The sequence below is a fragment of the Cupressus sempervirens genome, chromosome 9 (genome assembly GCF_028749045.1).
Source record: "Cupressus sempervirens isolate cs-2001-9-10 chromosome 9, ASM2874904v1, whole genome shotgun sequence".
Taxonomy (NCBI): Eukaryota; Viridiplantae; Streptophyta; class Pinopsida; order Cupressales; family Cupressaceae; genus Cupressus; species Cupressus sempervirens.
Window position 1 is genome coordinate 96,196,981 of NC_143126.1, and position 72,089 is coordinate 96,269,069.

Sequence of the window (72,089 nt, forward strand, 5' to 3'; positions counted from 1 at the left end):
TTGCATCGAATTGTTGCTAGAATTCATACTCACATTTGCTCATATTCACATACGCAAAGATCAAGTTTGACCAAAAGTTGACCAAATTTAACCACGGTTGACTTGAGTTGACTAGTTTCGAAAAGAATTTTGAAATAATTAAACAAAATTATTTAATTATATGGAGTACTTACTTCTAATTAATTTAACAATGTTATTTAATTAAATGAGAAGCCATTCCTAATTAATTAAATGTAATTATTTAATTAAATAAGAAAAGTGGCTTGAATTAATTAAAGATTATTTAATTAAACAAAAAAAAGTAATTATAAGAGCATATCTAATTTTATTAAATTAAATATCTCAACAAAATCTCTCTTCAGTTCAAGAAGGGAAATTTCAAGTTCACTATTGATCAAAAATGAGTTAAATCAGTTACCTCCTTTTTCTACTCAAATTGAATCAATTAACTCATTATTTTAGTCAAATTAAATCTGTTAACTCCCTTTAATTTAGAAATCTCCCTTTATGACTAAACTTCACCTTTAATTGTTGCTGGAATTCATACTCACATTTGCTCATATTCACCTACGCAAAGATCAAGTTTGACCAAAAGTTAACCAAATTTAACCACGGTTGACTTGAGTTGACTAGTTTCAAATTTTTTTTGAAATAATAAAACGAAATTATTTAATTAAATGGAGTACTCACTTCTAATTAATTAAACAAAGTTATTTAATTAAATGAGAAGCCATTCCTAATTAATTAAATGAAGTTATTTAATTAAATAAGAAAAGTGCCTCTAAGTAATTAAAGATTATTTAACTAAATAGAAAAAGTAATTATGACAGCATATCTCATTTTATTAAATTAAATATCTCAACAAAATCTATCTTCAGTTCAAAAAGGGAAATTTCCAGTTCACTATTGATAAAAAATGAGTTAAATTAGTTAACTCCTTTTTCTACTCAAATTGAATCAGTTAACTCGTTATTTCAATCAAATTAAATCTGTTAGATCCCTTTAATTTAGAAATCTCCCTTTATGACTTAACTTCACCTTTAATCCTGACCGTTGATTGAGATCGATCTCAAACGTTGATGAATTCTAGGAAAGTCTATTTAAGAGACCCTCATCTCTTCATTTTGAAAGGTTGAATGAGAATTTGCATCGAATTGTTGCTGGAATTCATACTCACATTTGCTCATATTCACATACGCAAAGATCAAGTTTCACCAAGAGTTGACCAGATTTAACCACAGTTGACTTGAGTTGACTAGTTTCGAAAAGAATTTTGAAATAATTTAACGAAATTATTTAATTAAATGGAGTAGTTACTTCTAATTAATTAAACAAAGTTATATAATTAAATCAGATTTAACCACGGTTGACTTAATTTGACTAGTTTCGAAAATAATTTTAAAATAATTAAAAGAAATCATTTAATTAGATGGAATACTTACTTCTAATTAATTAAAGAAAGTTAATTAAATGAGAAGTCATTCCTAATTAATTAAATGAAGTTATTTAATTAAATAAGAAAAGTTTCTCTAATTAATTAAAGATTATTTAATTAAATAGAAAAAGTAATTATGAGAGCATGTCGCATTTTATTAAATTAAATATCTCAACAAAATCTCTCTTCAGTTCAAAAAGAAAAATTTCCAGTTCACTATTGATCAAAAATGAGTTAAATGAGTTAAATGAGTTAACTCTTTTTTCTACTCAAATTGAATCAGTTAACTCCTTATTTTACTCGAATTAAATCTGTTAACTCCCTTTAATTTGAAAATTTCCCTTTATGACTGAACTTCACCTTTAATCCTGACCGTTGATTGAAATCGATCTCAATCCTTGATGAATTCCAAGAAAGCCTATTTAAGAGACCCTAATCTCTTCATTTTGAAAGGTTGAATGAGAATTTCCATGGAATTGTTGCTGGAATTCGTACTCACATTTGTTCATATTCACATATGCAAAGATCAAGTTTGACCAAAAGTTGACTATATTTAACCACAGTTGACTTGTGTTGACTAGTTTCGAAAAAAATTGAAATAATTAAACAAAATTATTTAATTAAATGGAGTACTTACTTCTAATTAAATAAACAAAGTTATTTAATTAAATTAGTAGCCCTTCCTAATTAATTAAATGAGGTTACCTAATTAAATAAGAAATTGGTCTCTAATTAACTAAAGATTATTTAGTTAAATAGAAAAAGTAATTATGAGACCATATCTCATTTTATTAAATTAAATATCTCAACAAAATCTCTGTTAAGTTCAAAAATGGAAATTTCTAGTTCACTATTAATAAAAAATGAGTTAAATGAGTTAACTCCTTTTTCTACTCAAATTTAAATAGTTAACTCCTTATTTTACTCAAATTAAATCTGTTAACTCCCTTTAATTTGGAAATCTCCTTTTATGACTGAACTTCACCTTTAATCCTGACCGTTGATTGAAATCGATCTCAACCGTTGATGAATTCCAGAAAAGTCTATTTAAGAGACCCTCATCTCTTCATTTTGAAAGGTTGAATGAGAATTTGCATTGAATTGTTGCTGGAATTCATACTCATATTTTCTCATATTCACATACGCAAAGATCAAGTTTGACCAAATGTTGACCAGATTTAACCACGGTTGACTTGAGTTGACTAGTTTAGAAAAAAAATTTAAATAATTAAATGAAATTATTTAATTAAAAGGAGTACTTATTTCTAATTAATTAAACAAAGTTATTTAATTAAATGACAAGCCATTTCGAATTAATTAAATGAAGTTATTTAATTAAATAAGAAAAGTTTCTCTAAATAATTAAAGATTATTTAATTAAATAGAGTAAGTAATTATGAGAGCATATCTAATTTTATTAAATTAAATATGTCAACAAAATCTCTCATCAGTTAAAAAAGGAAAATTTCTAGTTCACTATTGATCAAAAATGAGTTAAATGACTTAACTCATTTTTCTACTCAAATTGAATCAGTTAACTCCTTATTTTACTCAAATCAAATTTGTTAACTCCATTTAATTTGGAAATCTCCTTTTATGACTGAACTTCACCTTTAATCCTAACTGTTGATTGAAATCGATCTCAACCGTTGATGAATTCAATGAAAGTCTATTTAAGAGACCCTCATCTCTTCATTTTAAAAGGTTGAATGAGAATTTGCATTGAATTGTTGCTGAAATTCATAATCACATTTGCTCATATTCACATATGCAAAGATCAAGTTTGACCAAAAGTTGACTAGATTTAACCAGGGTTGACTTGAGTTGACTAGTTTCGAAAAGAATTTTGAAATAATTAAACGAAATTATTTAATTAAAAGAAGTATTTACTTATAATTAACTAAACAAAGTTATTTAATTAAATGAGAAGATATTCCTAATTAATTAAATGAAGTTATTTAATTAAATAAGAAAAGTGTCTCTAATTAATTAATGATTATTTAATTAAATAGAAAAAGTAATTATCAGAGCATATCTCATTTTATTAAATTAAATATCTCAACAAAATCTCTCTTCAGTTTAGAAAGGGAAATTTCCAGTTCACTATTGATCAAAAATGAGTTAAATCAGTTAACTCCTTTTTCTACTCAAATTGAATCAGTTAACTCCTTATTTTACTCAAATTAAATCTGTTAACTCTATTTAATTTGGAAATCTTTCTTTATGACTGAACTTCAACTTTAATCCCCACCTTTGATTGAAATCGATCTCAAAAATTGATGAATTTCGAAAAAGTCTATTTCAAAGACCCTCATCTCTTCATTTTGAAAGGTTGAATCAGAATTTGCATCAAATTGTTGCTAGAATTCATACTCACATTTGCTCATATTCACATACGCAAAGATTGAGTTTGACCAGATTTAACCACGGTTGACTTGAGTTGACTAGTTTCGAAAAGAATTTTGAAAAAATTAAACGAAATTACTTAATTAAATGGAGTACTTACTTCTAATAAATTAAACAAAGTTATTTAATTAAATGAGAACCCATTCCTAGCTAATTAAATGAAGTTATTTAAATAAATAAGAATAGTGTCTATAATTAATTAAATATTATTTAATTAAATAGAAAAAGTAATTATAAGAGCATATCTCATTTTATTAAATTAAATATCTCAACAAAATCTCTCTTCAGTTCAAAAAGGGAAATTTCAATTCACTATTGATCAAAAATGATTTAAATGAGTTAACTCCTTTTTCTACTCAAATTGAATCAGTTAACTCCATATTTTACTCGAATTAAATCTGTTAACTCCCTTTAATTTGAAAATCTTCCTTTATGACTGAACTTCACCTTTAATCCTGACCGTTGATTGAAATCGATCTCAACCGTTGATGAATTTTAGGAAAGTCTAGTTAAGAGACCCTCATCTCTTCATTTTGAAAAGTTGAATGAGAATTTGCATCGAATTGTTGCTAGAATTCATACTCACATTTGCTCATATTCACATACTCAAAGATCAAGTTTGACAAAAAGTTCACCAGATTTAACCACGGTTGACTTGAGTTGACTACTTTTGAAAAGAATTTTGAAATAATTAAACGAAATTATTTAATTAAATAGAGTACTCACTTCTAATTAATTAAACAAAGTTATTTAATTAAATGAGAAGCCATTCCAAATTAATTAAATGAAGTTATTTAATTAAATAAGAAAAGTGCCTCTAATTAATTAAAGGTTATTTAATTAAATTGAAAAAGTAATTATGAGAGCATATCTCTTTTTATTATATTAAATATCTCAACAAAATCTCTCTTCAGTTCAAAAAGAAAAATTTTCAGTTCACTATTGATAAAAAATAAGTTAAATCAGTTAACTCCTTTTTCTAATCAAATTGAATCAGTTAACTCCTTATTTTACTCAAATTAAATTTGTTAACCCCCTTTAATTTGAAAATCTCCCTTTATGATTGAACTTCACCTTTAATCCTGACCATTGATTGAAATTGATTTCAACCATTGATGAATTCCAAGAAAGTCTATTTAAGAGAACCTCATCTCTTCATTTTGAAAGGTTGAATGAGAATTTGCATTGAATTGTTCGTGGAATTTATACTCACATTTGCTCATATTCACATAAGTAAAGATCAAGTTTGACCAAAAGTTGACCAGATTTAACCACGGTTGACTTGAGTTGACTAGTTTCGAAAAGAATTTTAAAATAATTAAATAAAATTATTTAATTAAATGGAGTACTTACTTCTAATTAATTAAACAAAGCTATTTAATTAAATGAGAAGCCATTCCAAACTAATTAAATGAAGTTATTTAATTACATAAGAAAAGTGTCTCTAAATAATTAAAGATTATTTAATCAAATAGAAAAAGTAATTATGAGAGCATATCTCATTTTATTAATATAAATATCTCAACAAAATCTCTTTTTAGTTGAAAAAGGTAAATTTCCAGTTCACTATTGATAAAAAAATGAGTTAAATCAGTTAACTCCTTTTTCTACTCAAATTGAATCAGTTAACTCCTTATTTTACTCAAATTAAATCTGTTAACTCCTTTTGATTTTGAAATCTCCCTTTATGACTGAACTTCACCTTTAATCCTGACCGTTGATTGAAATCGATCTCAACCGTTGATGAATTATAGGAAAGTCTATTTAAAAGACCCTCATCCCTTCATTTTGAAAGGTTGAATGAGAATTTGCATCGAATTGTTGGTAGAATTTATACTCACATTTCCTCATATTCACATATGCAAATATCAAGTTTGATAAAAAGTTCACCAGATTTAACCACGGTTGACTTGAGATGACTAGTTTTGAAAAGAATTTTGAAATAATTAAACGAAAATATTTAATTAAATAGAGTACTTACTTCTAATTAATTAGACAAAGTTATTTAATTAAATGACAAGCCATTCTTAACTAATTAAATGAAGTTATTTAATTATGAGAGCATATCTCATTTTATTAAATTAAATATCTCAACAAAATCTCTCTTCAGCTCAAAAAAAGAAATTTTCAGTTCACTATTGATCAAAAATGAGTTAAATCAGTTAACACCTTTTTCTACTCAAAATGAATCAGTTAACTCCTCATTTTACTGAAATTCAATCTGTTAACTCCCTTTAATTTGGAAATCTTTCTTTACGACTGAACTTCACATTTAATCCTGACCGCTGATTGAAATCTATCTCAACCGTTGATGAATTCTAAGAAAGCCTATTTAAGAGACCCTCATCTCTTCATTTTGAAAGGTTAAATAAGAATTTGCATCGAATTGTTGTTGGAATTCATACTCACATTTTCTCATATTCACATACGCAAAGATCAAGTTTGACCAAAAGTTGTCCAGATTTAACCACGGTTGACTTGATTTGACTAGTTTCAAAAAGAATTTTGAAATAATTAAACGAAATTATTTAACTAAATGGAGTACTTATTTCTAATTAATTGAATAAATTTAGTTAATTAAATGAGAAGCCATTCCTAATTAATTAAAGGAAGTTATTTAATTAAATAAAAAAAGTGGCTCTAATTAACTAAAGATTACTTAATTAAATAGAAAAAGAAATTATTAGAGCATATCTAATTTTATTAACTTAAATATCTCAACAAAATCTCTTGTTAGTTCAAAAAGAGAAATTTCCAGTTCACTATTGATCAAAAATGAGTTAACTCGGTTAACTCCTTTTTCTACTCAAATTGAATCAGTTAACTCCTTATTTTACTCAAATTAAATCTGTTAACTCCCTTTAATTTGGAAATCTCCCTTTATGACTGAACTTCACCTATAATTCTGACCGTTGATTGAAATTGATCTCAACCATTGATGAATTCCAAAAAAGTCTATTTAAGAGACCCTCATCTCTTCATTTTGAAAGGTTGAATGAGAATTTGGATCGAATTGTTGTTGTAATTCATACTCACATTTGCTCATATTCACATACGGAAAGATCAAGTTTGACCAAAAGTTGACTAGATTTAACCACGGTTGACTTGAGTTGACTAGTTTTGAAAAAAATTATGAAATAATTAAACAAAATTATTTAATTAAATAGAGTACTTACTTCTAATTAAGAAATAGAGTTATTTAATTAAATGAGAAGCCATTCCTAATTAATTAAATGAAGTTATTTAATTAAATAAGAAAATTGTCTGTAATTAATTAAAGATTATTTAGTTAAATAGAAAAAGTAATTATGAGAGCATATCTCATTTTATTAAATTAAATATCTCAATAAAAACTCGCTTTGGTTCAAAAAGGGAAATTTCTAGTTCACTATTGATAAAAAATGAATTAAATCAGTTAACTCCTTTTTCTACTCATATTGAATCAGTTAACTCCTTATTTTACTCAAATTAAATCTGTTAACTCCCTTTAATTTGCAAATCTCATTTTATGACTGAACTTCACCTTTAATCCTGACTATTCATTTCTACTGAAATTGAATCAGTTAACTCCTTATTTTACTCAAATTAAATATGGTAACTCCTTTTAGTTTAAAAATCTCCCTTTATGACTGAACTTCACCTTTAATCCTGACCGTTGATTGAAATCGATCTCAACCATTGATGAATTCCAGGAAAGTCTATTTAAGAGACCCTCATCTCTTCATTTTGAAAGGTTGAATGAGACGTTGCATCGAATTGTTGTTAGAATTCATACAGACATTTGCTTATATTCACATATCGAAAGATAAAGTTTGTCCAAAAGTTGACCAGATTTAACCACGATTGACTTGAGTTCACTAGTTTCGAAAAGAATTTTCAAATAAATAAACAAAATTATTTAAATGAATAGAGTACTTACTTCTAATTAATTAAAAAAAGTTATTTAATTAAATGAGAAGCCATTCCTAATTTATTAAAATGAATTTATTTAATTAAATAAGAAAAGTGTCTCTAATTAATTAAAGATTATTTAATTAAATAGAAAAAGTAATAATGAGAGCATATCTCATTTTATTTAATTAAATATCTCAACAAAATCTCTCTTCAATTCAAAAAGTGTAATTTTTAGTTCACTATTGATCAAAAATGAGTTAAATCAGTTAACTTCTTTTTCTACTCAAATTGAATCAGTTAACTTCTTATTTTACTCAAATTAAATCTGTTAACTCCCTTTAATTTGGAAATCTCCCTTTATGACTTAACTTCACCTTTAATCCTGACCGTTGATTGAAATCGATCTCAACCATTGATGAATTCTAAGAAAGTCTATTTAAGAGACCCTCATCTCTTCATTTTGAAAGGTTGAATGAAAATTTGCATCGAATTGTTGCTGGAATTCATACTCACATTTGCCCATATTAACATACTCAAAGATCAAGTTGGACCAAAAGTTGACCAGATTTAACCACGGTTGACTTGAGTTGAGTAGTTTCGAAAAGAATTTTGAAATAATTAAACAAAATTATATAATTAAATGGAGTAATTAATTCTAATTAATTAAATAAAGTTATTTAATTAAATGAGAAGCCAATCCCTAACTAATTAAATGAAGTTATTTAATTAAATAAAAAAAGTGTCTCTAATTAATTAAAGATTACTTAATTAAATAGAAAAAGTAATTATGAGAGCATATCTCATTTTATTAATGAAATGTCCCTTTACTAGTTTTGTATGATATTTCCAACTTCTAATCAGATCTTTAAGATCAAACAATTAATATCACAAAGATCCACCAAATTTCTCAAGAAACCCCAAATCCGGTATGCTAAAAATAGTGCCAAAAGCTTCACAACTTCACAAATTATTAATAAATCTGAAAATGGACATTTTTTATATAAATTTCAGCAGCATAAAAGCCTACAAAATGACATTTCTAGTTCCGTATAGCCTTTACACAAAAGTTCACAAATGTAGGACAAAAACTATGCTCATTGGGCTCCTGAAATAAACACAAAAATGCCCGGAAACACCACAAAAATACTAATAATCTATTTCAGAAGTTTAATCATGTCCCAATACATATATTTAGCTCTATTTTAACACCTTAAAGTCTGAAATAAAAAAACAACCCAAACTAATATGAAATACTCAACTAAAAACACCAAACTCATACAAAAAACACACCAAAAAATTCACAAATCTGCACTGTTCAGCACAAAGGCAAACTCTGTATGAGCATGCACATGGAATGGATTCAAACTCCCATCTTTAGCCTTCCTAAAAACCTGCAAACTCCCATTCTTGGGTCTTGCTGGAAACCTACAAACTCCTGTTCTTGGGTCTCATTCTCCACAGGTTTGGCAGCCTTTGAAAAATAACAAAGAATGAGCAAAAATCAAGTTCTAGAATGAGCCCAAAATGCCTCCAAACCACTTAAAAGAGGGCATAACCGTAACTCATGTCCAAGAGGGGTTAATCAAACATATTTTAATAATAATTTTCATTTATTAGTCCATTCTCTTCCAAAGATTATCTCTTTTTGCTGAAACTTCACCTTTTTGGGCCTGCCTGCCTTAGCAAAGATTATTATTTTTAATTATTTGAAAAGGGGACATGACAAGTCCTCCCCTCCCAAATATTGCTTGTCCTCAAGAAATGGCTGAACAATAAACCAATCAATCCACCTGGATTCCAAATGTAGTCATGAACTATACTACTGCCAATTAACACAGGCTCCTGCAATATCTTCTGCAATATGACCAAGAGGAATCCATAATCAAATTGACAATTACAACTCAACCAAACTCCAAAATCACCACTGCCAGAGTAAAAACCCATGAGACACAAACTCTTAGAATGTCAAAACCCAAGTAAAGTGGACAAATCAAACTACCAACATAGTAAATACTATCAACGCATCCCACTGGCCTATACGGAATGTACAATCCAACTAGGCAATAATGTTGAACGCTCTCAAATGAAATTGTACCAAGTATGGAGAATCCACACACTGTACAACTCTTGCAGTCAACACAACTTTGCAAATCATCGGCCACTATCTCATAACCATAACTCCCATGCACTACTGATAGTGAAAAGACATTACAAGATAAAGAGTAAGAAATGGAACCCAAACCAAATTTGTCATGAACAAGTGATATAGCCCACTGTGACTGACTACCAGCTAAGATAGGAGATGTCATAGCCAAAGGAGTAGAATCAGTAACGACAACTGCTAAAGAATCACTCCCAAACTCCTGCTCTAAGTCATGTATTATTAAGCTGTCAACTGCAGAACCTATCACCATGTCATGCCCATCACAACTCTCATCTCGAGGCATCAAACTATCCCATAACTAATGACAAGCACTAGGAACCAAAGTACATCTTTGTATCATCATCTCATCAACATGGTCATCAAAGGTAAATTGATGAGCGTACCTCACAGTGTAATGCTAATAGAATGCGCCAATCTCAGTCAGTGGCTCAGACTGTAATCTAGATGAAACTAACTGCAATTGATCATTAACCATGTTGGAACTGACTACTACCTCGGAAGATATCACCAAGCGAGTAGTATTACTAGCAAGAACCATGCCAACTAATGACTCACCAACATCACACATGATCTTTGATACATCTCTAGTCTCAGTGCCATCAGTACTAGAGGTCACCACCATGTCAGGCATACAACAATCTGCTACAACACCCAACTCAACTGAACCTGACTCTAGTGGGAATGAACCTGATATGCCAATGTTAGTATCAAGGATGGATGCATCCCCAGCTCCACTGTCTCTAACAATCTCAGCCATGGACATCCTTGGATCACCAAACACCACAGCTTGTGACTGTATAGAATCAGGTAAAGACTGTAGTCACTCTAACTCCATGGTCACCTTAGCTAAATGAAACTATGACTCCTTGAAAGCCAACTGTGTACTCTCAAGAATCTCAGAAGTCACGTCAAGATGCTCAGTAAGTTCACTCACCTCATCTTCGTTGGCCAACAATTTAATCTCTGTCGGCTACCAACTGCATATAATTCTATCTCAAAATCTGAATAGCCTCCCATAAAGAGTGGATCTCTGTCAAGGAAAGATAACTACCTTCCTGCTCATCACTAGTAGGAGAACCCCATCTATAAACTGCTAACAACTAACAAGCAGCATCGAAATATTGGCAAGTGATAGCAATGTCTCGGTCACTAACTCTCAACTGATTAGACACATGATGGCACTGGCTTGACTGTCTCCTACAAACTCCTCTGATGCACTGTCTAAAGGAGTATCCTCAAAGTTACTAGTCTCTAGAGTATTACCATCCATATCCTATGAATCAAATCTAAAGCTCATATCAACATACGGAGTATCAAAAACATTAGCATTGCTGTCCAACTCCTCTGTACCCAAGGAAACTAAGTCTTCAAAACTGCCCACTGCATCCTCCTGGATGTCATCAATGCCAATATGATCCTGGGACTCATCTGTACACACTGCCAAATATGAAATATCATCAACACATTCCAGCAAGTATGGTCGACTGGATATATGAATAAAGCCCAACACCAGTGTATAAAAACTAATACCAACATCGGATAAGCTCCTGGCACAAGAAAAGACAACATCGGGCAATTTGGTAATCAAATCCATGATAGCACCCAAACAATCACTGCTACAAAAAAATATTAAAGATTTCCAGCCAACTGAATCCCAAATGCCAATATAACAATCTCGAGTCCATATCTGTAAACTATAATCAGCTAGTAACTCAAGCAAAATCCTCACCTGAGTAATATGACCAATACCAACTAATTTCACATACCTATCTGACATTATCCCTATATCCTGGATGTGAATGCAAGATGAACTCGCAACATTATCAATGTCCACATATGATCTACCATTCGTAGAAAGCTGAGTATTAGGAGTGCAAGATGAAACTAAACTCAATTCCATGCCATGCTTATCCCCATGTCTCTCCCAGTCTTGTAATGCCAAGGGAATATTCACCAAAGAAGCTCGAGTGTCCTCAAGCTCATGAGAAAGCCTGTCAACTTCCTCCTCCTTCCTCCTCAAGGCATTTGAATAGTCTTCGAAAAGGTTAAGAAGATGGCCACGATCTGATAGAAGATGTAAATAACTCAACTTCATCATTCCCATTCCTTCCCTAATCGCTTGTAAGTCAACACAAGGAGACTTTGCCTAAACTCCCTTATGCCTACCCTGTAACTGAATCATCTGAATGTGATCCTCTATCATATCCTGCATCCTGTCATGATGAGATAATGAAGTCACAATACTATCTTTGTTCACCTTCAGCTGGCTGGACAAATCATGTGAAGTACTGCCTGCCTCAACCTCATGTGATGAAGCATCTAACTGTGCCTGGTACTCTTTCTCAGCAAAGTCATGAATGCTCAATGTCTGCTCATCTCTACTAGGTATCTCACCATCATACACAACAACATCCTCATGATCATCATCTAAACCCACTACCTATAGTCACTGCCTGTTGTAACTATACCATCCTGAATACCTATGGCATCACCCTTTGACGACCTATAAGAAATTTTCTCAATTTGAGTATCAAGTTGATCGTTAATATCAATCTGTGTAATATACTTTCCCACCACCTCCTGTGGAAAAGTAGAATCTGAGACCTCTGTCTGGCTATAAGCTAGTTTCTCAAACTCTTCATGCAAGTTCTTGGTAATTGTGTTATCTGCCCTATGAAAAAATCTGCCAAATAGAAATCTAATCAACTTATCCATCTTAGTTGGGTCGGACAACATGTCATTCATCATAGGGTGGTGCTCAACCAACTGTTCAGACATGTCATGGCTTATTTTTATAAATTTATCTCGAATGTCTAAATAACCATCCTTTCTACTGTTTTGACTCTGGATATCAATTGTCCAAGATCGTATCCTCTGAGACTCTGTACTATACCTGTCCATTCTGGATAAAGTAGAGTGTAACTCCAATAGGATATAACTTCTTCAAACACCAAGAACTAACATGCAAATGATTAGAAGTAGCATGCAACCATAGATTTTGACATGAAACTGATTAGAAGCAACATGCAACCACCAAATTCACCAAGAACTAAAATGCAAATGATTAGAAGTAGTATGCAACCATAAATTTTGACATGCAGCTGATTAGAAGCAACATGCAATCATAAATTATGACATGCAAGATCTAGGTAGTTGTCAAAACTGACATGCAAACTTTTACAACCACCAAATTCACAAAGAATTAACATGAAAATGATTAGAAGTAGCATACAACCATAAATTTTGACATGCAACTCATTAGAAGCAACATGCAACCATAAATTATGACATGCAAGATTTGGGTAGTTCTCAAAACTGACATGCAAACTTCTACAAACCCTCAGGCTGGCAAGATCATAGCTCTGATACCACTTAAATGTCCCTTTACTGGTTTTGTATGATATTTCCAAACTCTAATCAGATCTTTAAGATCAAAAAACTAATATCACAAAGATCCACCAAATTTCTCAAGAAACCCCAAATCCGGTATGCTGAAAATAGTGCCAAAAGCTTCACAACTTCACAAATTATTAATAAATCTAAAAATGGACATTTTTACATAAATTTTAGTAGCATAACAGCCTACAAAATGAAATTTCTAGATCCGTATAGCCTTTACAAAATAGTTTACAAATGTAGGACAAAATCTATGCTCATCGAGCTCTCGAAATTAACACAAAAATGCTTGGAAACACCACAAAAACACTAATAATCTATCTCAGAAGTTTAATCACATCCCAATACATATATTCAACTCTATTTTAACTCTTTAAAGTTTTAAATATAGTAGAAACCCCAAACTGATATGAAATACTGAATTGAAAACACCAAACTCATACAAAAAACACACTCGAAAACCCACAAATCTGCACTGTTCAACACAAAGGGAAACTCTGTATGAGCATGCACATGGAATGGCTTCAAACTCCCATCCTTAGCCTTCCTAGAAACCTACAAACTCCTGTTCTTGTGTCTCCCTAGAAACTTACAAACTCTCATTCTTGGGTCTTCTTCTCCACAGGTTTGGCAGCCTATCAAGAATAACAAAGAATGAGCAAAAATCAAGTTCTGGAATGAGCCCAAAATGCCTCCAAAATTATTAAAAGAGGGCATAACCCTAACTCACATCCAAGAGGGGTTAATAAAACATATTTTAATAATAATTTTCATTTATTAGTCCATTTTCTTCCAAAGATTATATCTTTTTGATGAAACTTCACCTTTTTGGGCCTGCCTGCCTTAACAAAAATTATTATTTTTAATTATTTGAAAAGGGCACATGACAATTAAATTAAATATCTGAACAAAATCTCTATTCAATTCAAAAAAAAAAATTTCTAGTTCACTATTGATCAAAAATGAGTTAAATTAGTTAACTCCTTTTTCAACTCAAATTGAATCAATTAACTCCTTATTTTACTCAAACTAAATCTGTTAACTCCCTTTAATTTGGAAATCTCCCTTTATGGCTGAACTTCACCTTTAATCCTGACCGTTGATTGAAATTGATCTCAACTGTTGATGAATTCCATGAAAGTCTATTTAAGAGACCCTCATCTCTTCATTTTGAAAGGTTGAATGAGAATTTTTATCGAATTGTTGCTAGAATTCATACTCTCATTTGCTTATATTCACATACGCAAAGATCAAATTTGACCAAAAGTTGACCAGATTTAACCACGGATGACTTGAGTTGACTAGTTTCGAAAAGAATTATGAAATAATTAAACAAAATTATTTAATTAAATGGAGTACTTACTTCTAATTAATTAAACAAAGTTATTTAATTAAAGGAGAAGCCATTCCTAATTAATTAAATAAAGTTATTTAATTAAATAAAAAAAGTGTATCTAATTAATTAAACATTAATTAATTAAATAGAAAAAGTAATCACGAGAGCATATCTCATTTTATTCAATTAAATATCTCAACAAAATCTCTCTTCAGTTCAAAAAGGGAAATTTCCAGTTCACTATTGATCAAAAATGAGTTAAATGAGTTAATTCCTTTTTCTACTCAAATTGAATCAGTTAACTCCTTATTTTACTCAAATTAAATATGTTAACTCCCTTTAATTTGGAAATCTCCCTTTATGACTCAACTTCACCTTTAATCCTAACCGTTGATTGAAATCAATTGCAACCGTTGATGAATTCCAGGAAAGTCTATTTAAGAGACCCTCATCTCTTCATTTTGAAAGGTTGAATGAGAATTTGCATCGAATTGTTACTGGAATTCATACTCACATTTGCTCATATTCACATATGCAAAGATCAAGTTTGACCAAAAGTTGACCAGATTTAACCACAGTTGACTTGACTTGACTAGTTTCGAAAAGAATTTTGAAATAATTAAACAAATTTTTTTAATTAAATGGAGTACTTAATTTTAATTAATTAAACAAAGTTATTTAATTAAATGAGAAGCCATTCCTAATTAATTAAATGAAGTTATTTAATTAAAAAGGAAAAGTGTCTCTAATTAATTAAAGATTATTTAATTAAATAGAAAAAGTAATTATGAGAGCATATCTCATTTTATTAAATTAAATATCTCAACAAAATCTCTCTTCAGTTCAAAAAGGGAAATTTCCAGTTCACTAATGATGAAAAATAAGTTAAATCAGTTAACTCCTTTTTCTACTCAAATTGAATCAGTTAACTCCTTATTTTACTCAAATTAAATCTGTTAACTCACTTTAATTTGGAAATCTCCCTTTGTGACTGAACTTCACCTTTAATCCTGACCATTGATTGAAATCGATCTCAACCGTTGATGAATTTCAAGAAAGTCTATTTAAGAGACGCTCATCTCTTCATTTTGAAAGGTTGAATGAGAATTTGCATCGAATTGTTGCTGGAATTCATACTCACACTTGCTCATATTCACATACGCAAAGATAAAGTTTGACCAAAAGTTGACCAAATTTAACCACGGTTGACTTGAGTTGACTAATTTTGAAAATAATTTTGAAATAATTAAACAAAATTATTTAATTAAATTGAGTACTTACTTCTAATTAATTAACCAAAATTATTTAATTAAATGAGAAGCCATTCCACATTAATTAACTGAAGTTATTTAATTAAATAAGAAAAGTATCTCTATTTAATTAAAGATTATTTAATTAAATAGAAAAATTAATTATGAGAGCATATCTCATTTTATTAAATTAAATATCTCAACAAAATCTCTCTTCAGTTCAAAAAGGGAAATTTTCAGTTCACTATTGATCAAAAATGAGTTAAATCAGTTAACTCCTTTTTTTACTCAAATTGAATCAGTTAACTCCTTATTTTACTCAAATTAAATCTGTTAACTCCCTTTAATTTGGAAATCTCCCTTTATGACTGAACTTCACCTTTAATCCTGACCGTTGATTGAAATCGATCTCAACCGTTGATGAATTCAAGGAAAGACTATTTAAGAGACCCTCATCTCTTAACTTTGAAAAGTTGAATGAGAATTTGCATCGAATTATTGCTGGAATTCATACTCACATTTGCTCATATTCACATACGCAAATATCAAGTTTGACAAAAACTTGACCAAATTTATCCATGGTTGACTTGAATTGACTCGTTTCAAAAAGAATTTTGAAATAATTAAACAAAATTATTTAATTAAATGGACTACTTACTTCTAATTATTTAAACAAATTTATTTAATTGAATGAGAAGCCAGTCCTAATTAATTAAATGAAGTTATTTAATTAAATAAGAAAAGTGTCTCTAATTAATTAAAGATTATCTAATTAAATAGAAAAAGTAATTATGAGAGCATATCTCATTTTATTAAATTAAATATCTCAACAAAATCTCTCTTCAGTTCAAAAAGGGAAATTTCCAGTTCACTATTGATCAAAAATGAGTTAAATGAGTTAACTCTTTTTTCTAAAAAAATTTAATCAGTTAACTCCTTATTCTACTCAAATTAAATCTGTTAACTCCCTTTAATTTTTTAAATCTCCCTTTATGACTGAACTTCACCTTTAATCCTGACCGTTGATTGAAATCGATCTCAACCGTTGATGAATTTCAACAAAGTCTATTTAACAGACCCTCATCTCTTCATTTGGAAAGGTTGAATGAGAATTTGCATCGAATTGTTGCTGGAAATCATACTCACATTTGCTCATATTCACATACGCAAAAATCAAATTTCACCAAAAGTTGACCAGAATTAACCACTGTTGACTTGAGTTGACTAGTTTCAAAAAAAAATTAAAATAATTAAACTTAATTATTTAATTAAATGGAGTACTTACTTCTAATTAATTAAACAAAGTTATTTAATTAAATGAGAAGCCATTCCTGATTAATTAAATGAAGTTATTTAATTAACTAAAAAAAGTGTCTCTAATTAATTAAAGAATATTTAATTAAATAGAAAAGGTAATTATGAGAGCATATCTCATTTTATTAAATTAAATATCTCAAAAAAATCTCTCTTCAGTTCAAAATGGGAAATTTCCAGTTCACTATTGATAAAAAATGAGTTAAATCAGTTAACTCCTTTTTCTACTCAAATTGAATCAGTTAACTCCTTATTTTACTCAAATTAAACCTGTTAACTCGCTTTAATTTGGAAATCTCCCTTTATGACTGAACTTCACCTTTAACCCTGACCGTTGATTGAAATCAATCTCAACCGTTGATGAATTCCAGGAAAGTCTATTTAAGAGACCCTCATCTCTTCATTTTTAAAGGTTAAATGAGAATTTGCGTCGAATTGTTGCTGAAATTCATACTCACATTTGCTCATATTCACATATGCAGAGATCAAGATTGACCAAAAGTTGACCAGATTTAACCACGGTTGACTTGAGTTGACTAGTTTCCAAAAAAAATTTGAAATAATTAAATGAAATTATTTAATTAAATAGAGTACTTCTAATTAATTAAACAAAGTTACTTAATTAAATGAGAAGCTATTCCTAATTAATTAAATGAAGTTATTTAATTAAATAAGAAAGGTGTCTCTAATTAATTAAAGATTATTTAATTAAATAGAAAAAGTAATTATGAGAGCATATCTGATTTTATTAAATTAAATATCTCAAAAAAATCTCTCTTCAGTTCAAAAAAAATTTTTCCAGTTCACTATTGATGAAAAAATGAGTTAAATGAGTTAACTCTTTTTTCTACTTAAATTGAATCAGTTAACTCCTTATTTTACACAAATTAAATTTTTTTACTCCCTTTAATTTGGAAATCTCCCATTATGACTGAACTTCACCTTTAATCCTGACCATTGATTGAAATTGATCTGAACCGTTGATGAATTCTCGGAAAGTCTATTTAAGAGACCATCATCTCTTCATTTTGAAAGGTTGAATGAGAATTTGCATCGAATTGTTGATGGAATTCATACTCACATTTGCTCATATTCACATACATAGAGATCAACTTTGACCAAAAGTTGACCAGATTTAACCACGGTTGACTTGAGTTGACTAGTTTCGAAAAGAATTTTGAAATAATTAAATGAAATGATTTAATTAAATGGAGTACTTACTTCTAATTATTTCAACAAAGTTATTTAACTAAATGAGGAGCCATTCCTAATTAATTAAATGAAGTTATTTAATTAAATAAGAAAAGTGTCTCTAATTAATTAAAAATTATTTAATTAAATAGAAAAAGTAATTATGAGATCATATATCATTTTATTAAATTAAATATCTCAACAAAATCTCTCTTCAGTTCAAAAAGGAAAATTTTCATTTCAGTATTGATAAAAAATGAGTTAAATCAGTTAACTCCTGTTTCTACTCAAATTGAATCAGTTAACCCCTTATTTTACTCAAATTAAATCTGTTAACTCCCTCTAATTTGAAAATCTCCCTTTATGACTGAACTTCACTTTTAATCCTGAACGTTGATTGAAATCGATCTCAACCCTTAATGAATTTTAGGAAAGTCTATTTAAGAGACCCTCATCTCTTCATTTTGAAAGGTTGAATAAGAATTTACATTGAATTGTTGCTGGAATTCAAACTCACATTTGCTCATATTCACATACGCAGAGATTAAGTTTGACCAAAAGTTGACCAGATTTATCTAGGGTTGACTTGAGTTGACTAGTTTCGAAAAGAATTGTTAAATAATTAAACAAAATTATTTAATTAAATGGAGTACTTACTTCTAATTAATTAAGCAAAGTTATTTAATTAAATGAGAAGCCACTCCTAATTAATTAAACGAAGTTATTTAATTAAATAAGAAAAGTGTTTCTAATTAATTAAAGATTAAAGAGTTCAAATTTTCACAATCCATAGCAAAATTAAACTGATATGTTTCTAGATTCGATGGTAAAAAATCTTTAAACAATCGAATCTAGAAATATATCAGTTTATTTTTAATTATAGATTATTTAATCAAATAGGAAAAGTAATTATGAGAGAATATCTCATTTTATTAAATTAAATATCTCAACAAAATCTCTGTTCAGTTCAAAAAGGAAATTTTTTAGTTCACTATTTATCAAAAATGAGTTAAATGAGTTAACTCATTTTTCTACTCAAATTGAATCAGTTAACTCCTTATTTTACTCAAATTAAATCTATTAACTCCCTTTAATTTGAAAATCTCCCTTTATGACTGAACTTCATATTTAATCCTGACCGTTGATTGAAATCGATTTAACCACGATTGGCTTGAGTTGACTAGTTTCGAAAAGAATTTTGGAATAATTAAACGAAATTATTTAATTAAATAGAGTACTTACTTCTAATTAATTAAACAAGATTATTTAATTAAATGAGAAGCCATTCCTAATTAATTAAATGAAGATATTTAATTAAATAAGAAAAGTGCCCCTAATTAATTAAAGATTATTTAATTAAATAGAAAAGGTAATTATGAGAGCATATCTCATTTTATTAAATTAAATATCTCAACAAAAATCTCTCTTCAGTTCAAAAAGGGAAATTTCCAATTCACTATTGATCAAAAATGAGTTAAATCAGTTAACTCCTTTTTCTTCTCAAATTGTATCAGTTAACTCCTTATTTTACTCAAATTAAATCTGTTAACTCTATTTAATTTGAAAATCTCCCTTTATAACTGAACTTCAACTTTAATCCTGACTGTTGATTGAAATCGATCTCAACCGTTGATGAATTTTAGGAAAGTCTATTTAAGAGACCCTAATCTCTTCATTTTGAAAGGTTGAATGAGAATTTGCATCGAATTGTTGCTGGAATTCATACTCACATTTGCTCATATTCACATACGTAGAGATCAAGTTTGACCAAATGTTCACCAAATTTAACCACGGTTGACTTGAGTTGACTAGTTTCGAAATTTTTTTTGAAATAATTAAACGAAATTATTTAATTAAATGGAATACTTACTTCTAATTAATTAAACAAAGTTATTTAATAAAATGAGAAGCCATTTCTAATTAATTAAATGAAGTTAATTAATTAAATAAGAAAAGTGTCTCTAATTCATTAAAGATTATTTAATTAAATAGAAAAAGTAATTATGAGAGCATATATCATTTTATTAAATTAAATATCTCAACAAAATCACTCTTCAGTTCTAAAAGGGAAACTTCCAGTTCACTATTGATAAAAAATGAGCTATATCAGTTAACTCCTTTTTCTACTCAAATTGAATTAGTTAACTCCTTACTTTACTCAAATTAAATGTGTTAACTCCCTTTATGACTGAACTTCACCTTTAATCCTAACCGTTGATTGAAATCGATCTCAACCATTGATGAATTCCAAGAAAGTCTATTTAAGACACTCTCATCTCTTCATTTTGAAAGGTTGAATGAGAATTTGCATCGAATTGTTATTGGAATTCATACTCACATTTTCTCATATTCACATATGCAAAGATCAAGTTTGACCAAAAGTTGATTAGATTTAACCACGGTTGACTTGAGTTGACTAGTTTCGAAAAGAATTTTGAAATAATTAAACAAAATTATTCAATTAAATGGAGTACTTACTTCTAATTAATTAAACAAAATTATTTAATTAAATGAGAAGCCATTCCTAATTAATTAAATGAAGTTATTTAATTAAATAAGATAATCGTCTCTAATTAATTAAAGATTACTTAATTAAATAGAAAAAGTAATTATGACAGCATATCTCATTTTATTAAATTAAATATCTCAACAAAATCTCTCTTTAGTTCAAAAAGGAAAATTTTCAGTTGACTATTGATCAAAAATGAGTTAAATTAGTTAACTCCTTTTTCTACTCAAATTGAATCAGTTAACTCCTTATTTCACTCAAATTAAATCTGTTAACTCCCTTTAATTTGGAAATCTCCCTTTATGACTGAACTTCACCTTTAATCATGACCGTTGATTGAAATTGAGCTCAACCATTGATGAATTCCAAGAAAGTCTATTTAAGAGACCCTCATCTCTTCATTTTAAAAGGTTGAATGAGAATTTGCATTGAATTGTTGTTGGAATTCATACTCACATTTGCTCATATTCACATACACAAAGATCAAATTTGACCAAAAGTTGACCAGATTTAACCACGGTTGACTTGAGTTGACTAGTTTCGAAAAGAATTTTGAAATAATTAAACAAAATTATTGAATTAAATGGAGTACTTACTTATAATTAATTAAACAAAGTTATTTAATTAAATGAGAAGCCATTCCTAGTTAATTAGATGAAGTTATTTAATTAAATAAGATAAGTGTCTCTAATTAATTATAGATTACTGAATAAATAGAAAAAGTAATTATGACAGCCTATCGCATTTTATTAAATTAAATATCTCAACAAAATCTCTCTTCAGTTCAAAAAGGGAAATTTTCAATTCACTATTGATCAAAAATGAGTTAAATGAATTAACTCCTTTTTCTACTCAAATTGAATCAGTTAACTGCTTATTTTACTCAAATTAAATCTGTTAACTCCCTTTAATTTAGAAATCTCCCTTTATGACTGAACTTCACCTTTAATCCTGACCGCTGATTGAAATCGATCTCAACCGTTGATGAATTCCAAAAAAGTCTATTTAAGAGACCCTCATTTCTTCATTTTGAAAGGTTGAATGAGAATTTGCATCGAATTGTTGCTGAAATTTATACTCAGATTTGCTCATATTCACATACGCAGAGATCAAGTTTGACCAAAAGTTGACCAGATTTAACCACAGTTGACTTGAGTTGACTAGTTTCGAAAGGAATTTTTAAATAATTAAACAAAATTATTTATTCAAATGGAGTACTTACTTCTAATTAATTATATAAAGTTATTTCATTAAATAAGAAGCCATTCCGAATTAATTAAATGAAGTTATTTAATTAAATAAGAAAAATGTCTCGAATTAATTAAAGATTATTTAATTAAATAGAAAAATTAATTATGAGAGCATATCTCATTTTATTAAATTAAATATCTCAACAAAATCTCTCTTTAGTTCAAAAAGGGAAATTTCCAGTTCACTATTGATCAAAAAAGAGTTAAATCAGTTAACTCCTTTTTCTACTCAAATTGAATTAGTTAACTCCTTATTTTACTAAATTTAAATATGTTAACTCCCTTTAATTTTGAAATCTCCCTTTATGACTGAACTTCACCTTTAATCCTGACCGTTGATTGAAATCGATCTCAACCATTGATGAATTTCAAGAAAGTCTATTTATGAGACCCTCATCTCTTCATTTTGAAAGGTTGAATGAGAATTTGCATCGAATTGTTGCTTGAATTCATACTCACATTTGGTCATATTCACATATGCAGAGATCAAGTTTGACCAAAAGTTGACCAGATTTAACCACGATTGACTTGAGTTGACTAATTTCGAAAAGAATTTTGAAATAGTTAAACAAAATTATTTAATTAAATGGAGTACTTACTTCTAATTAATTAAACAAAGTTATTTAATTAAATGAGATGCCATTTCTAATTAATTAAATGAAGTTATTTATTTAAATAAGTGAATTGTCTCTAATTAACTAAAGATTATTTAATTAAGTAGAAAAAGTAAATATGAGAGCATATCTCATTTTATTAAATTAAATATCTCAACAAAATCTCTCTTAAGTTCAAAAAGAAAAATTTCCAGTTCACTATTGATCAAAAATGAGTTAAATCAGTTAACTTCTTTCTCTAATCAAATTGAATCAGTTAACTGCTTATTTTTCTCAAATTAAATCTGTTAACTCCCTTTAATTTGGAAATTTCCCTTTATGACTGATCTTCACCTTTAATCATGACCGCTGATTGAAATCGATCTCAACCGTTGATGAATTCCAAGAAACTCTATTTAACAGACCCCCATCTCTTCATTTTGAAAGGTTGAATAAGAATTTGCATCGAATTGTTGCTGAAATTCATACTCACATTTCCTAATATTCACATACACAAAGATCAAGTTTGACCAAAAGTTGACCAGATTTAACCACGGTTGACTTAAGTTGATTAGTTTCGAAAAGAATTTTTAAATAATTAAACAAAATTATTTAATTAAATGGAGTACTTACTTCTAATTAATTAAACAAAGTTATTTAATTAAATGAGAAGCCATTCCTAGTTTATTAAATGAAGTTATTTAATTAAATAAGAAAAGTGTCTCTAATTAGTTAAAGATTATTTAATTAAATAGATAAAGTAATTATGAGAGCATATCTCATTTTATTAAATTAAATATCTCAACAAAATCTCTCTTCAGTTCAAAAAGGAAAATTTTCAGTTCAATTTTGATTAAAAATGAGTTAAATCAGTTAGCTCCTTTTTCTACTGAAATTGAATCAGTTAACTCCTTATTTTACTCAAATTAAATTTGTTAACTCCCTTTAATTTGAAAATTTCCCTTTATGACTGAACTTCACCTTTAATCCTGACCGCTGATTGAAATCGATTTCAACCGTTGGTGAATTTTAGGAAAGTCTATTTAAGAGACCCTCATCTCTTCATTTTGAAAGGTTGAATGAGAATTTGCATCGAATTGTTGCTGGAATTCATACTCACATTTGCTCATATTCACACATGCAAAGATCAAGTTTGACCAAAAGTTGACCAGATTTAACCACGATTGACTTGAGTTGACTAGTTTCAAAAAGAATTTTGAAATAATTAAACTAAATTATTTAATTAAATGGAGTACTTACTTCTAATTAATTAAACAAAGTTATTTAATTAAATGAGAAGTCATTCCTAATTTATTAAATGAATTTATTTAATTAAATGAAAAAATTGTCTCTAATTAATTAAAGATTATTTAATTAAATAGAAAAAGTAATTATGAGAGCATATCTCATTTTATTAAATTAAATATCTCAACAAAATCTCTCTTCAGTTCAAAAAGGGAAATTTTCAGTTCACTATTGATAAAAAATGAGTTAAATTAGTTAACTCCTTTTTCTACTCAAATTGAATCAGTTAACTCCTTATTTTACTCTAGTTAAATCTGTTAACTCGGTTTAATTTCAAAATCTCCCTTTATGACTGAACTTCACCTTTAATCCTGACCGTTGATTGAAACCAATCTCAACCGTTGATGAATTCCAAGAATGTCTATTTAAGAGACCCTCATCTCTTCATTTTGAAAAGTTGAATGAGAATTTGCATCGAATTGTTGCTGGAATTCATACTCACATTTGCTCATATTCACATACTCAAAGATCAAGTTTGACCAAAAGTTGACCAGATTTAACCACGGTTGACTTGAGTTAACTAGTTTCGAAAAGAATTTTTAAATAATTAAACAAAATTATTTATTTAAATGGAATACTTATTTCTAATTAATTAAACAAAGTTATTTAATTAAATGAGAGGCCAATCCTAATTAATTAAATGAAGTTGTTTAATTAAATAAGAAAAGTGTCTCTAATTAATTAAAGATTACTTAATTAAATAGAAAAAGTAATTATGAGAGCATATCTCATTTTATTAAATTAAATATGTCAAAAAAATCTATTTTTAGTTCAAAAAGGGAAATTTCCAATTCACTATTGATCAAAAATGAGTTAAATAAGTTAACTCCTTTTTCTGCTCAAATTGAATCAGTTAACTCCTTATTTTACTCAAATTAAATTTGTTAACTCCCTTTAATTTGGAAATTTCCTTTTATGATTGAACTTCACCTTTAATCCTGACCGTTGATTGAAATCAATCTCAACCGTTGATGAATTCCAGGAAAGTCTATTTAAGAGACACTCATCTCTTCATTTTGAAAGGTTGAATGAGATTTTGCATCGAATTGTTGGTGGAATTCATACTCACATTTTCTCATATTCACATACGCAAAGATCAAGTTTGACCAAAAGTTGACCAGATTTAACCACGGTTGACTTGAGTTGACTAGTTTTGAAATTTTTTTTGAAATAAATAAACAAAATTATTTAATTAAATGGAGTACTTACTTCGAATTAATTAAACAAAGTTATTTAATTGAATGAGAAGCCATTCCTAATTAGTTAAATGAAGTTATTTAATTAAATAAGACATTTGTCTCTAATTAATTAAAGATTACTTAATTAAATAGAAAAAGTAATTATGAGAGCATATCTCATTTTATTAAATTAAATATCTCAACAAAATCTCTCTTCAGTTCAAAAAGGGAAATTTTCAGTTCACTATTGATCAAAAATGAGTTAAATCATTTAACTCCTTTTTCTACTCAAATTGAATTAGTTAACTCCTTATTTTACTCAAATTAAATCTATTAACTCCTTTTAATTTGGAAATCTCCCTTTATGATTGAACTTCACCTTTAATCTTGACCGTTGATTGAAATCGATCTGAACCATTGATGAATTTCAAAAAAGTCTATTTAAGAGACCCTCATCTCTTCATTTTGAAAGGTTGAATGAGAATTTGCATCGAATTGTTGCTGGAATTCATACTCACATTTTCTCATATTCACATACACAAAGATCAAGTTGTCATGCCCAAAGTACGAGGGCAAAAACACACAATTCTTTCTTTTAAATTTATAATAATTAGAGTGCTCAACGTTTTAATCTGATTTCTGCAAGAGAAGTAAAGGTTCACTACAATACATCTTAAGTTTAAAACTCTAGTGGAAGATTACTTCGGCAAGATTGATATCGATCATAAGATACGATATTTTATTTGCTTACAACAATGTGAAACAATTATTTAAATGATAATGTAAATGTATTCAAAATTTAGATTAATTGAAAGATATGTAAATTTAAAAACAACTATAGATCTCTTGACAAATATTGATTTAACAATCTAACTGATATTGTAAAGCCACTTTTTAAAAAAAACAATTAACTAAAATTAAAACTGAATATATATATATATATATCTAAAATTTATTAACTTTAAACATTTCAACTATCTAATCTTACTAAATTTAAATTTCATTTACTAACAACTAACTAATTATAAAACAATAATACATTAAAACTAGTAAAAACAAACATATTAGAAGAGAACTATAGTTCCACAAGTTAGATGATGATAGAACCTATAATCTAGCACGATACATAATTTGTAACAAAATTAAACTTATCCTTTAAATTTTAATGAGATGATCATTCAATTAACGCCAAATTAAAACTATAATTGCTACTCCGCTATATTAAATATATATTTATTTAAAACTACTAACTAATTAAAACCTAAACTATATTACATTTAATATTAATTTGATACTAAACCAACTTAATGACTAATACTAAAATGAATATTATTAAATTATATATTAAAACTTGAACAATATAATTAAACAACTAGATTTAAAATACTTTCAATCAAATAAAATTAAACTAATTATACTAACAAATTAAAATTCATGTAAACTAACTAATAAAAAAAATATTAATAAATAACAAATAAATAAAAAAACTAAACTAACATAACATAAACTAACTAATGTAACACTAAATATTAACCTACTTACTAACTCCTACACCCCAACACAAACCCAAATGATGTGACCCACGTCACATCTCCCCCCCCATCCCTCCATCCGTTTTCCTAAGCACTTTCCATACTGCACACTCTGCCCGAGGTGATATGGAGTGCTGACCCAGGGTGGAGTGATGTGGGCAGCACAAGAGGAAGTTTAAAGAAATAAATTTAAACTTAAATGCATTCAAAACAACATGACTCAGTGTTTTCCAAGAACGCTTGACCCAAGGTGGAGATGAGGGGATAGGGTGACATCACCCTCATACCACTTGCAAAGATATGATAAAATTTAATAACAAAGGTCTTTTCAAACTATTTTAGCAGTGCTACGTCCACCAAGGAAAGAAGAAAAGCATTTAAGGAAAAAGTAATATAGGTAAGGTTTAGGATATTTAATATATATGATTATATATATACATTTTTTGAATTTTCTATGTAATTTTAACAAACATAACAATGTTTTCTCCTATTTTATTTATTACAAAATTTGAATGAAAAGGATAATTAATAGAATATTCTCTGTTGTTCAAACTCATATAATTCCTTCTCCCATACAAAAGGCAGAGAGTTTTACTCTCATGTATATTTTTTTGAGAGGTTTTAAACATTGATACAATAGTTTAAGGTATATTAACACCATATTTAATATGAACTCCTATGTAACTTGCATTGCAATAAAACAACCATAGACGTTAATTCCTTTCCCGAACATAGTTATCATTTGAACATATAAGGAACATATAAAGAACTTGAAAATTTGCTCAATCCCACTAAATCTACATCCATGATATAATTTCCGTTTCCAACATAGAAGTAAACTTGAAACTTGCCTAATTAAATCAACACCATTTCCATCTTATTTTGATGTGCATCTTTCCCAAATTTAAAATTTAAAATTAAGTCACATGACAAAAAAAATACTCAACACCAATTTTATTGGCAAACTTGATTCAAAGGCTTGGCTGGAAAACAATCAGGAAGAAAACTCGGCTTTGTTGCCAATTATAACAAGGTTTAAAATATAATTACAACAAGATCTCAATCCCAAGTTTTAGCAATTTAATAAAATTTTCTTCATGAGCCTAATCAAGGGATTTATAATGTTTTCTGCAACTCATTTCTAGAATCATGGAGGAACAGAATCTGATTAGGTGACCAAAAGCATGAACAAGAACAATTCAAAACATGCATATTTATACAAGGTTTTCACAACAAGATCTACAATAAATCAACACTAGGGAAAGGTGGATTCTTCCAACTAGGAGAAGTCGAGCACAACACCAAATTAGATGCCTAATCGGGGCTAATTATCGAGAACTTCCGTTCTTCCATTTAGAAATGCCATACTCATATGAAGTTTGTGCTGACGGGTAGGGGCCCATAACACCCTACCCTTTCTCCCTCTTCTCATCCTGAGAAGAGACTCTACACTGGTTGGAGTCCAACTAAATAGACCTTTCCCAAAATTGGTCACTTTTGCCCTCTCCAAGGGTGAGTAATACCAAAACACCCATGCAAGAAAACTCTCAAAATTGCAAACATAAACAAGAAAAGAAAACAACCAAAATAACATGATTTTCAAATCTTCCCAACATTCCCACAACCATACAACATTGAAACAACAACAAAGTAGCATGAGCATGAAACAATACATAAAAATTGAATAAGGGAGATGAGAATTTTCTACCTTCACAAAGAGGTAATGGCAAAGAATAAATTTGAGTAGAGTTTCCACTTCCTTCCTTCAATCTTCAAAACTCCACTCTAAATGTAGAGATTGGGTAACAACCTCCACAAGTCTAAGAAGGGCCTCTAAATAAGCCTCAAACTCAACCACCAAAAGGGGCAATAGATATTTCCACCCACTAGCAATTCTAAATACTCCTAACTCAACCTACACTATGGTTAAACTCTAAGTGGAGATGAGGTGAGGTAACGCAAGATACCCATGGTCAATTTTTGCACAAAGGCAAAAAGAGACTTTTTGAGTGACCTCAAAAGTCAATAAAAGGGGCTTAAGGGTTGGAAAAGACCCCTAACCCATACCCATACCCTTTGGGTATAATAATATAAAGTTTTAAGCCTTAGGAAAGAGGTTTAGAGCCAAATAAAATTTAGGAATAAAATAGGACCATCTAACTACTCTAACTTTGCAGATTAAACACTAATCCAAATTAAGGGATGACTAACCTCGATTAAGAACCCAAAAGCAAACTGAAACCAACTAAACCAACTTGGGTCCAAAGGTTAAACAACTAACCTTAAACAACACACTGAAGCACATAACGATTTACGAGTGTCAAGCGACACTAAAAGAACATAATTACGAACATTAACATTCATTGAACAAAGAAGATACATACATATATCTTACAATACAATACGTGAATTACGAACAACAAGGTTTTCAAAATTTGCACAAAGAGATCAATTATGTTCCTCCGTAGGGTTTCTCAGCCTAATATCTGCACACTCATTGCACACATCAGTAGTCCCATAAAATCACATGTACATAAATGTATACGTATCAGAAATTCATATAAATTAAAACATACATCAATAAGAATTTCTTCATTCTGCTTAATTCTTAATCATTTAAAATCTCTTAAATCATTTAAAATATCTTAAATCAAAGTCTCAATCCTACATTTACTGGTTTTATCAACATACATATATATGAAACTTTAAATGACAATCATCAAATATATCTAAAAGTAACATCATACAACATGAATAATAAAGTACGTTCTAAGCATCAGATAATGTCTCGACATCTCGACTTGTGAATATCAAAATAATAGTAATGTATCACTATGCTACTATGGGTCGGGGCGAGGCCTCATGCAAGTTTGACCAAAAGTTGATCAAATTTAACCACAGTTGACTTGAGTTGACTAGTTTCGAAAAGAATTTTGAAATAATTAAATGAAATTATTTAATTAAATGGAGTACTTACTTCTAATTAATTAAACAAAGTTATTTAATCCTTTAATCCTGACCGTTGAATGAAATCGATCTCAACAATTGATGAATTCCAGGAAAGTCTATTTAAGAGACCCTCATCTCTTCATTTTGAAAGGTTGAATGAGAATTTGCATCGAATTGTTGCTGGAATTCATACTCACATTTGCTCATATTCACATACGCAAAGATCAAGTTTCACCAAAAGTTGACCAAATTTAACCATGATTGACTTGAGTTGACTAGTTTCAAATTTTTTTTTGAAATAATTAAACAAAATTATTTAATTAAATGGGTTACTTACTTCTAATTGATTAAACAAAGTTATTTAATTAAATGAGAAGTCATTCCTAATTAATTAAATGAAATTATTTAATTAAATAAGAAAATTGTCTCTAATTAATTAAAGATTACATAATTAAATAGAAAAAGTAATTATGAGAGCATATCTAATTTTATTAAATTAAATATCACAACAAAATATCTCTTCAGTTCAAAAAGGGAAATTACCAGTTCACGATTGATAAAAAATGAGTTAAATCAATTAACTCCTTTTTCTACTCAAATTGAATCAGTTAACTCCTTATTTTACTCAAATTAAATCTGTTAACTCCCTTTAATTTAGAAATCTTCCTTTATGACTGAACTTCACCTTTAATCCTGACTATTGATTGAAATCGATCTCAATCATTGATGAATTCCAGGAAAGTCTATTTAAAAGACCATCATCTCTTCATTTTGAAAAGTTGAATGAGAATTTGCATCAAATTGTTGCTGGAATTCATACTCACATTTGTTGATATTCACAAAGGCAAAGATCAAGTTTGACCAAAAGTTGACCAGATTTAACCACGGTTGACTTGAGTTGACTAGTTTCAAAAAGAATTTTGAAATAATTAAACAAAATTATTTAATTAAATGGAGTACTTATTTCTAATTAATTAAACAAAGTTATTTAATTAAATGAGAAGCCATTCCTAATTAATTAAATGAAGTTATTTAATTAAATAAGAAAAGTGTCTCTAATTAATTAAAGATTACTTAAATAAATAGAAAAAGTAATTATGACAGCATATCTCATTTTACTAAATTAAATATCTCAACAAAATCTCTGTTCAGTTCAAAAAGGAAAATTTCCTGTTCACTATTGATCAAAAATGAGTTAAATCAATTAACTCCTTTTTCTACTCAAATTGAATCAGTTAACTCCTTATTTTACTCAAATTAAATCTATTAACTCCCTTTAATTTGGAAATCTTCCTTTATGATTGAACTTCACCTTTAATCCTGACCGTTGAATGAAATCAATCTCAACCATTGATGAATTCCAAGAAAGTCTATTTAAGAGACCCTCATCTCTTCATTTTGAAAGGTTGAATGAGAATTTGCATGGAATTCTTGCTGGAATTCATACTCACATTTGCTCATAGTCACATACGCAAAGATCAAGTTTGACCAAAAGTTGACAAGATTTAACCACAGTTGACTTGAGTTGACTAGGTTCAAATTTTTTTTAAAATAATTAAACAAAATTATTTAATTAAATGGAGTACTTACTTCTAATTAATTAAACTAAGTTATTTAATTAAATGAGAAGCCATTCCTAATTAATTAAATGAAGTTATTTAATTAAATAAGAAAAGTGTCTCTAATTAATTAAAGATTACTTAATTAAATAGAAAAAGTAATTATGAGAGCATATCTCATTTTATTAAATTAAATATCTCAATAAAATCTCTGTTCAGTTCAAAAAGGGAAATTTTCAGTTCACTATTGATCAAAAATGAGTTAAATCAGTTAACTCCTTTTTCTACTGAAATTGAATCAGTTAACACCTTATTTTACTCAAATTAAATCTGTTAACTCCCTTTAATTTGGAAATCTCCCTTTATGACTGAACTACACCTTTAATCTTGACCGTTGATTAAAATTGATCTCAACTGTTGATGAATTTCAGGAAAGTCTGTTTCAGAGACCCTCATCTCTTCATTTTGAAAGGTTGAATGAGAATTTGCATCGAATTGTTGCTGGAATTCATACTCACATTCGCTCATATTCACATACGCAAAGATCAAGTTTGACCAAAAGTTGACCAGATTTAACCTCGTTTGACTTGAGTTGACTAGTTTCGAAAAGAATTTTGAAATAATTAAAAGAAATTATTTAATTAAATGGAGTACTTTCTTCTAATTAATTAAACAAAGTTATTTAATTACATGAGAAGCCATTCCTAATTAATTAAATGAAGTTATTTAATTAAATAAGAAAAGCGTCTCTAATTGATTAAAGATTACATAATTAAATAGAAAAACTAATTATGAGAGCATATCTCATTTTATTAAATTAAATATCTCAACAAAATATCTCTTCAGTTCAAAAAGGGAAATTTCTAGTTCACTATTGATCAAAAATGAGTTAAATTAGTTAACTCCTCTTTCTACTAAAATTGATTCAGTTAACTCCTTATTTTACTCAAATAAAATCTGTTAACTCCCTTTAATTTGGAAATCTCCCTTTATGACTGAACTTCACCTTTAATCCTGACTGTTGACTGAAATTGATCTCAACTGTTGATGAATTCCAGGAAAGTCTATTTAAGAGACCCTCATCTCTTCATTTTGAAATGTTGAATTCGAATTTGCATCGAATTGTTGCTGGAATTCATACTCACATTTGCTCATATTCACATACGCAAAGATCAAGTTTGACCAAAAGTTGACCAAATTTAACCACGGTTGACATAAGTTGACAAGATTTGAAAAGAATTTTGAAATAATTAAATAAAATTATTTAATTAAATGTAGTACTTACATCTAATTAATTAAACAAAGTTATTTAATTAAATGAGAAGCCAATCCTAATTAATTAAATGAAGTTATTTAATTAAATAAGAAAAGTGTCTCTAATTAATTAAAGATTACTTAAATAAATAAATAAAGTAATTATGAGAGCATATCTCATTTTACTAAATTAAATATCTCAACAAAATCTCTGTTCAGTTCAAAAAGGGAAATTTCCTGTTCACTATTGATCAAAAATGAGTTAAATCAGTTAACTCCTTTTTCTACTCAAATTGAATCAGTTAAGTCCTTATTTTACTCAAATTAAATTTGTTAATAGCCTTTAATTTGGAAATCTCCCTTTATAATTGAACTTCACCTTTAATCCTGACCATTGATTGAAATCAATCTCAACCGTTGATGAATTCCAGGAAAGTCTATTTAAGAGACCCTCATCTCTTCATTTTGAAAGGTTGAATGAGAATTTGCATCGAATTGTTGCTAGAATTCATACTCACATTTTCTCATATTCACATACGCAAAGATCAAGTTTGACCAAAAGTTGACCAGATTTAACCACAGTTGACTTGACTAGTTTCGAAAAGAATTTTGAAACAATTAAACAAAATTATTTAATTAAATGGAGTAATTACTTCTAATTAATTAAACTAAGTTATTTAATTAAATGAGAAGCCATTCCTAATTAATTAAATGAAGTTATTTAAATAAATAAGAAAAGTCTCTCTAATTAATTAAAGATTATTTAATTAAATAGAGAAATTAAATATGATAGCATATCTCATTTTATTAAATTAAATATCTCAAAAAAATCTCTCTTCAATTCAAAAAGAGAAATTTCTAGTTCATTATTGATCAAAAATGAGTTAAATCAGTTAACTCCTTTTTCTACTCAAATTGAATCAGTTATCTCATTATTTTACTCAAATTAAATCTGTTAACTCCCTTTAATTTGCAAATCTCCCTTTTTGACTAAACTTCACCTTTAATCCTGACCGTTGATTGAAATCGATCTCAACCGTTGATGAATTCCAGGAAAGTCTATTTAAGAGACCCTCATCTCTTCATTTTGAAAGGTTGAGTGAGAATTTGCATTGAATTGTTGTTGGAATTCATACTCACATTTGCTCATATTCACATACGCAAAGATAAACTTTGAACAAAAGTTGACCAGATTTAACCACGGTTGACTTGAGTTGACTAGTTTCGAATTTTTTTTTGAAATAATTAAACAAAATTATTTATTTAAATGGAGTACTTACTTCTAATTAATTAAACAAAGTTATTTAATTAAGCGGGAAGCCATTCCTAATTAATTAAATGAAGTTATTTAATTAAATAGAAAAATTGTCTCTAATTAGTTAAAGATTATTTAATTAAATAGAAAAAGTAATTATGAGAGCATATCTCATTTTATTAAATTACATATCTCAACAAAATCTCTCTTCAGCTAAAAAAGAGAAATTTCCAGTTCACTATTGATAAAAAATGAGTTAAATCGGTTAACTCCTTTTTGTACTCAAATTGAATTAGTTAACTCCTTATTTAACTCAAATTAAATCTATTAACTCCCTTCAATTTGAAAATCTCCCTTTATGACTAAACTTCACCTTTAATCCTGACCGTTGATTGAAATCGATCTCAACCGTTGATGAATTCAAAGAAAGTTTATTTAAGAGACTCTGATCTCTTCATTTTGAAAGGTTGAATGAGAATTTGTATCGAATTGTTGTTGGAATTGACACTCACATTTGCTCATATTGATATACGCAAAGATTAAGTTTGACCAAAAGTTAACTAGATTTAACCACGGTTGACTTGAGTTGACTAGTTTCGAAAAGAATTTTGAAACAATTAAACGAAATTATTTAATCAAATTGAATCAGTTAACTCTGTATTTTACTCAAATTGAATCTGTTAACTTTCTTTAATTTGGAAATCTCCCTTTATGACTAAACTTCACCTTTAATCCTGACCGGTGATTGAAATCGATCTCAACCGTTAATGAATTGCACGAAAGTCTATTTAAGAGACCTTCGTCTCTTCATTTTGAAAGGTTGAATGAAAATTTGCATGGAATTGTTGATGGAATTCATACTCACATTTGCTCATATTCACATACGCAAAGATCAAGTTTGACCAAAAGTTGACTAGATTTAACCACGGTTTACTTGAGTTGACTAGTTTCAAAAAGAATTTTGAAATAATTAAATGAAATTATTTATTTAATTGGAGTACTTACTTCTAAATAATTAAACAAAGTTATTTAATTAAATGAGAAGCCATTCCTAATTAATTAAATGAACTTATTTAATTAAATAAAAAGGGTGTCTCTAATTAATTAAAGATCATTTAATTAAATAGAAAAAGTAATTATGAGAGCATATCTCATTTTATTAAATTAAATATCTCAAAAAAATCTCTCTTCAGTTGAAAAAGGGAAATTTTCAGTTCACTATTGATCAAAAATGAGTTAAATGAGTTAACTCCTTTTTCTACTCAAATGGAATCAGTTAACTCCTTATTTTACTCAAATTAAATCTCTTAACTCCTTTTAATTTGAAAATCTCCCTTTGTGACTGAACTTCACCTTTAATCCTGACCGTTGAATGAAATCGATCTCAACCATTGATGAATTCCGAGAAAGTCTATTTAAGAGACCCTCATCTATTCATTTTGAAAGGTTGAATTAAAATTTGCATCGAATTGTTGTTGGAATTCATACTCACATTTTCTCATATTCACATACGCAAAGATCAAGTTTGACCAAAAGTTGACCAGATTTAACCACGATTGACTTGAGTTGACTAGTTTCGAAAAGAATTTTGAAATAATTAAATGAAATTATTTATTTACATGGAGTACTTACTTCTAATTAATTAAACAAAGTTATTTAATTAAATGAGAAGCCATTCCTAATTAATTAAATAAAGTTATTTAATTAAATAACAAAAGTGTCTCTAATTAATTAAAAATTATTTAATTAAATAGAAAAAGTAATTACATGAGCATATCTCATTTTATTAAATTAAATATCTCAGCAAAATCTCTCTTTAGCTAAAAAAGAGAAATTTCCAGTTCACTATTGATAAAAAATGAGTTAAATCAGTTAACTCCTTTTTCTACTGAAATTGAATTAGTTAACTCCTTTTTTACTCAAATTAAATCTGTTAACTCCCTTTAATTTGAAAATCTCCCTTTATGACTAAACTTCACCTTTAATCCTGACCGTTGATTGAAATCGATCTCGACCGTTGATGAATTCAAAGAAAGTTTATTTAAGAGACTCTGATCTCTTCATTTTGAAAGGTTGAATGAGAATTTGTATCGAATTGTTGCTGGAATTCATACTCATATTTTCTCATATTGGTATACGCAAAGATTAAGTTTAACCAAAAGTTGACTAGATTTAACCACGGTTGACTTGAATTGACTAGTTTCGAAAAAAATTTTGAAACAATTAAACAAAATTATTTAATTAAATGGAGTACTTATTTCTAATTAATTAAACAAAGTTATTTAATTAAATGAGAAGCCATTCCTAATTAATTAAATGAAGTTATTTAATTAAATAAGAAAAGTGTCTCTAATTAATTACAGATTATTTAATTAAATAGAAAAAGTAATTATGAGAGCATATCTCATTTTGTTAAATTAAATATCTTAACAAAATCTCTTGTTAGTTCAAAAAGAGAAATTTCTAGTTCACTATTGATCAAAAATGAGTTAAATCAGTTAACTCCTTTTTCTACTCAAATTGAATCAGTTAACTCCTTATTTTATTCAAATTAAATCTATTGACACCCTTTAATTTGGAAATTTCCTTTTATGACTGAACTTCACCTTATATCCTGACCATTGATTGAAATCGATCTCAACCATTGATGAATTCCAGGAAAGTCTATTTAAGAGACCCTCATCTCTTCATTTTTAAAGGTTGAATGAGAATTTTCATCGAATTGTTGTTGGAATTCATACTCACATTTGCTCATATTCACATACGCAAAGATCAAGTTTGACCAAAAGTTGACCAAATTTAACCACAGTTGACTTGAGTTGACTAGTTTCGAAAAGAATTTTGAAATAATTAAACAAAATTATTTAATTAATGAAGTACCTACTTCTAATTAATTATGTAACGCCCCGCCAAATGATCCAAAAGAATTAATCTAAAGTTCTACTAAGTTTGCTTAAAAAAAATTTTAAAATAAGAATGTATAACATACACATCAAACACATACTAGCGGAAGCAATAACATGTAATCATCAACAATCATACATAATAGGTTACATTCCTTAAGGATCCCAAGACGTTGAGCCACTTTTACATTTAATTAAATTCTAAGTCTAACAACTACCACATACATATGAAAGAATAATCAGAAAGTCCAATGTCCATAATATACATTTGTTCTGAATGCCTCTTGGCAAATTAATTCAGAATGCTCAATCATCCATTGTACATGTCACAGGGTATGAAAGGCTTAAAAGAATATACATATGTAAAGATAAAGATACAACATCCTCAATTCCATGATACAAAGTACAGTAAAATAAATGAAATCATCCACCATACATGATACATCAATACATCCATAATGATAAAACATCCATGTACAAAATGAAGGTAAATGCCAACTAAGAAAACTCCAGTCACGGTGACCATAGAACAAATCTCAATGGTAAGAGTAATAAGCACTACCACCCGACCGCGTGGAACCTAAATGGTCCACTCCCACCACGCTGAGGAGATAGTCTCAAGTCCCAAATAAGATAACAAAACCTATAATCATAAATACTCTGTAAGTCTAAGAAATCTTATAAGTATGCTAACTCAAGGGCTCCTAAAAATATCAACATCTAAACCCAGAGGCACCACAAAGACACGTAGGAAACCTGCTATGCAAGCGGGAAAGTGTCATCGCAAAAATCACATTGAAAGTTACCCAAGCAATTCCTTAAGAATCTTGAGTCCCTTGTGATCCTGTGGCCACTAGTATCCTCTCGTACTGACGAGGCATACTATGGAATGCAAGGTCGTAACCAAGCATTCTCTCTACCCCATCCTAGTCTATACTAGCACTCAAGGCATGGGAGAAAACATACAGTTATCTTATTAGATTCATTTAAGTCATTATTTAGATGAGATGTTTTCACTTATTAAAACAACTTACAATGGGTTACCCTGGCAGCCACTTAGGGCCCCAGCCCCCATCGAAAGCCACTTCCCGACACTACACATAGATAACCTACCCTAGGCTCATGAAATCAAAAATATCACCTCAGCTCTATACAAGCGACTAAAAAATATCAAATGATAATCATAATGATCACAACAGTTCTCTATCAGCAACTGAAGGCATCAATAATAAATCATAATATCCCATGGTTCTCCAATGAGTAACCAGAAAGAATCCCAATAATAGAACACAAAACTGATCAAAGACTCCAAAATGGTCAAGTCAGGTAACTCAAATACGTACACCTCAACTTCACACAAGAAAACTGGAAAGCAATAACAAATAGTAAAACATCCATATCATAGAGCATACCATCACATTACCATGGTTGGGTAAAAAAGATCGAGATCCAATCATCATAACATCACATTCACAATCCCGAACCTCTGGTAACAACCTAAAACTGGTCAACACTCTAGGACCACCCAAAACCCCAAACATATAAAGTATAAGGAAAAAAAAGGTACAAGCACATGTTTTTAGTTTTAAGTTGAATGTGGGGTTTCAGTTTCCATTTCAAATTTTACTAATAAGCGATAGAATATTTTCATCGTTTTCTTTATAGTAAAATTTAAATAATAGCTTAAGTATAAAACAAATATTTACTCCATGATCAATTTCCTAATTTTACTAAGATAAATATTATTATATTGACTCTAAGCTGATGATGATAAAATTCTCATTTATTTTCATTAATCTAGACTTAAATTAACTAAACGCCTAATTTAAAATAATTAATTAATATTTTTATCTAATTGTACACAATATATATTATAAATAAAATATTAATAAGTAATATTTTGTATATATATATTAAAAAATGTATTATTAATATTAATCTTATTAATAACAATTATTAATAAAATTAATAATTGTTATTAATAAATTTAATAATTAAAAGTTATACATATTATAAAAACTATTAATAAATTTTAATAATTTAAAAATGATAAAAAAAAATAATTTTTTTTTTTTTTAAAACATTGAAAACGTTTATAGCTCGCGCGGCTTCCTATAAACAAAGTTGTCGGCCGCAGGCCAGGTTGCGGCCACAGCAACAGTATTACATACTGTTGCTGCTACCGCAGTCTGTACTACGGGCGGCAGCGGCAGTTGCCGCAGGCAACAAGTGGGGACGGGGTGGGGCGACATTTTTTTTTATAAAGAAAATGCATTTTTTAATTAAAAAAATGTTTTAACAATAGAATTTCGTACATAATGAATTCGATTGTAAACAAACTTATTTTTAAATGAATATGTATATATATTTACTGTGTAAATATATATATATTCATTTACTGATAATTCAAAATTAAATCTGATAGACAAAAATCTAGATCCCCATTTCTTATTTTCTTAACAATATTTTAAGAAGATTTTCCAATAAGATTTCTACCCTTTTTGATACGTTTTCACAATTTACCCTCTATTGAAAATAAATTATATAGATCAAAAATATCCCAAATACAGAATAATTTTCCAATATCCAGAATTCACAAGCATGATATGGATTCTTTACCAAAATTATCCAGACAATTATTTAGCAAACACGAAGAAGACAGGAATTAAAAGAACGTAATTGAATTATGCAAATCTTCACAAGTGTCTACCTAGACACTGATGCTAATTTGCTATGCTCCAGAAATCTGTAGAAAACAATTCCCCTTTCAGAACCTTTCCTTCTCTAAAATTTTCCTTCCTTTCTTCAAAATTCCCCAGCCCCTTGAAAAATGAACCCCCAATTTGTGATAAAAGAGTTCTCTTCCTATAATCGGGGCACTAATTGTGCATTCCCCTCAGAGAACTCTTTGCTCACACCTTTTTAACTCTTTGTTAACTTTCATTTATCTTTCTTTTATCTTTTCTATGCACATACAATAATCCATTAAGATTAATTTATTTAATCTTTACTTGATCTCTTTTAAGTTGATTTATTTAATTTAATCTCATGCACGTATTATGTAATCATAAAACTTTTAATAATTTAATTTTTCTTTTCCCACTTCTAATTTTTTTTTTTTTGAACAAAAATTTTGATAACTATCTATTAATTTTAATAATAATATTATCTAGCATTTATTTAAAAATGCACTCCAAATATATGTAATATATTATTATTAAATTAATTAAATATTATCATGTTCAAATTTAAACTTATAGATTTATTGACAAATTTAATTCTTTTTATATGACTCTTTTATATAATTAATTTCTCAATTAATTAAATAAAATATTAACGTACAAATAATTTTTCATTAAATTAAATTATTAATTGAATCTTTTAATTAGACTTAATTAATAGAAAACACATCAAGGACTCATATAACAACATACGAAAACCCATCATAGAAAAATACATACTAAATCAAACAAAAAGGGTTATAATCACAAAATAACATCATTTGATGTATTTAGAGGGTACTTAACTCAGATACTTGCCCTAATTATCAATTAGGACAATTGACTAAAGGGTTTAGGAATTGGACTTAAGAGTTTATCTCCCATCTCTTACCATTGAGACAATGCGATAGGGTACACTCATCCTAGCAATTCAGAGAAGTCAATACCCGATACTTGCAACCTGCATAAAATCCACGCATGTACAAACACAATATTCTAAGCTAAACAGACAATGGCAGGAAGTGGTGCATTGTGTAGATCCTGACTAGCAGGTAACTATGACTCCCTTCCTTAACCACATCAGAAACACCATACATAAAGAGAACAAACACACACACCATACACATGAAGTATGGGGTAAGTATCCATAAGAAAGCACATGTGATAATAAACCATCTAACTAATCATCCTTGATAACTGAAAACATTGAATAATCATCATACATGCATGAAATATAGAGTACCAAGTAATCTCATCATATAATAAACTAAGTGTAAAACAACATCTGATAATCTCTAAAATAATAATACTAATCATCAAACATAAAATTAGCCTCAAAGAGTTTGGCAAGGATGACAGAAATGTGACTTAGGGGCAAGCACTACAAATTAAATAAAGTTATTTAATTAAATGAGAAGCCATTCCTAATTAATTAAATGAAGTTATTTAATTAAATAAAAAAAGTGTCTCTAATTAATTAAAGATTACTTAATTAAATAGAAAAAGTAATTATGAGAGCATATCTCATTTTATTAAATTAAATGTCTCAACAAAATCTCTCTTCAGTTCAAAAAGGGAAATTTTCAGTTCACTATTGATCAAAAATGAGTTAAATCAATTAACTCCTTTTTCTACTCAAATTGAATTAGTTAACTCCTTATTTTACTCAAAATAAATTTGTTAACTCTCTTTAATTTGGAAATCTCCCTTTATGACTGAACTTCATCTTTAATCCTAACCATTGATTGAAATCGATCTCAACCGTTGATGAATTCCAAGAAAGTCTATTTAAGAGACCCTCATCTCTTCATTTTGAAAGGTTGAATGAGAATTTGCATCAAAATGTTGCTGGAATTTATACTCACATTTGCTCATATTCACATATGCAAAGATCAAGTTTGACCAAAAGTTGATCAGATTTAGCCACGGTTGACTTGAGTTGACTAGTTTCAAAAATTTTTTTAAAATAATTAATGAAATTATTTAATTAAATGGAGTACTTACTTATAATTAATTAAACAAATTTATTTAATTAAATGAGAAGCCATTCCTAATTAATTAAACGAAGTTATTTAATTAAATAAGAAAAGTGTCTCTAATTAATTAAACATTATTTAATTAAATAAAGAAAGTAACTATGAGAACATATCTCATTTTATTAAATTAAATATCTAAACAAAATCTCTGTTCAGTTCAAGAAGGGAAATTTCTAGTTCACTATTGACCAAAAATGAGTTAAATCAGTTAACTCATTTTTTCTACTCAAATTGAATCAGTTAACTCTTTATTTTACTCAAATTAAATCCATTAACTCCCTTTAATTTGGGAATCTCTCTTTATGACTGAACTTCACCTTTGATCCTGACCATTGATTCAAATCGATCTCAACCATTGATGAATTCCAGGAAAGTCTATTTAAGAGACCCTCATCTCTTCATTTTGAAATGTTGAATGAGAATTTGCATCGAATTGTTGCTGGAATTTATACTCACATTTGCTCATATTCACATACGTAAAAATCAAGTTTGACCAAAAGATGATCAGATTTAACCACGGTTGACTTTAGTTGACTAGTTTCAAATTTTTTTTTGAAATAATTAAACAAAATTATTTAATTAAATGGAGTACTTACTTCTAATTAATTAAACAATGTTATTTAATTAAATGAGAAGCCATTCCTAATTAATTAAATGAATTTATTTAATTAAATAACAAAAGTGCCTCTAATTAATTAAAGATTATTTAATTAAATAAAAAAAGTAATTATGAGAGCATATCTCATTTTATTAAATTAAATATCTCAACAAAATCTCTCTTCAGTTCAAAAAGGGAAATTTCCAGTTCACTATTGATAAAAAATGAGTTAAATTAGTTAACTCCTTTTTCTACTCAAATTGAATCAGTTAACTCCTTATTTACTCAAATTAAATCTGTTAACTCCCTTTATTTTGGAAATCTCCTTTTATGTCTGAACTTCACCTTTAATCTTGACCGTTGATTGAAATCGATCTCAACCATTGATGAATTCCAGGAAAGACTATTTAAGAGACCCTCATCTCTTCATTTAGAAAGGTTGAATGAGAATTTGCATCGAATTGTTGTTGGAATTCATATTCACATACGCAAAGATCAAGTTTGACAAAAAGTTAACCAGATTTAATCACGATTGACTTGAGTTAACTATTTTCAAAAAGAATTTTGAAATAATTAAATAAAATTATTTGTTTAAATGGAGTACTTACTTCTAATTAATTAAACAAAGTTATTTAAATAAATGAGAAGCCATTCCTAATTAATTAAATAAAGTTATTTAATTAAATAAGAAAAGTGTCTCTAATTAATTAAAGATTATTTAATTAAATAGAAAAAGTAATTATGAGAGCATATCTCATTTTATTGAATTAAATATCTCAACAAAATCTCTCTTCAGTTCAAAAAGAGAAATTTCCAGTTCACTATTGATCAAAAATGAGTTAGATTAGTTAACTCCTTTTTCTACTCAAATTCAATCAGTTAACTCCTTATTTTAGTCAAATTAAATCTGTTAATTCTCTTTAATTTGGAAATCTCCCTTTATGACTGAACTTCACCTTTAATCTTGACCGTTTATTAAAATTGATCTCAACCGTTGATGAATTCCAAGAAAGTCTATTTAAGAGACCCTCATCTCTTCGTTTTGAAAGGTTGAATGATAATTTGCATTGAATTGTTGCTAGAATTCATACTCACATTTGCTCATATTCATATACGCAAAGATCAAGTTTGACCGAAAGTTGACCAGATTTAACCATGGTTGACTTGAGTTGATTAGTTTCGAAAAGAATTTTGAAATAATTAAATAAAATTATTTAATTAAATTGAGTACTTACTTCTAATTAATTTTAAAAAGTTATTTAATTACATCAGAAGCCATTCCTAATTAATTAAAGATTATTTAATTAAATAGAAAAAGTAATTATGAGAGCATATCTCATTTTATTAAATTAAATATCTCAACAAAATCTCTCTTCAGTTGGAAAAGGGAAATTTTCAGTTCACTATTGATCAAAAATGAGTTAAATCAATTAATTCTTTTTTCTACTCAAATTGAATCAGTTAACTCCTTATTTTACTCAAATTAAATCTGTTAACTTCCTTTAATTTGAAAATATTCTTTTATGACTGAACTTCACCTTTAAATCCTGACCATTGATTGAAATTGATCTCAACCGTTGATGAATTCCAAGAAAGTCTATTTAAGAGACCCTCAACTCTTCATTTTGAAAGGTTGAAAGAGAATTTGCATCAAATTGTTGCTAGAATTCATACTCACATTTGCTCATATTCACATATGCAAAGATCAAGTTTGACCAAAAGTTGACCAAATTTAACCACGGTTGACTTAAATTGACTAGGTTTGAAAAGAATTTTTAAATAATTAAACCAATTGATTTAATTAAATGGAGTACTTACATCTAATTAATTAAATAAAGTTATTTAATTAAATGAGAAGCCATTCCTAATTAATTAAATGAAGTTATTTAATTAAATAAGAAAAGTGTATCTAATTAATTAAAGATTATTTAATTAAATAGAAAAAGTAATTATCAGAGCATATCTCATTTTATTAAATTAAATATCTCAACAAAATCTCTCTTCAGTTCAAGACGTGAAATTTTCAGTTCACTATTGATCAAAAATGAGTTAAATTAGTTAACTCCTTTTTCTATTCAAATTGAATCAAATAACTCCTTATTTTACTCAAATTAAATCTATTAACTCCCTTTAATTTGGAAATCTCTCTTTATGACTGAACTTCACCTTTAATCCTGACCGTTGATTGAAATCGATCTCAACCATTGATGAATTCCAAGAAACTCTATTTAAAAGACCCTCATCTCTTCGTTTTGAAAGGTTGAATGAGAATTTGCATCGAATTGTTGCTAGAATTCATGCTCACATTTGCTCATATTCACATACGCAAAGATCAAGTTTGAATAAAAGTTGATCAGATTTAACCACGGTTGACTTGAGTTGACTAGTTTCGAAAGAATTTTAAAATAATAAAATGAAATTTTTTAATTAAATGGAGTACTTACTTCTAATTAATTCAAGAAATTTATTTAATTAAATGAGAAGCCGTTCCTAATTAATTAAATGAAGTTATTTAATTTAATAAGAAAAGTGTCTCTAATTAATTAAAGATTATTTAATTAAATAGAAAAATTAATTACGAGAGCATATCTCATTTTATTAAATTAAATATTTCAACAAAATCTCTCTTCAGTTCAAAAAGGGAAATTTCTAGTTCACTATTGATCAAAAATGAGTTAAATCAGTTAACTCCTCTTTCTACTCAAATTGAATCAGTTAACTCCTTATTTTACTCAAATTAAATCTGTGAACTCCTTTTAATTTGGAAATCTCCCTTTATGATTGAACTTAACCTTTAATCCTGACCGATGATTGAAATCGATCTCAACCGTTGATGAATTCCAGGAAAGTCTATTTAAGAGACCGTCATCTCTTCATTTTGAAAGGTTGAATGAAAATTTACATCGAATTGTTGCTGGAATTCATACTCACATTTGCTCATATTCACATACGCAAAGATCAAGTTTGACCAAAAGTTGACCAGATTTAACCACGGTTGACTTGAGTTGACTAGTTTTGAAAAGAATTTTGAAATAATTAAATGAAATTATTTAATTAAATGAGAAGCCATTCCTAATTAATTAAATGAAGTTATTTAATTAAATAAGAAAATTGTCGCTAATTAATTAAAGATTATTTAATTAAATAGAAAAAGTAATTATCAGAGCATATCTCATTTTATTAAATTAAATATGTCAACAAAATCTCTCTTCAGTTCAAAAAGGGAAATTTCCAGTTCACTATTGATAAAAAATGAGTTAAATCAGTTAACTCCTTTTTCTAGTCAAATTGAACCAGTTAACTCCTTATTTTACTCAAATTAATTCTTTTAACTCACTTTAATTTGGAAATCTTGCTTTATGACTGAACTTCACCTTTAATCCTGACCGTTGATTGAAATTGATCTCAACCATTGATGAATTCCAGGAAAGTCTATTTAAGAGACCCTCATCTCTTCATTTTGAAAGGTTGAATGAGAATTTGCATCAAATTGTTGCTGGAATTCATACTCACATTTGCTCATATTCACATACGCAAAGATCAAGGATGACCAAAAGTTGACCAGATTTAACCACGGTTGACTTGAGTTGACTAGTTTCGAAAAGAATTTTGAAATAATTAAATGAAATTATTTAATTAAATGGAGTACTTACTTCTAATTAATTAAACATAGTTATTTAATTAAATGAGAAGCCATTCCTAATTAATCAAATGAAGTTATTTAATTTGTGAGGCCTCACCCAATTCGTCATAGTACCAATGAGATAATTGCATTATGTTGATTTTAATCCTATGTTTGATACACTCTTAAGTCTGTAGGGTTATGTCATTTTAATAGCTGCATTTTGATGATCCGCAATTACCTCTGCATATTATGACTTAATTGATGCATTTAATGATTCTATTTCCTGTTGTAAGCTATTGACATTGCTTTAATAGAAATTGAATGGTAGAAATGCTTGTAATATAAGAAGGTAATGTTGAAGTGGAAATTAGAGTTAAAAGATAAATTTTGTTATGCATTGAGACCTAACCTGCATACCTAGGGATTCAATAGTTATGGATTCAACATCTTGTCGTAGAATATGAAGTTATTCAGAATATTAAATTGACCATGTTATGTTGATAAGTAATGTTTAGTTTTACAGTATTTTGAACAATTTACATGGAAATTGTTAGAAGAAGTAATGTAATTATAAGGAATGAAGTATGGAAATCAAATGTCGAATGTGATATGTAAGTTTTGATATTTTAATATTTTGAAGGATATATTTGAAATGATTAAGAAAGGGAAAGTTAATTTGAGATGATGAAATATATGCAAGTCTAATGTTGAATGAGATAATGATTCATTTTACATATGCTTATATGATTTTCTTGGACTACTGACGCTCGAGTTTAGTGTTCAGGAATTTGACCATGGGTTAAAGGGGAATTAAGGCTCAAACTACTACAAACATGACATAACCAAGGTTGAATCAATGGAAAAGATTCAAACCTAATTGTAATGTGTTTTATTTCTTATATGTGAATTGTATGTGTGCATAGTAGCCTAGTTCATGTATTATTGTAAAACAAGTCATTTTTTTTAATATAATGTGATATTTTGTGTGTGTCACTTAACATTTGTGCTTGTTATGTCATATGACATGTTATTCGTCAATGGATCATGTGGCCACCTTATTCTATGATAAATGCCTCAATTGAGGAATTTGATTATTGCCTTAGTCAGTAAAAGGACAAGGTCATCACCTTGGGGAATTTGAAATTTGAATCACCTAGCTTTGGGAGGATCATAAAGTAACTTTAAGGTAAGTTGGGATTAAAATTAACCCCACCCATGTTAGTACTATAGGCTAGGGAGCTATTAATGACCTCTAGGGTGTCTAGTGGACCTAGGAGACCCCATGAAAATGACATTCTTTATGGAATCCGAAAATGAGAAGGATATATACCTATATATAGAGGTATGGCTAAATGAGAAACCACTTGGCCACTCTCTAATTTTAGAGACAGTTAGGTTTTGGAGGGAGAGGAGGGGAGCTCTACTGCAACTATCCCTACCCTAGCTTGGACCAAGGTTGGTATCTCAAGCTTGCTTCCTTTCCTTTTTCTTTCTTTTAGCATGGTTAAGCCAATCTACAAGTGTGGAGTTTATCAATGGAGTATGCATTGCATTGCATTGTGGAGTAGCATTCATGAGAGTGTTTGAATGGTGTTCATTCCATGTAGATTAGTGTGACACCATTGTGCATCTTGTTGTATTTTGTGGAGTATTGTGAGTATGAGGTTTGGATTTCCTCTATTTCCTTGTTGCATTATGGGTGTTGATATTGTGTTGTGATAATGTGATGTGCTCTTGAAAATATATTGTTTTATTGCTACTTGGTTTTGTTTTCTTGTTGTGCTTGAGTGTTCTTATGGGTGTGGGACTTACACTCACCCTTGTGGGAAGGGAAGAGAAGTCCAGGGTGAACGGGCAGTAGTTGGATTGCATAGTTGAGGACCTTGGAGTATGGGCTCCATTGTATGCCATTGTCATATTCATATTTTTCCTTGGGGGAGGATAAGAAAAAAAAAAAAAATGGTGAGGAAGGAAGTAACTAAAGTATGGGTTTGTAGGAAGCTAAAGTTGTTGGTTGTGTGTGGTGGTGGATGTTGTGTTGGTAGTGTGTGTGGTGGAAGATGTTTATGAAGCCCTGAAAGGGCATGATATTATGAAGCCCCGAAAGGGCATGATATTATGAAGCCCCGAAAGGGCCTTGTATTTTGTTGATTTAGCCCTGAAAGGGCATGAGTTTTATGGAAAATATGATATGAAATGGTAAACCTCCTTGTGTTTCCACCTTCACCCTATGTTCAAAGTTCCAATGGTGAGCCTTTGTGAAATATCCTTGGGATAGGATTTGTTTCAATTTTTTTATGTGGTGTATATGTTTCTTACAAGCGTGTATGTGGATTTTGTTTGAGCCTTGTTCCCCTAGCGCGGGGGTGGTCTCTTTGAGTCCTATGGTTGGGTGAAAAGCATCCATGGTCCTTGTTGTTTTGTTGTGATACATTTGCAAGTTCTTAGAGAAAAATCTTGGAAACTTGGAGTCCTTTTTATCTTCCATGTGCATAGGAGGAGAAGACAATATTGCATTGAGATGAGATAGAGAGAAAAACTCCATTTTTTTATGTGAGCCTAAATGTATTGTAAGAGAAAGCTACCGTCTTGGTTTGATTGTCAATAGAAAGGTTATGAGTGCTCATGTGTAGTAAAAGTATTTTCCATTGTGTATATTATGATATGTTGACTTCACCACCTTTTTGTGTATCATGAGGGTATCACTGAAGATAATTCATTGTAATAATATTGTTGTTTTATTGGATGGTAACACCAATCAAAGATCCAAATTACTTGATGCTCTTGAGTGGAATGCAAAAGAAATTTGATATCATAAAAGAGATAATATTCATAGGAAGGATTATCCTGGTGGATTTCTATTATCAATTTAGTTCCATTGTTTACTAATTGTGAATGTACATTCAAATCTAGATCTGCATAAGAAGATAATGTTGAGAAAATGGTTTCTAAATTTCATAATTCATAGATAGGGATAATCCAAATAACTTCATATAAAATCCTGTCATGAAATGTTGAGTTATTGGATTAAGTTAATGTTTTGAATGCTAAATTAATCGCAATTTTAAAACTATACTTAGTTTATAATTATCTCCTAATTATCCTTGCAATAACTTACTGTGAATATCCTAGATAACAGAAGAAGAAAATCAAGTGATGATATAAAATATACAAGACTTAAGACATAAGCTTGCTGTAGGTGCACATTTTATCCTCTAGAAAATGTATGAGAAAGTAAAATAAATCTTTTCTCTTAATACCTAACATTAAAATATTCAAGAGTATTCCTTAGACTCCTAGGACCCTATAACCTATAAAGCATATTTTAACATAATAAACTAACCATCATATTAATTGCATTAGAAGGGACCTCATATGAGACACATAACTCGAGTCAACACCCTATCAAATCAAAAGAAACTTTTTTTAAAAAAAATATGCAATGCTCATATTAAACAAACCTAAACTAGCACCAAGTAATATTTTAAACAAGACATAGTGTGACAAACAACCTACTATATTATCTACCCTAAGCTAGCATGGGTTGGTGAATGAGAAAACAATTTAATATGCTATGGAGACCAAGGTATTTAATTTCTCTAACATGACCAAGACTTATTTCATCCACCTATTCCCTAGGCGCTTTATGCTTCAAATATTATATTGGAATACCGTGCAAGTTTATGACATAATTCTGACAAGAGGGAATGGCTTCCATTTTTTCCTTGACGCCTTGATTTTCCTTGGAAGAAGTTATGGCATTTTATATGTCTTTCTTCACCCACCTAGTTAAGACTAGGATAAACTCCACTCTGCCAACAATATGGGACCAAGTAGCAAGTCGATTTAACATGGGAATTCGAAATGCATATCTTCTAGCTCAAAATTAATAGGATTTGACTCATGGAAAAGGTGCCTATGCTTGTCTTGGCCAAAAATTTGGTAAGTGAGTCCACCATGGAGAGAAACCCAAGGAATTCACTTGGTCTATGGGTAAGTGAAGAAGATTATGGGGTAGTAGCACGTGGGTAGTAGGGTGATTTGGAACTTTGCTAGAGAAAAAGTATTTCATCTTCTTAAAAGAAATGTGAGTGGGGTCAAGTTAATGGACTATGACTAATAGGGTCTTTTAGATAGATGGATAGTTAATATGTTCATATGCATTCATTTTGTTACCTTAGTATTAGTAAGGATAGATTATCTTTTAAAATCATTCTTTTATGATATATGTTTATATAAATGAATTGATCATTATTTTCACTACAATTTCAATTGTAGTAGGTATTGACCCTAATATTAAAATGTGATGTCACTTGCATTAGAGATATAATATGAATAATAAATAGATAATTCAACCTTAATAACTATGTCAATGAAAGATGTAAGTTGGGATATGAAAGAAATAAAAATATACACCCATTGATTTTGGGAACATTTTAAATACTCTAGAAAAGTGTTAATTATGTATATATATATTGTATGTACATGCATAGTTTTTCTGCAGGTTGCAGGCACCGGGTATCGACTTCCTTGAATTGCCAGGATGAGCATACCCTATTATACTATCTCAATGATAAGAGAAGGGAGATAAATTCTCAAGTCCAAATCCCAAACCTTTAAACCAATTGTCCTAGTGAGGTAGGACAAGTATCTGGATATTTTACCCACCGAATGTGTCGGATGACATGATTTGTGATTTTTAACCCTTTAGACTGATTTTGAGTGATTTGCTCTATGATGGGTTTTCATATTTTATCTTGGAGGTCTATGGTGAATTTTCTATTAATTATGTCTTAATAAATGGATTTAATTGATAAATTAATTATTTGAGAAAATTAATAAAAAATATCATGTTCTTTGATATTTTTGATTGTAATTAATTAAATGTGAATTATTGAGGAAAATGAATTAAATAAAAGAAAATTAGAAATTAAAATTAATAATAATAATAAAATAATAAAAAAGTAATAAATAAATAATAATAATAAAAGTTATAAAAGTTAAAATGAAAGTTAGAAATATTTAAATAAAAATTATATAAAAAAGTGAATTGGAGTTATAAGCTTGCATGGGAATTAATGCACTTCTCTATTTCTCAAGTGTCAACAACAAGGAGGTTAGTGCATCAATTAAACACATGGTGTCTACAACCCTAAGGTTCATCTTGAAGGTTGGAAAATACCCATGCTTAGTTGGTGACACCTTCTAGCTGTTTCTTGAAAGCTCTTTATATTCAGGCATTCATTGAAGCTTAGAGATAGCGTTTGGAGTGCAATTGGAGCATTGGAGGACTCAAGAATTCTGAAGAAAGGAGAAGCTTGCTCTGCGGATTTTTTGAGGAAGAGCGGTTTAGCATCAGAATTCGGGTAGATTCTTGTGATTTTACTTATGCTATTTTCGCATCACGCATTCCCTGTCTTCTTCATGTCTTCCATATGTCTTCTGAGAAGTTTCATATTTATATGCATTCTCAATGTGGGTAGATTAATTTAATTGGAGAATTTTATATGAATTCTATAATGCAAATATCTTATTCTTAATTGTAGATATAATCTTTGTGGGAAAAAAAAAACATACATGGTTATGTATTCAGATCTGCAGACATATACATATATATAAATATATATTTATATATATGCATATGTATACATTTATTATGGAACTATTATAAAATTTGAATCTATATATATATATATATACATATATATATATATATATATATATATGTATATATATATATATATATATATATATATATATATATATATATATATATGTATATATATATATATATATATATATATATGTATATATATATATATATATATATAATGCACCGAATTGAGCGATTAATAAAATCGCAGTGGAAAATTTATTAATTTGTATCGTGATTCATATCGCATGAAACAAAAGTTTATACATTATATGCTGTGGGCACGATTTGTACCCCATGCCAACGAAAGGCAGAGACCTGCTGCAAGTCTGTGGCGACAGGGGTACTACGTACCCGCTGTCAGCGTAGTGTCTGCGATCGCAGGTACTATGTACCACAGCAAGAGTTGGAGGGGGTTTAATTGATGTTAACGATATGAAAAAAAAAATAATAATAACGTTTATGTTAAAACATTTATATACAATTCGATTCTCATATGGTGTCAATTGAAATTGTTAATTTGATTTTATGAAAACGTAATACATATATATATGTAATATGTAAATATGTTAGTTAAGTTATTATTTGATCAATGATTTATATTGAAGGTTTATTTTCATAAGGTGACTTTTTAATAATTTTCAACTATTTAATAATTTAAATGTTTTAAATTATTAAATAAGGAATTGATAGCTGGGTGGGGGATGTATCAAACAAATGTTATTAATTGGAAAATGGATTTTTAGTTCTAATAAGGAAAACTTTTATTTATCCAAAAATAATATATGTGTTCCTCCATTCATTCTTCAGACTTGGAAACTTAACCTGAGATCTCTACATTTAAATTCAAGTTGTAAAACCAAAACATGTGTCTACATTGTGTATTCTTTAAGCTATTGTTTTGGGTTTTGGGTTGACTAGTGTTGACCAGTATAGGATGTTTACCAGAGGCTTGGGGGTTATGTGATTGTGGTGACATGATGATGTTTTAATCTCGATCTTTATAAACCCAACCATGGTTATGTGATAGAATGCTCTATGTATTGATTGTAATTACTGATTGTTATATTTGAGATTCTTATGTATGAGACACTTGACTTAACCATTATTTTGGTCATCGATCAGTTATCCTTGGTTATTTTTCTAGTCGCCATGATAAGACTATTATGTGGATTTATTTTGATGATGTCATGATGTGACATGTTTGACTCAACCATTTTTGGAGTCTTCGATCAATATGATTGAGATATATGTATGTTAGTTAATGAGAACCATTGGATATTTGATTATCAGTTATACTTTAGTTGCCAATAGAGAGCTGTTGTGTTTATAATTTTTTATGGATGTTTGCTCATGGAGATTTGATGCTTTTATGCATATTTGATGATTTTATAGATTATCTTTTGTAAGTTTGAGATTTATGAGTCCATGAGCATTAGGGTAGGATATCTACATGTAGTGACAGGAAGTGGCTTGCAATGGGGGTCGGGGCCCTAAGAGGCTGCCAGGGTAACTCATTGTAAGTTGGATTAATAAGTGATAACATTCACACCTAATACTAACTGAATGAACCTAAAAAGATAAGTGTTTTATTCTTGCCCATGCCTTGAGTGCTTGTATAGGCTAGGATGGGAGTAGTGAGATGCATGGTTGTGACCTTGCATTCCGTAGTATGCCTCGTCAGTATGAGAGGATACTAGTGGCCGCATGAAATCAGTATGGACCCATGGAGTTTAGCTAACTACTAGGGTAACTTGTACATGATAATTGCGATGACACTTTCCCACTTGTATGGTAGGTTCCTACATGTTATTGTGTGCCTTTGGGATTAGATGTCAGATTTTGTGTTTGGAACCTTTGAGTTAGTATACTTTTAAGATTCATGGACTTATAGAGATATGTGCTATGTGATTTTGATAGCTTGTTTGGGACTTCAGATTATCTCCTTAGCACGGTGGGAGTGGACCACTTAGGTACCACGCGGTCGGGTGGTAGTGTGTTTTTCCACTCTTATCATTTTGAGATTTATTGAGACATCGTGGCTGATGCATCCTTCATGGTGGTGGATATGTATCCATTTTCATTGATGATTAGCATATGTTAAATGATATTATCTTATGCTTTTATTTGCATGTTAGATTACTTCTACATATGATGTTGTATTTATTAGGAGTGACATTCCTACTATGTATACTGATGATCTCTTTGGTGATTAGAATGTTACGCACAAAGGGATGGCTAGGATCCATGATGGTCTAATGATGTTATTGATGGTTGGGAGGAACCGTGCACTTAGTTTATTATGTTTGATCTTTATGATGGATGTATATGTTCTCTATGATGTTGTATCATGTGATTATCTCTACTCTAATGTATCATGGATTAGAATAGGATGATGTACCTTATCCTATGTATATATATTTTTGAGCTTGTCACACCCTGTGACATGTATAGTGGATGAATGAGAATTTGAAATGTAATGTATAAACATTGGACTTATCATTATTATTTCATGTGGATTTTGTGCTAGATGGATTCATGTATGTAATTCAGTGTTAAGGCATCTTAAAGAATGTGATCTGTTATTTATGTTATGTTTATTTTCAGATGGACATTGCTATTGCTTTCGTTATTGTGCATAGGTTATATGTGTTGTTTACTTTCATGAAAGAAAAAAAAATGCTACTAAACTTAGTGAAATTCTAGGTTAATTATTTGGATCCCTTGGTGGGGCATTACATTTGGTATCAGAGCCCGAGTTTCTACATTGGGATCTCTGGGTATTTTGGAACAACTAGAACTTTGAACTATTAAGTGTAACTTTCCAAACTTGATCTAGGTGAACTGAAACAGGACTTGAACTATTACTTGAATATTTTTCATACTTCGACACTTAGTTTCAAAACTGAAAATTTTGCTTAAACCTAGACATATAACTAAACTTAGTACCTTGTACTGTTGTAGGATGGTATCTGGGACTAGGTCTTCTATTAGAGGCCATGGTAGAGTCCGCAGACGTGGCAGAACTATCAGTGTCCATGAGTCTGCCCATGAGGGATCGGCTCATGTAGAGAGCATGGAAGAACACTCTAGTAGGCAACAGGAAGAGAGCCATAGAGAGGACCAAGCTGATTCTGAAGAGGTTGGTTTGAGACAAATGATGAAGACTATTCTAGAACGTCTACCTCTTGTTCAAGAATAGCCTAAAGTGCATCAGACAAAACAAGAGCATAGACCCAGATCTAGCAGTCCTCAGAAGGAATGTCAGAGGTCCGTTGTGTCCACTCAGATGAAGGATCTTTCAAGATCCAAGGTCAAGCCTTTGAATGGGAAAGGTTCTAGTTATGTGGCCGAGCAGTGGCTTATTTCTCTCGATAGAATTTTTTCCATGCAGGAGTTTGACAACAATGTTAAGGCAAGGTTTGTGATCACTAATCTAGAGAATTTTGGGGCCACTTGGTGGATGATAGAGGAGAAGAAGTTGGGAATTGATATGAGCAGTGTTACATCGGAGTTATTCCTAGAAAGTTTTTGTGAACGATTCCTACCAGAGGAATGGAAACAACAAAGGGCTGATGAATTTCATAATCTCAGACAGTACACTTTGTCAGTGATCGAGTATGAGCATAAGTTTTATGAGCTTATGCCTTTTTCAAGGTTCAGTGAAAATTCAGCTCAGTTGACACAACATTTTATTAGGGGTTTGAATAACTGTATTATTGGGGGAGTTAAGGTATTTGAACCAAAAACCCTCAAGGATGCGGTGCATCAAGCTATCTTTGCTGAGAAAAGTGTCAACCTTGGTCAAGGTGTTTTTGTTGAAGCGCTAGTAGCATCAGGATCTAAAAGCAACTACAATTCAGGTGGTAACAAGAAGTTTTTTTTCTCTAAGGGGAAACAGTATCAGTAGCAGTCTCAACAGACACAGCAAAAAAAGGGCTCAAATTCTCAAGCTCAAGGCGGTGGCAAAGGTTCTAACACCAAGAACAACCGCAATGCTCAACACAATAAATAAAATCAAACCAATCAGCTAGCTCAGAGTAGCCAGTCTTTTGTGAGCAGGAACAGTTGCCAACAATCTAATGTACCACCTATGGGAAGAGGTTCTAGTAGAAATACAGAATGCTTTTCATGTGGTTAGATTGGACATTATGCAGCTCAGTGTCCTCAGCGAGCACCTCAATTTTCAAGACCTAGACCTACAGTTTCAAAGCCTACAGTGGGTGATGCAGGTAGAGCTCATAGAGTTTTTGCAGTAGTTGATCAGCATCAGGCAGATCATCAAGGAACAGTGGTTGAGACCATAGGTGCTATTAGAGGTATATCTCTTTCAGTATTATTTGATTTAGGAGCTATAGATTCATTTATTTCACCATCTATAGTTTTTAAGTGTAAGCTGGATGCGGTGAAGGAAGATCATGGTTGGCAAGTGGAACTAGCCTCAGGCATTAAGGTCTCCACAGATTTTGTAGTTCATAAGTGTGGGCTTAGTTTAGAAAGCTTTGATATGGTAGTTGATCTTCGAGTCATACCCCTTGGTTCCTATGATGTGGTTTTAGGCCTGGACTGGCTTGGATCTCATAGAGCTAGTATAGATTGTAGGTAGAAGATTATTAGGTGCCAAGATGACCAAGGGAATGATGTGCACATAGTTGGGATACCGAGGCCTATATCTCTGCGGATGATTTCTACTATGCAATTGAAGCGAAGTTTCCGTAAGGGATGTCAGATATTTTTTATTATGGTAAATGATCTTGATGAGTAAGATTTCATGAGGGAGACTTTAGATCACCCGATTTTGTAGGAGTATGTAGATGTTTTTCCAAGTGAGATTCCAGGCATGCCTCCAAAGAGGGACATTGATTTTAGTATTGATCTGATTCTTGGAGTGGAGCCTATTTCTAAAGCTCCTTATCGCATAACTACTTAGGAATTGGGCGAGCTACATCTTCAGCTAGAGGAACTTCTGGCCAAAGGGAGCATTCGACCTAGTGTACCACCATGGGGAGCTCCAGTGCTCTTTGTGAAGAAGAAAGACGGTTCTTTGCACCTTTGTATTGACTATAGATAGTTGAATAAGGTGACTATTAAGAAAACGTATCTTTTACCTAGGATTGATGACTTATTTGATCAGATCAAGGGAGCTACAGTATTCTCCAAGATTGACCTTAAGTCAGGATATCACCAACTTCGCATTAAGGAAGTAGATATTCACAAGACTACTTTTCAAACTCATTATGGGCATTCTGAGTTCACAGTGGTACCTTTTGGATTGACTAATGCTCCATCAATTTTCATGAGTTTGATGAATGGTGTGTTCCGATCTTATCTGGATAGGTTTGTACTCGTGTTCTTGATGACATATTGATATATTCTAAGACTCAGAAGGAACATGAGGAACACCTGCAATTGGTTTTGCAGTGTTTAAGGGACAATTAGCTCTATGCTAATGCAACTAATTGTGAATTCTTCAAATCGGAGACTCAGTATTTAGGGCATGTTATTCTAGGTGATGGTATTTCAGTGGATCTTGCAAAGATTCAGGCGATAATAGATTGGCCGACACCGACTAATGTGTCAGAGATTCGTATTTCATGGGTTTAGCTAGTTATTATGCAAATTTCTCTAAAACTTCTCTAAGATAGCACATCCTATCACTTCTCTTCAAAGGAAAGGAAAGAAGTTCGTATGGACAGAGAAATGTGAGGAAGCTTTTCAGAAGCTCAAGGAGCTTTTGACCAATGCACCGATACTAGCTGTACCGGATCCAAAAGGTGATTTCATGGTATGTATAGATGCTTCTCTTGAAGGGATTGGGGCAATGTTAATGCAGAATGGACAGGTGATTGCATATGAATCACGCAAGCTCAAGGATCATGAGTTAAATTATCCTATGCATGACCTTGAGTTAGCAGCAGTAGTTCATGCTTTGACAAGGTGGAGACATTTCTTGTTGGGGCACAGATTTGAGCTACATAGCGATCATCGTAGTCTTCAGTACATTTTTACTCAGCCTAATTTGAATGCTCGCCAGAGGCGATGGATGGAGTTTCTACGCGAGTATGATTTTGAGGTTAAGTACATTTAGGGTAAGGAGAATGTGGTGGTGGATGCTTTGAGTCACAAGAGACATGTGTTATCATCGATGACTCTTAGTGTGGATTTGAGGAGTCAGATTTTTCAAGCACTTACTATGGATTCCTGGTATCAGGAAGTGTGCAGAGAGATTGATTCAGGAAGATCTTTAGAAGGTAAGTTTGCTAGTTACGTTCGAGAGTCAGATGGGCTTTTGAGACATTTGGGGATGATTTATGTGCCATTTTTGGATGAGCTTCGCACCTTGATACTGGAAGAAGCCCATCGTACACCTTACTCAACACATCCAGGTGTCAAGAAGATGCATCCTGATTTGAGACATTTTTTCTTTTGGTCTGGGATGAAGCAAGATATTGCTGATTTTGTGGCTAGGTGCCTTGAGTGTCAGAGAGTTAAGGCAGAACATCAGCACCTAGCTGGACTTTTGCAGCCTAATCTCATTCTTTCTTGGAAGTGGGATATCATCTCCATAGATTTTATTGTGGGATTACCTATGACAGTTCGATGTCATGATGCTATAATGGTCACTATTGATCGATTGACTAAGGTAGTGCATTTTTCACCAATTAGGTCTTCCTACACAACAGCTTCTGTAGCTAATGTCTTTATGCGTGATATTGTGAGGTTACATGGTATTCCTAGAAAGATCATTTCTGACAGGAATCCTATATTCACATCTACATTCTGGACATCGCTACAGCATGAGCTTGGAGCGCAGTTAAACTTCAACTCAGTATATCATCTAGAGACTGATGGTCAGACAGAGAGGGTAAATCAAGTTTTGGAGGATATGTTACAGATGTATGTGATGGATAGGCAAACACATTGGGAGGATTATCTCTACTTAGTGGAGTTTGCTTACAACAACAGGTATCATAGTTCTATTGGTATGGCACCATTTCAGGCATTATATGGATGTCCTTGTCATACACCATTGAGTTGGGACAGTCTTGAGGATGGCATCCTGTTGGGTCTTGAGATGCTTCATGATATGGAGCAATAGGTAGCGCGTATTCATGAGCACTTGACTACAACACAAGATAGGCAGAAGAAGTACACTGATGCTCATAGGACTGATAAGCAATTTTCTGTGGGTGATAAGGTTTTCTTGAGAGTGTGACTACGAAAGAGTCTGATCTGATATGAAAAGGGTTCTAAACTAGCAGCTCACTATGTGGGACCATTCGAGATTCTAGAGAGGATTAGCCCAGTTGCTTACCGTCTTGCTCTATCACTCAGCCTAGCTCTCATTCATGATGTTTTTCATGTTTCAGTGCTTTGATAGTATATACCAAATATTGTACATGTTCTTGATTGGAATGCATTGCAGGTAGAGGACGAGCAGCTGGCTTTGGAGCCGGTTAGTATTCTGGAGCAGCGGGAGTTGATCCTCAGAGGTCGAACCATCGAGTAGGTAAGGGTCTAATGGGACCCTACTGATGATTCTTCAGCTACTTGGGAGGATGCAGCTAGATTGAGGGAGTTATATCCCTACTTGTTTATAGGCTTCCAAGAGTAAGCCTAACACAAGGGGGGGTGGATGTAGTGCCTACCCTTGTTCACATCTTTTTTGGACATTGTTCTTATTATCAGACTATGATAGACTAGTTTTATGTTGATGGATTAGTGGTATTGTTTTGACACTATCAGACATTATGTTATGGATTTAGTGGTTATATGATGAGATCATTTAGATTTTACATTTCATGTATACATGATGATCATTATATCGTTTTTAGTTATTATTGATGATTAGATGGATGGTTTATTATCTTATGTGTTTTATTATGGATACTTACCCCATACTTGCATGTGTATGGTGTGCGTGTTTTCTTATTGTATGGCATTTTTGATGTGGTTAAGGAAGGGAGTCGTAGTCACCTACTTAGTCGGGATCTACACGATGCACCACTTCCTACCATTGTCTGTTTAGCTTAGCATTATATATATTGTATGTACATGCATGGTTTTTCTACAGGTTGCAGGTACTGGGTATCAACTTCCCTGAATTGCCAGGATGAGCGTAACCTATTATACTATCTCAATGATAAGAGAAGGGAGATAAATTCTCAAGTCCAAATCCCAAACCTTTAAACCAATTGTCTTAGTGAGGTAGGACAAGTATCTGGATATTTTACCCACCGAATGTGTCGCATGACATGATTCGTAATTTTTAACCCTTTAGACTAATTTTGAGTGATTTTCTCTATGATGGATTTTCATATTTTATCTTAGAGGTCTATGGTGAATTTTCTATTAATTAAGTCTTAATAAATGGGTTTAATTGAAAAATTAATTAGTTAATAAAATTAATATAAAATATCATGTTATTTGATATTTTTGATTGTAATTAATTAAATGTGAATTATTGAGAAAAATGAATTAAATAAAAGAAAATTAGAAATTAAAATTAATAATAATAAAAAAATAATAATAAAGTAATCAATAAATAATAATAATAAAACTTATTAAAGTTAAAATAAAAGTTAGAAATATTTAAATAAAAATTATATAAAAAGTGAATTGGAGTTATAAGCTTGCATGAGAATTAACGCACTTCTTTATTTCTCAAGTGTCAACAACACGGGGGTTAGTGCATCAATTAAGCACATGGTGTCTACAACCCTAAGTCTCATCTTGAAGGTTGGAAAAGACCCATGCTTAGTTGGTGACACCTTCCAGCTGTTTCTAGAAGCATTTTAGATGTTTCCTAAAAGCTCTTTATATTCAGGCATTCATAGAAGCTTAGAGATAGCATTTCGCGTGCAATTGGAGCATTGGAGGACTCGAGAATTCTGAAGAAGGGAGAAGCTTGCTCTGTGAATTTTATGACGAAGAGCGATTTAGCTTATGCTATTTTCGAATCATGCATTCCCTATCTTCTTCGTGTCTTCCATATGTCTTCTGAGAAGTTTCATATTTATATGCATTCTCAATGTGGGTAGATTAATTTAATTAGAGAATTTTATATGCATTCTATAATGCAAATATCTTATTCTTAATTGTAGATATAATCTTTGTGAGAAAAAAAATATACATGGTTATGTATTCAGATCTGCATACATATACATATATATAAATATATATTTATATATATGCATATGTATATATTTATTATAGATCTATTATAAAATTCAAATATACACACACACACACACACACACACACATACACACACACACACACACACACACATATATATATATAATGCACCGAATTGAGCAATTAATAAAATCGCAGTGGAAAATCTATTAATTTGTATCGCAATTCATATCGCATGAAACAAAAGTTTATCCATTTTATGTTGTGGGCACGATTCGTACCTCACACCGGCGGAAGGCAGAGACTTATCGTCGCAGGTCTATGGCGACAGGCGTACTACGTATGTTCTCATAATTACTTTTTCTATTTAATTAAATAATCTTTAATTAATTAGAGGCACTTTTCTTATTTAATTAAATAACTTCATTTAATTAATTAGGAATGGCTTCTCATTCAATTAAATAACTTTGTTTAATTAATTAGAAGTAAGTAGTCCATTTAATTAAATAATTTTGTTTAATTATTTCAAAAAAAAATTTGAAACTAGTCATCTCAAGTCAACCGTGGTTAAATCTGGTCAACTTTTGGTCAAACTTGATCTTTGCGTATGTGAATATGAGCAAATGTGAGTATAAATTCTAACAACAATTCGATGCAAATTCTCATTCAACTTTTAAAAATGAAGAAATGAGGGTCTCTTAAATAGACTTTCCTGGAATTCATCAACAGTTGAGATCGATTTCAATCAATAGTTAGGATTAAAGGTGAAGTTCAGTCATAAAAGGAGATTTCCAAATTAAAGGGAGTTAACAGATTTAATTTGAGTAAAATAAGGAGTTAACTGATTCAATTTGAGTAGAAAAAGGAGTTAACTGATTTAACTCATTTTTGATCAATAGTGAACTAAAAATTTCCCTTTTTGAACTGAAGAGAGATTTTGTTGAGATATTTAATTTAATAAAATGAGATATGCTCTCATAATTACTTTTTCTAGTTAATTAAATAATTTTTAATTAATTAGATGCACTTTTCTTATTTAATTAAATAAATTCATTTAATTAATTAGGAATGGCTTCTCATTTAATTAAATAACTTTGTTTAATTAATTAGAAGTAAGTACTCCATTTAATTAAATAATTTTATTTAATTATTTCAAAATTATTTTCGAAACTAGTCAACTCAAGTCAAACGTGGTTAAATCTAGTCAACTTTTGATCAAACTTGATCTTTGCGTATGTGAGTATGAGCAAATGTGAGTATGAATTCTAGCAACAATTCGATGCAAATTCTCATTCAACCTTTCAAAATGAAGAGATGAGGGTCTCTTAAATAGACTTTCTTGAAATTCATCAATGGTTGAGATCGATTTCAATCAATGGTCAAGATTAAATGTAGTGCCTACCCCTGGTTCTCATTTTTTTATCGCTGCTGAACTCTTTTAGAGCTAGTTTTATATTGTTGGTTAGCAACATTCTTTTGAGATTATCATATATTGGGCTATGGATTCAATTTATTATGTTATGAGATTACTTAGACTCTACATTTCATGTATGTATGATAATTATTTTTAGTGTTCGCAATTATTGATGATGATTATTACATTGTTTTTAATTATTAATGATGATTAGTAAGATAGTTTATTATCATGTGTTTTCTTATAGATACTTACCCCATACTTGCATGTGTATGGTGTGCGTGTTTGCTTTGTGTGTTTGCTTTTGTATGATGTATCTGATGTGGTTAAGGAAGGGAGTCGTAGTCGCCTGCTACTCGGGATCTACACGATGCACCATTTTTTGCCATTGCCTATTTAGTTTAGTATATATTGTGTTTGTACATGCATAGTTTTTATGCAAGTTGCAGCTACCGAGTATTGACTTCTCTGAATTTTCCAGGATGAGCGTACCCTATCACATTATCTCAATGATAAGAGAGGGGAGATAAATTCTCAAGTCCAAATCCCAACCCTTAAAGCCATTTGTTCTAATTAAAAATTAGGACAAGTATATGAGTTGAGTACCCTCCGAATGCGTCAGATGACGTAATTCGTGATTTAAACCCTTGGTTTGGTTTATTATGTATTTGGCTATAATGGTTTTCATATTTTACTTTATGAGTCTTTGATTTATTTTCTATTAATTAAGCCTAATTAAAAAGATTTAATTAATGGTTTAATTTAATAAAAAATTAATATGATATTTTAATATTTATTTTATTTAATTAATTGAGAAATTAATTAAATAAAATAATTAAATTTGAAGATAAAAGTTATAATTTTAAATTTGGAATGTGACAATATTAATTTTAATAATAATATATTTGGAGTTCATTTTTAAATAAATGACTAAATAATAATATTATTAAAGCTAATAAATATTTTAGCAATAAATTTTTGGAAAATGAAATTTAAAAGTGAAAAATATATTTAAAATTATTAAAAAAATTTATATTTCATGTGATTAAAATATAAATATATTAAGATTGAAAAGTGGAATTATTAAAGTAAGTGCACGAGATTTAATAAATAAATAAATTAAATTGGAAAGAGTAAAGTACATATTAAATTAATTAATGTGCATTATTTTAATATTTTGGTAAAAGCACAGATCTGTGTCATCGTTTGTGATACCAAAACTTGTTTTGCTCAAATCTCATTTCTCTATCAAAACTCAATTTTTTTCAAAAACTAAAAATACCCTTTTATAGATCTCAGATTCAATATCATCATTATATAATTTTTTTAGTGTTTTGATTAGTTATAATATGTTATAATCTCAAAGTATTATAAGTCGATATTTCAACATTTCAGAAGATGCTCCCTCAAAAAAGAAAAAAAAATAGTAAATAATATCAAAAAAATTAAAAAATTATATTTATCTCTAGAGGAGAGAATCCTCTTCACGAATATGTAATTTTTTTTCAAGAAGGTATAGATTTGATAGGAAAGTTTTGACAGGAGTAAAAAATTGTTAGATTCTGATAAGGTCAAACTTGAGTACTTATAACAAAGAAAGTATACATCAAAAAAAATTAATTTCTTTTTTTGTGCACTAGTGATACATGTCATCTATAAGATATTTTAAAATTAGAAAAAAAAAAGATGATTTGCATATACTTGTTTGACGGGAACTACACCCTATATTTTTTACAGTTAAAAAAAGGACTTCAAAATAAAATAAAATGAATAAATTCCTACTCAAAAAAACTATAAAAATTGTAGGCATAAAATTCATCCAATTCTACACATTTCATCAGTTTACATCATCTTCATATTTTAAACACAAATACCATTTTTTTTGTCACTAATGTTGAACTGTCACATTCTGATATCATATTTCTTTATAAAAGGTGACACAGCTTTGTGCTTTTACCCATTTGCTCACGTAGGAGTTGGCAAATTTTTGAGAGTTGTCATGTAGACAACACTGGAGTTTGCACTCTAAGAATGCACTAGTTGTCTACACTTAAGAGTTGACATTTTATTTTAGCACATGGTGTCTACAACCTTATGACTTATCTAGAAGGTTGGAGAAGACTTATGTTTGGTTGTCATACTTATCTTCTAGTTGTTTCTAGAGACACTCTAGATGCATCTTAGAGGCCTTTAAATAGAGGCTCTCCTAGTGTGTTTTCAACAAGCTTAAATGGATGCTACAAGCTACAAGCTAAAATGGAAGCTTCAAAGCTTACATTCATTGGAGAAGCTCATATGCTCATATGTTCTTACATGCTTTTATATTTTTATAAGCACCTCTAGTCACTTGGAGGATTTGATTGGCTTGGATCTTGGAGGAATTGTGAATGATAGAGAAGGAAGGGATTTTCTATAAACTTTTGAGGCATGGCGGATTAGCATCAGTGTCCAGGTGCACTCTTGATATTCGCATATTCTCTTTGCACTATTTCTCTTTCTATCTTCATCATGTCTATTATATGTGTCTGAATACTCTTGTGAATGATTCTACAATTAAATTGGAATCTAAATATGTAGGGTTGCAAAGAAAAAAATAGAAAACCCTAGTTCCAAATGAGAAATAATTAAATCTATCGGGTTTGGGTTTGAATTAGAATCAAATTGATAAATAGACTTGAAGAGGGTTTCTAAATCTATAGTCAAACCTATTTAGAAATTAATGGTTAAATTTAGAAAATAATTATTTTAAGAGAAAATTCTTAATTCATCACAAATTGTCCTGTCACTTCCCCTTGGATAGACCCAAACTCAATCATTCATAACTTTTTATTGTCATCAAATTTATTCGATCGCTCCGGTCAGAATTGGCGAAACTTAGCCCTCTTCAACATATTTCAATTTCAGCCCGATCCAATGGTTCATTAGGGAGATATGGCCATCATACTGAGACTGTTTTATTCAAAGACATATATTTCTCCATTTCCCATAACTAAGAGTTCTTTATACTTAAACTTCAGAAAAATAATATATCAAAGCATGAAATAAATTAAAGATATTATTGAAATCTTCCCTTAGTATAATCTTATTAATATGCATTAGTTTTATATGATTTATTATCTAATCTAATTAAATCAAATTTAATTAAAATTAGTTAATAGTAGAAGAAATGTAATTAATTATTAGTCAATCTAAGTAAATGAATTTTTAAATAAGAGAAAATTAAAAGAAAAGATATTGATATAGTTTATGTAGTGAACTTTTAATATTAATTATTTAATGTATATTAAATACTATTTAATATATATTAAATATTTAAGAGGTGGTAATTATAAAGATGTTTAATGATGATTATTAAGAGACGCAAATTTTAAAGATATTGGACAATGGGTCATTGTTACATTTTGATCTTGTTATAACATAGCTACGATTTGAATTATTGTTATGATTAATATATTATGACTTATTGATATACCTTAATGGTATTAAGAGTTAGCTAATGAAGTTTATCTAAAGGTTCTCTAGATCGATTATTTATAGTTTTGATGAGTTTATTATTTATTAATGTTTGTTGGGTCTAACAAATTATTAATAAATAATAATATAAATGGTTTGAATAGCTATCAATTAATTTGATTAGAGTAATCTAGTGGAGATTATTTATTAATTGAAGTTTGTAAAAGATAATAATTTTTGGATTTGGATTATAATTGATTTTAATCAATTAATATTCATTGAGTTGACAATATGATTATATGCGATAGAGTTTTAACTTGAAACGATTATCATGATGAATGTGATCTATTAATAAGATTCTCAATATAGCTTGTTATTAAATATTAACCAGTTATTATTATTGAACTATTAATATTATTATTTGTGCATTGGATTGTAGTTGACTTTTAACGTACAAATTATAGTTAGTTATTAGTTAACTAATATTCATTGGGTTGATGGTTTGGTTGTGAAGTTATTAATTAAATCAATTAACTAGAGTTAATTGGATTTAATTAATAATTAAGTTATGTAATGGAGATTTAAGTGATATAATTCTTTTAATGAGATTGTAGAAATACTAATATCAAAGTTGTTAGGTCTTATCCTAATAACTTGAATAAAGACTTTAGTTATTTGTATGTTTATTAGTGATGACTTTATGAAGAGGCTTAAATTTTAGTAATATTTAATTAAGCTTTAATTAAGAATTATTAGAATGATAATAGGTCATGGATGGTGTACCTATGTTAATTGATGAATTTAATTGATCATTTTAATAAAGTTATAATCTCTTATTCGAAGATTGATAATTGATTCTTTTATCAATGAATAATGATTTTTTGATTATGTTGAAATGTAGAAGTTACATTAAAGAAGAGTTATCCAATTAGTGCTATGGATCCTAGCAAACAAAAAAAATGATTTAATGAGTAAATATTTATCCTTAAGTTATTCTTAGAATGTAATTCTCAATAATGAAAGGATAATTCTATCGGAGAATAATTGGGTTGACTTGTAGGTCAAATGATAAAACTTAAGACACTTGAAAGTATACTTGCAAACAAAAAACTGAAAACACCTAAACATTATTCAACTATGTGAATTTAATAAACCAAAACATATGTTTGCATTGTGTATTATATATGCTTCTTATTTTGAATTTTAGGTTAACTAGTGTTGACTAGTCCTAGGTTGTTACCAGAGGCTCGGGGGTTATGAGATGTGATGGCATGTTGATTTTATTTAGTCTCAATCTTTATAATCCCAACCATGGTTATGTGATTATATGCTCTATGTAATGTTTGTATTTACTGATTGTTATTATTCATCAGTCTTCATGTGTGAAGCTGAGATGTATGTGTATGAGACACTTGAGCTAATCATTTTTGAGTCATTGATCAATTATCCTTGGATTACTTTTTAGTCGCCATGATGGGACTGAAATGTTAATTTATTTATTGATGATGTCATGTTGTAACATGTTTGACTCAACCATTTTGGAGTCTTCGATCAGTATGATTTTGAGATATTCTTGGTTGCTTGTTGAAGAACCAATGGCTATAGTGATTTATTTTGAGATATATTTTTGTTGTAGAGAACCAATGGATATTTATGATTATCAGTGATGCCTTCAGTTTCCAATAAAGAACTGTTGTGGTCATAATTTTTTATAGATGCTTTTTCAGATGCTCATGGAGATTTGATGATTCTTATCTTGGAGATTTGATGATTCTTATCTTGGAGATTTGATGATTATTATTATGGATATTTGATGCTTTTATGCATATTTGATGATTTCATTATAGATTATCTTTTGTGATTTTGAGATTTATGATTCCATGAGCTTAGGGTAGGTAATCGACTTGTAGTGTCAGAAAGTGGCTTGCAATGGGGGCTGGGGCCCTAAGTGGCTGCCAAGGTAACTCATTGTAAGTTTGGTTAATAAGTGATAACATTTACACACTAAATGGATATTAAATGAACCTAAAAAGATAATTGTTTTGGTTTTTGTCCATGCCTTGAGCACTTGTACAAGCTAGGATGGGAGTAGTGAGAACACATGATTGCGACCTTGCATTCTGTAGTATGCCTCGTTAGTATGAGAGGATACTAGTGGCTGCATGAGATCAGTATGGATCCATGGAGTTGAGCTAACTACCAAGGTAACTTGTACGTGATAAATGTGATTACACTTTCTCGCTTGCATAGTAGGTTTCCTACATGTCATTGTGTGCCTCTGGGAATTAGATGTCAATTTTGTGTGATGGAACCTTTGAGTTAGTATATTTTTAGGATTCCTGGACTTATAGAGGTTTGTGCTTTGTGAACTGATATCCTATTTGGGACATGAGATTATCTCCTCAGTACGGTGGGAGTGCACCACTTAGGTTCCACGTGGTCGGGTGGTAGTGTATTTTTCACTCTTATCATTTGAGATCTGTCCATAGACACTGTGGCTGGAGTATTCTTGGTTGGTATTTATCTTCATTTTGTTCTTGGATCATTATGATAGATGATATACCTTATGATGGATTTATTTAATGGTATGTTTCTTATATTGATGATTTGCATATGTTAGATGATGTTACTTTATGCTTTACTTTGTATGTTAGTAGAATGTTTTAGGAGTGACATTTCTACTATGATAATATCAATGATCTCTTCGATGCTTTCGAATGTTACGCACGGAGGGATAAGTAGGATCCACAATGTTCTAATGATGCTATTTACGGTTGGGAGGAACCATGCACTTAGTTATTTATGTTTGTGATATATGGTTATATTTTATCAATGATGTTTATTGTTTCAAGCTTTTCATACCTTGTAACATGTACAGTGGATGATTGAGCAATCTAAAATGTAATTACAAAAAGGACACTTGCATATTGTTTAAGAACATTGGATGTATCATTGTTATTTCATAAGGATGTGATGTTGGATGATTACTTATGTTAGATGTAATTCGATGTTAAGGGATCTTTAAAGAATGAAACTTATTATGTTATGTTTACTTTCAGTTGGATGTTATGAATGGTTTATCTTTCATGTTTAAAAAAAAAATTGTTTGGTAAACTTAGTGAAATTCTGTGGATCCCTTGGTGAGGCATTACATTTGGTATCAAAGCCCAAGTTTTAACATTAGGAGCTCTGGGTATATTGGAATGCTACTAGTTATTAACTAGTTTAACAAAACAAAACTTTCAACTATTATGTGTATCTCTTTTAAACTGAAAACTTGAAACTAGGTGGACTGAAATAGAGCTTAAACTGTTACTTGCATATTTTTCATACTTCAACACTTAGCTTTCTCAACTGAAAATTCTACTTAAACCTAAACATGGGTAAAACTGGAAAATTGAAACTTATTCTAGTCACAAAACATGTATCATTCTATCTATGATTTAAGGTAGTATGCCTTTGATTATTTTTGAACGCATTAAGTTACTCTTGTTTAGAATGTATTAGGAGATCTATTTCAGTAGTGGTTAAAGGAATGATGTGGGATCAATAAATTTTTTGGTTACCACTAAACCAAAATCATATTGCTCTAAGTGTATTGTAATATTTCCAGTGGAATCATATCCCCCTGTAATGAGGAAAAAAGATCAATGGGAACCACATAGTGAGTATCTTAGTTTCTCATTCTTGTAGGCTTCTAAGAGTAAGCCTAATCCCAGGGGGGGTGGATGTAGTGCCTGCCCCTAGTTCATATTTTGTTATCATTGCTGAACTTTTTTAGAGCTAGTTTTATATTGTTGGTTAGCAACATTCTTTTGAGATTATCAAATATTGGGCTATAGATTCAGTTTATTATGTTATGAGATTACTTAGAGTCTAAATTTCATGTATGTATGATAATTATTTTTAGTGTTCGCAATTATTGATGATGATTATGACATTACTTTCAGTTATTGATGATGACTAGTAAGATGGTTTATTATCATTTGTTTTCTTATGGATACTTACCCCATACTTGCATGTGTATGGTGTGCGTGTTTGCTTTGCGTGCTTGCTTTTGTATAGCGTGTCTGATGTGGTTAAGGAAGGGAGTCATAGTCACCTGCTAGTCGAGATCTACACGATGCACCACTTCCTGCCATTGCCTGTTTAGTTTAGTATATATTATGTTTGTACATGCATGATTTTTATGTAGGTTGCAGGTACTGGGTATCGACTTTTTTGAATTTGCCAAGATGAGCGTACCCTATCACATTATCTCAATGATAAGAGAAGGGAGATAAATTCTCAAGTCCAAATTCCAACCTTTTAAGCTATTTGTTCTAATTGAAAATTACGACAAGTATCTGAGTTGAGTACCCTTCGAATGTGTTAGATGACGTAATTCGTGATTTAAACCCTTGGTTTGATTTTGTATATATTTGATTATGATGGTTTTCATATTTTACCTTATGAGTCTTTGATGTATTTTCTATTAATTAAGCCTAACTAAAAATATTTAATTAATGGTTTAATTTAATGAAAAATTAATATGATATTTTAATATTTATTTTATTTAATTAATTGAGAAATTAATTAAATAAAATAATTAAATTTGAAGATAAAAGTTATAATTTTAAATTTGGAATGTGACATTATTAATTTTAATAATAATATATTTTGAGTTCATTTTTAAATAAATGACTAAATAATATTATTATTAAAGCTAATATATATTTTAGCAATAAATTTTTGGAAAATAACATTTAAAAGTGAAAAATATATTTAAAATTATTAAAAGATTCTATATTTCATGTGATTAAAATATAAATATATTAAGATTGAAATGTGGAATTATTAAAGTAAGTGCTTGAGATTTAATAAATTAATTAATTAAATTGAAAAGAGTAAAGTAAATATTAAATTAATTAATGTGCATTATTTTAATATTTGCTCACATAGGAGTTGGCAAATTCTCGAGAGTTGTCATGTAGACAACACTGGAGTTTGCACTCTAAAAATGCACTAGTTGTCTACACTTAGGAGTTAGCATTTTATTTGAGCACATGGTGTCTACAACCTTATGACTTATCTAGAAGGTTGAAAAAGACTTATGTTTGGTTATCATGCTTATCTTCTAGTTATTTCTAGAGACACTCTAGATGCATCTTAGAGGCTTTTAAATAGAGGCTCTCCTAATGTGTTTTGGACAAGCTTAAATGGAAGATACAAGCTACAAGCTACAAGCTAAAATGGAAGATTCAAAGCTTACATGCATTGGAGAAACTCATATGCTCATATGTTCCTACATGCTTCTATATTTCTATAAGCACCTCTAGTCACTTGGAGGATTCGATTGGCTTGGATCTTGGAAGAATTGTGAATGATAGAGAAGGAAGGTATTTTCTATGGACTTCTGAGGCATGGTGGATTAGCATTAGTGTCCAGGTGCACTCGTGATATTCGCATATTCTCTTTGCACTATTTCTCTTCCTATCTTCATCATGTCTATTATATGTGTTTGAATACTTTTTTGAATGATTCTACAATTAAATTGGAATCTAGATATGTAGGGTTGCAAAGAAAACAATAGAAAACCCTAGTTCCAAATGAGAAACAATTAGATCTATTAGGTTTGGGTTCGAATTAGAATCAAATTGATAAATAGATTTGAAGAGGGTTTCTAAATCTATAGTCAAACCTATTTAGAAATTAATAGTTAAATTTAGAAAAAAATTATTTTAGGAGAAAATTCTTAAGTCATCACAAATTGTCCTGTCGCTGCTCTTTGGATAGACCCGAACTCAATCATTCATAACTTTTTATTGTAATCAAATTTATTCGATCACTCTAGTCAGAATTGGTGCAACTTGGCCCTCTCCAACATATTTCAATTTCAGCCCAATCCAATGGTTCATTAGGGAGATATGGCTGTTGTACTAAGACTATTCTATTCAAAGACATATATTTCTCCATTTCCCATAACCAAGAGTTCTTTATGCTTAAACTTCACAAAAATAATATAACAAAGAATGGAAAGAATTAAAGTTATTATTGCAATCCCTTAGTAGAATCTTATTAATAAGCATTAGTTTTATATGATTTATTATATAATCTAATTAAATCAAATTTAATTAGGATTAGTTAATAGTAGATGACGTGTAATTAATTATTAGTCAATCTAAGTAAATGGATTTTTAAATGAGAGAAAATCAAAAGAAAAGATATTGATATAGTTTATGTAGTAAACTTTTAATATTAATTATTTAATGTATATTAAATACTATTTAATATAAATTAAATAGTTAAGAGGTGGTAGTTATAAAGATGTTTAATGATGATTATTAAGAGACACAAATTTTAATGATATTGGACAATGGGTCATTGTTACATTTTGACCTTGTTATAACATCGCTACAATTTGAATTATTGTTATGATTAATAAATTATGTCTTATTGATATACCTTAATGGTATTAAGAGTTAGCTAATGAAGTTTATGTAAAGGTTCTCTAGATCGATTATTTATAGTTTTGATGAGTTTATTATATATTAATGTTTGTTGGGTCTAACAAATTTTTAATAAATAATAATATAAATGGTTTAAATAGCTATCAATTAATTCGATTAGAGTAATCTAGTGGAGATTATTTATTAATTGAAGTTTGTAAAAGATAATAATTTTTGGATTTGGATTATAATTGATTTTAATCAATTAATATTCATTGATTTGACAATATGATTATATGCGAAAGAGTTTTAACTTGAAATGATTATCATGATGAATGTGAAGTTATTAAT